Here is a 55618-nt window from a genome sequence, read left to right as displayed (position 1 = left end):
TTCCAGAAAGCTCAAATACCCATTCCCACAGTTTTGCCATTGCTTCAGCTTGGCAGGCTCCAGGTCTGTGGCTGGCCAGTGTGTCAGCATTGAATTTATGTTGAAGAGCACAGCTTCATTCTCCTTAAGAAGGATTCCTATACTTTGAAGTCTATCTCAAAGTCATGATTCAACACACCTCAATGGGTGTGTTGAATGAAACAATGTTATGGGATGACTGCCTACAAAGAAGTATCCTCTTTGGAAAGAAATCATTGGATTTCTTTAGGAAGTTTTGACATAGGAATAAAGTTGAGAAAGCCATAGTAATTCAACCTGCACTCTGAAATTATTTTCTTCAACTCTTTATACTAATGTAAACTGTGTGAGAAAGATCATCATGAAAAGCCAGTTTGAAATGATTATGTCCAACAGAAGCACAAATTCTTTATCCTTCAAGATGTTTTACATAATAAATGTTAAGAAGATTGGAATATGGTTGCTTTTATATACATAAAATACTACTTCCCTGGAAGTTGATAAACTTCCTTCTAATATTAATTTTCAACATCTATAGAGAGAGTTTGAAATACAAAATCTGGGACTACTCTGTGTAAGAAGAATGTAATGACTTAATGAGACATGCTATTTGTTGCTGGAGACACAGCTGGCCTATGAATATCCACTGTTTCTTGAGTTAGCATTGCCTGGTACTTTGCTTTTTTCAGTCTACATATGATCAATACAGAGTACATACCATCAAATAAAAAAAGTTCTCTGAAATTTTGGGAAAATAATTTTTAAAGAAAAGGATGAATTTTGAAAAAAAATTCTATCCATATTTTAGCTATTTTAGGTAACTGCTGGTACATAAATGGAAGGACTTTGTCCCTGTACAGTTAAGTAACTGACTACCTCATACATGTCCTTTCTGTATCATGGTATATTTTCTACAGTATCTCTCTAATCAGGAGAAATTTTGTGGTTCCCTCTTAATTGAATATTATTAACACAGTTGTTCCGTTGCTTTTTGTCTATGAAAAGTGTGGCTGTTGTGTGTTTTCCTTCATGACGTGATTCCTGGAACACTGGCTAATGTTGGTGAGAGAAGGAAGAACAAGCCAGATACACAGAAGTGTGTATATACAGTGACGCTATGGTCAAGTTTGGTTTTGCACTGCACAGAGAATCTAGTATTGTCAGAAGTCTTTTTTAGTGAGCAGTCTCAGGCTATAAACATGGGCAAGGTGGAAGCTGCAGGTGCTAGTCTTTGCACACACGGAACAATTGTTCATAAACACACATAATTGACCTCCCTAGAAATAGTTCGAATTTCCTTTGAGACTAGGTAATTGCTTTGGCTACTGTCCCATTGGTCTAAGATCTTGGCATCCTCTACATGGCCTTGGTCATATTAAAATATCATTCATTGCTGTACTTACTCAGCCTCTCATGGTAAAACCTATGTAAAAACTAAATGTAACTTCTACCTTTTATTTCTCTTCAAATTTCATAATTTAAAAATAATGCTCTATAAAATTTCAAGATCAGTACAAACATTTTAGCACTTTATATATGCCTGCCTTACAGTGATGAGAAAATTGGCAAATGAAGCCAGGGAATAAAAGTTCACTTACAGACATTCTCCTTTTCTCAATGATCAGATGAGTGTAAATGGTTGTCCCTTCTTGTCCCTCTTTATTAGTTTATTCCAGTTTACCTCTTGTGATACACTTAGGTTTGAGTTTTAAGCTCCCCACCTCTATCTGTGTATGTGTGTGTGTGTGTGCGCGCGCGCGCATGTGTATTTATGCATATATATCTCTGTGAGCACCAGTTGAGTATTCACACATTTCAGGAAGTTTCCCTGAGTGTATGGATACAAAACCTATAATTCAGCCCGATGGATCCTGAGTTGGGGGCCTCTATTTTGGGAGGCGAGTACCTCATTTCTTGATCTCCTTTACATGTCCTCCAATTTTGAATAATTTGAGTAAATTTATATTTTTTCTTTTTAAAAATAAATTTTAGTACATTTTAAAGGTAATTGTTGAGGGTTTTCTTGTAGTCAATATTATGTGATGCAATTTACAGGCAACTTCTTATTTCAACTGTGTCAAGAGCTGGAAAATATTACTATCACCATGTCACTTCAGCCTGGAAGGTTACTTTGCTCTTTCATTTGCTTGAGTAACATCACTTCTCCCCCTTCTTTGTCTTTGATGCTAAACTTCTACTCTTCCCTGTGAGCTAAGACTAAAAGACAATCTGTTAACCATGCTCCTAGATAGGATTAATGCTATCAGTTCCAGTATCTATAATCTAGCTTCACTTCTCTTGGGACTTGTTTTGTTTTGTAGATTTTCTGCCTATAATTCTGCCAGAAGTAGATTGTGAATAATTCTGTGATCATTCTTTAAACCATGTACAAAGCCATGTACAATAGACACTTAAGGATACTCTTTCAGCTTATTGGAATAAGAGGTCCAACTTGCTGCTTGACCAAAGGTATTGCCAATGAGAAGTGAGACACTTTTCAGCACAAGTACTATGGTTCAAGGTAGAATGTGGGCCATTCAAATGTATTCTTTGAAAGAATATACTTGGGTTAAAGGAATCAAGTTTTTTTTTTTAATTTGAAAACAAAGAAATAATGAAATCACTGTTTGACAATAGTAGTTTAACTTCAGACAGGGTTCCCAATGTTGTAGAAACTGGGGAAGATCAACCTGATCTTGATGACCTCAGAACTGTTCATTTTGTGTAGACTCACTGAACCACAGTCTGAAAGAAGCTGGCACTCAGAGTATTGATCTTGGGATTAGGGTTTGCTTTGTTTTATGGTGGGGAGGAGTGTGGTTCTACGGATTCTTAGGAAGGTCAACATCTTGATGGCAAGCTTGACATCCTAGGCTAAGGATATGATATCTAATAACTGGATTGAAATGTGTGTGTGTGTGTGTGTGTGTGTGTGTGTGTGTGTGTGTGTGTGTAGGGGGGTCTATATAAAATTCCTCCTGTGTGTTGGAAGTCTGAACATCTAAATAATAGAAGCAAGCCAAATTGGATGTATGCTGTACCCTGAAAAAGCTGCTGGAATTGTGCAATCATGTCAAATAAGGTGTGATTATTTATTCACTGCAGGGAGAAGGATAGGGCAACTCTCAGCCTAACAAATTCAGCAGTGAATTCTATGAAGTACCAGAGGCAATGTTGAAACCAGAAAATAGAGAACATTCTTTGATAATATTACAAGGTCCATTGACCTTGAGAGTAGAAAGGACAAGCACAATGTAAGAGGAGGGTGGCTGGCCAGTGACATATTGATGGAAATTATGCTCAACAAAATATGAAAAGTTTGTATTTCATGACCAAATCATATTTAATTATAGTCAAGATGATTTAACACATAATACAAGAAAATATTCTAGAGTCATGTTCACAGTTATACAAATTTATTCACTAATTTAGACAGGCATACATGCTAAAACTGTTATTGATTTTGAAAGAGATAAGATATTTCCTGATTGTTGATATTATCTCAAAATTCATGCAATAAATATTTTTCTATGTGACCTGTTGAAAGCTTTTCTTTTGAGACTAAGAACAAGAAATGATTCCCTTTCAGTGTTAGATTTCCTGAATCCTTACAATAAAAAGGTATATTTCTTAGAAGAAGAAAAGAAATGATATCTTTGGGACTCTGGACAATTTTCCTTAAGTAAGACACAACCAAATTAGTTTGGTTTGAAATCATAATACAGTGGGACACATATCCTAAGCAGGACATTAAAAATATTATGAAGAGACTTGACTCACTTCCTCATCAAAGTTGTCTCTCTATCAGACACTGCTGTGGCACTCCCCACTTCTTAAAAATGCAGGAATAGACATTCCAAATTCATCAGCAAGTACACATAGGATGTACCTGATGTAGTTTATGCAAGCATATTCTGTGATTTTTCAACAATGGCTGAATCACATAAGAGTACATTTCTTAGAATATATCTGTGTCATCACATGGTAATTTCAAATGATGGCTGTAATTTTAAATGATGACAGGTGAGTGGAGTAAGGGAGTAGCTACAGAGAACAATGACATGTTTGTGCATGAGAAATCTCCATGGTGAATATGGTAGCCTGAAAGAGAACTCCTGATACTTAAGGCAGGATTCAAATGCTCTTTCCCTTTAAGAATATGAAATGTAAATGAAGGAAATACCTAATAAAAATAAATAAAAATGCAAAAGAGAATATGAACTAATAAAATTTTGGAATAATATTAAAAAATTAATTTAGGGGTAGTTAAAAGTGTGTACTGCTCTTACAGAGAACCCAATTTTGATTCTTAACATACATTTTTGCAGTTCATAATCACATGCAGCTCCACCTTCATGTGAATTCAATACCTCTGTTCTCTTAGACACCTACATTCCTGTGTATGTACACCCCATATATACATAAATTAAAAATATTTTTTATTGGTGCCATGCAAATCTGGAAGAATCTTAGCATCTTGACATAAAAGGTAATCTGTCAAATTCTTTTTATTTCATTTCCAAATGAACAAATTGCTAGAAACTACTATAGTATACTCCCATTGACATCCTAGGATGTTAGTCTATCTATTTCTATTCACCTGCATAAGTTCTTAGGTCTCAGACCAGAACTGGCCAGGGACATAATGCTTCTACACCTTAAACTATATTTTTGTTTCCAATTAGGGCTATATTTACATGGTTAGGGTACTAAATACTTCCAGATATTTCTTTCTGTTAGGAAAAGATAATTCCAAAGGCACTTTCATTTATTTAAAAAAAAACCAGTCAAGTTCCACATTACATTTATTATAATAATTATAATTTGTTCTAAAACTCCATTTGTAAGGAGTCATATAGTTTGTCACAAATAGATTATATCTATAGAGGGAAGAGGACAGGGATCAATAGTTTGATATTTACTTTCAGCTTTCTAAAACATGTGGTCTGTGTTAAAACATCTAATGCCACCGTGTGGCAAGATATTGTCATAGATGTGGAAATTAGGATGTCCACATTTCAATGAAAATACTTGAAAGAATAAACAGTGGGACATTTATAACTACTGGCTGTGATATTCTACTGAGTGATAAAGAGTAATTATTTCTTTTTCTTTTTTTTTTTTTTACTTTTTAAAATTTATTAGGTATTTTCTTCATTTACATTCCCAATGATATCCCAAAAGTCCCCCATACTCGCACCCCCCCCCACTCCCCTACCCACCCACTCCAACTTCTTGGCCCTGGCATTTCCCTGTACTGAGGCATATAAAGTTTGCAAGACCAGTGGGCTTCTCTTTCCAATGATGGCCGACTAGGCCATCTTCTGCTACATATGCAGCTAAAGACATGAGCTCTGGGGGCTACTGGTTAGTTAATATTGTTGATCCACCTATACGGTTGCAGACCCCTTTAAGTCCTAAGCTGGAAAGAACCCAGATGTCCCTCAACAGAGGAATGGATACAGAAAATGTGGTACATTTACACAATGGAATACTACTCAGCTATTAAAAAGAATGAATTTATGAAATTCCTAGGCAGGTGGATGGACCTGGAGGGCATCATCCTGAGTGAGGTAACCTAATCACAAAAGAACTCACATGATATGTATTCACTACATATTAGCCCAGAAACTTAGAATACCAAAGATTCAAAATACAATTTGCAAAACACATGAAACTCAAGAAGAACAAAGACCAACCTGTGGACACTTTGCCCCTTCTTAGAATTGGGAGCAAAACACCCATGGAAGGAGTTACAGAGACAAAGTTTGGAGCTGAGACGAAAGGATGGACCATCTAGAGACTGCCATACCCAGGGATCCATCCCATAATCAGCCTCCAAATGCTGACACCATTGCATACACTAGCAAGATTTTGCTAAAGGGACCCTGTTATAACTGTCTCTTGTGAGGCTATGCTGGGGCCTAGTAAACACATAAGTGGATGCTCACAGTCAGCTATTGGATGGATCCCAGGGACCCAATGGAGGAGCTAGAGAAAGTACCCAAGGAGTAATCCTTTCTTATGAACATAGCAATGGATTGGCATTTCTGAGCATTTTGACATCAGGTCAAATATATTCGAATGCCTATCAGAAATGTTAATAGTCAAAATGTGGCAAATATCAGAATCACCAGGCTATTCCCTTAAACAGAATACTGGACTCCATCTCTAGTATTTCAGAATCAGTAGCTCTAAGTAGAGGCCTGTAACTTTGCCTTTCTCACAGGTTCTAGAATGATAGAAAGGAACAGCCTCAGGGTCGTGTTTTCAGGACCATTAAGGAACAACTTTCTTTTTTTTTTTTTTTTTTTTCACTGTTTTTTTTTTATTACATATTTTCCTCAATTACATTTCCAATGCTATCCCAAAAGTCCCCCATACCGCCCCCCACTTCCCTACCCTCCCATTCCCATTCTTTTGGCCCTGGCATTCCCCTATATTGGGGCATATAAAGTTTGCAAGTCCAATGGGCCTCTCTTTCCAGTGATGGTCGACTAGGCCATCTTTCGATACATATGCAGCTAGAGACAAGAGCTCCGGGGTACTGGTTAGTTCATCATGTTGTTCCAACTATAGGGTTGCAGATCCCTTTAGCTCCTTGGGTACTTTCTCTAGCTTCTCCATTGGGAGCCCTGTGATCCATCCAATAGCTGACTGTGAGCATCCACTCCTGTGTTTGCTAGGCCCCTGCATAGTCTCACAAGAGACAGCTATATTTGGGTCCTTTCAGCAAAATCTTGCTAGTGTATGCAATGGTGTCAGCGTTTAGAAGCTTATTATGGGATGGATCCCTGGATACGGCAGTCTCTAGATGGTCCATCTTTCCATCACAGCTCCGAACTTTGTCTCTGTAACTCCTTCCCTGGGTGTTTTGTTCCCAATTCTAAGAAGGGGCACAGTGTCCACATTTTGGTCTTCATTCTTCTTGAGTTTCATGCGTTTAGCAAATTGTATCTTATATCTTGGGTATCCTAAGTTTTGGGCTAATATCCACTTATCAGTGAATACATATTGTGTGAGTTCCTTTGTGATTGTGTTACCTCACTCAGGATGATGCCCTCCAGGTCCATCCATTTGGCTAGGAATTTCATAAATTCATTCTTTTTAATAGCTGAGTAGTACTCCATTGTGTAAATGTACCATAATTTCTGTATCCATTCCTCTGTTGAGGGACATCTGGGTTCTTTCCAGCTTCTGGCTATTATAAATAGGGCTGCTATGAACATAGTGGAGCATGTGTCCTTCTTACCGGTTGGGACATCTTCTGGATATATGCCCAGAAGAGGTATTGCTGGATCCTCCGGTAGTACTATGTCCAATTTTCTGAGGAACCGCCAGACTGATTTCCAGAGTGGTTGTACAAGCTTGCAATCCCACCAACAATGGAGAAGTGTTCCTCTTTCTCCACATCCTCGCCAGCATCTGCTGTCACCTGAATTTTTGATCTTAGCCATTCTGACTGGTGTGAGGTGGAATCTCAGGGTTGTTTTGATTTGCATTTCCCTGATGATTAAGGATGTTGAACATTTTTTCAGGTGCTTCTCTGCCATTCGGTATTTCTTTTTGTACATTGGCTCTGAGGAGAGGTCTTGTGGTCCTAAGAACACAAAACAGAGTTTGGGGAGGAAGTCCTGCTTGTTTCTGCAGTTGAATAATTTCTGTGATCATGGCAGCACATTGAAAAATGAAAACTGGGTTATTATCTGACTTTAGACATAGCAGTTCCAAATGAAGGACAATGTATTCTATAAGGACTACTCAAGAGTTTCGATTTTTTTTTTTTTTTTTTTTTTTTTTTTGGTTTTTCGAGACAGGGTTTCTCTTTATAGCTCTGGCTGTCCTGGAGCTCACTTTGTAGACCAGGCTGGCCTCGGACTCAGAAATCCGCCTGCCTCTGCCTCCCGAGTGCTGGGATTAAAGGCGTGCGCCACCACGCCCGGCTGAGTTTCGATTTTTAAAAGAACTAAATGCATTGGATTCACTTGCATGGTGGTATGTGAATGAACTGTATTGTATGATCTTCTTAGGCCATACTCTACTGTGTTGGACTGACTGTAAAAAGAAAGTGGTCTGAAGGGTCCTTTAGGATTGCTCTGACAACAGGTTGGAAGAGCTTTACAAATAGAGCATAAGAACCTCTTGTGCCAGGATAAAATTCTCAACTAATATTTGAATGGCCTTGGACTTTAAAGTATGGCAAACTCTTCCATTGGGAGGATTCTGGGAGTAACAGGCTACTTGGTGAGCTGTGTAACCATCCCTCTGTTGTACTGTGAATTCCTGGATTAAAGTCTGTTAAGTCCTCTGAGGGATGTAGTGACGATTTTGTAGGGTTGGAATTTGAAGAAAGGCAGACTGAAGTAGAAGCTAAGCATATTGTTTTACCTGTTAATTAGTTTTGTTTTTACTCAGAGAAATTCTCCAGTGGTCTTTTTGGTGGTTCTTGAAATGTGTACTGGCCACTGAGTTGGAAGCCTGACAAAACCAGTTCCAGATACATGGGGTCAAAACAAGTTCTACAAGCTGGAATTTTGAGTTGAGAAATTTGGGCACTTGAAGGAGAAATTTTATATCCATGTGCCACTAACTTTGAAGAATTAGAATAGTATTCTGATATGGAGTAAATTTGTCTGGGCTGCAGAAAGATTAATAAATCATCTGCACTCAAGTGGCCTACTCCTTTTGGGGAGCTTAAAAGAGGGTAGGTTTTTGGGTAGGACTTGGCCAAAGAGGTATTGGATCTCAAGTTCCTTACAGTAACTTAGTAAGCTGTTGAATAACTTTTGTGTAGAGATCTATGTTTAGTGATAACCATTCTGACTGCAGTGAAATAGACTCTCATTTCTTGTAACTCCTGTATTTGCCTTATGGCTAAGGATTTTGTTTTGTTGTTGTTGTTTGTTTAATTTTTTAATGTTAATTTTTTATTAGGTATTTTCTTCATTTACATATCAAATGCTATCCCCTTTATTAGTTTCTTCTCCCAAAGTCCCTTATACCCTCTCCCTGCCCTGCTCTCCAACCCATCCACTCCTGCTTCCTGGGCCTGGCATTCCCCTGTACTGGAGCATATAGTCTTCACAAGACCAAACGGCCTCTCTTCCCATTGATGGCTGACTAGGCCATCCACTGATACATACGCAATTAGAGACACAAGCTCTGGGCGATACTGGTTAGTTCATATTGTTTTTCCTCCTATAGGGTTGCAGACCCCTTTAGGTCCTTGGGTACTTTCTCTAGCTCCTTCATTGGAGGTCCTGTGTTCCATCCAATAGATGACTCTGAGCATCTACTTCTGTATTTGCTAAGTACTGACATAGCATCACAAGAGATAGCTAAAATGCTGTATGTTCTGGCCATTAATTTTTCTTCTTTTAAATTAATTTAAAATTATTCTTTTATTACTTTTTGTGCGTGAGTGTATGGATCCTCTTGTGTATAAGTGCCCACATAAGCATGCATGTTATGGTGTACATGTGAAGATAGGAGGACACTCTGTGGAATCAGTTCTCTTCTCCTTGAGTGGGTTCTGAGGGCTGAACTCAGGTTGCAGTGTTTGAGTGATTAGTACCTTTGTCACCAAACTGTCTTTCTGCACTACTGTGGTTTCCATTATTCATATTCAGTTCATTGTCCTCTTTAAGGATGGATGCTTTCATGATGGACAATTTTCTATACAGATACCAGGTATCAAAGATAAGTCAGGATCAGACTAACCCTCTAAATAGTCCCATATCCCCTAAAGAAATAGAAAGAGTCATTAATAGTCTCCCAATCAAAAAAAAATCCTAGAACCAGATGGGTTTAGTGCAGAGCTCTATCAGACCTTCAAAGAAGACCTATCAGCAATATAACCTTATTAAAAATGGGATACAGAGCTAAACAGGGAATTCTCAACTGAGGAATACCAAATGGCTGAGAAGCACCTAAAAACATGTTCAACCTCTTTAGTCGTCATGGAAGCAATTCAAAACAGTCCTGATATTCCACCTCACACCAGTCAGAATGGCTAAGATAAGTTATCAACAGATGCTGGCAAGGATGTGGAGAAAGAGAAACACTCCTCCATTGCTGGTGGGATTGTAAGGTGTTACAGCCACTCTGGAAATCAGTTTGGCAGTTCCTCAGAAAATTGGACACAGTATTACAGGAGGTCCCAACAATACAACTCCGGGTCATATACCCAGAAAATGCTCCAACATGTAATAAGAACACATGCCCTACTATGTTCATAGCAGTCTTATTTATAATATCCAGAAGCTGGAAAGAACCCAGATGTCCTTCAACAGAGGAGTGGATACAGAAAATGTGGTACATTTACACAATGGAGTACTATGCAGCTATTAAAAACAATGAATTTATGAAATTCTTAGACAAATGGATGGATCTGGGGGATATCATCCTGATTGAAATATCCTAATCACGAAAAGAACACACACATGATATGCACTCATTAATAAGTGGATATTAGTTCAGAAGCTCAGAATACCCAATATACAATTCACAAAACATATGAAACTCAAGAAGAAGGAAGATCCAAGTGTGGATCCTTTTTCCTTCTTTGAATGAGCAACAAAATACCCTTGGAAGGAGTTACAGAGACAAATTGTGAAGCAGACACTGAACGAATGACCATCCAGAGACTGCCCTACCTGGGGATCCATCCCATAATCAACCAGCAAAACTAGACACTATTGTGGATGCCAATATGAGCTTGTTGACAGGAGCCCTATATAGCTGTCCTGAGGGGCTCTGACATTGCCTGACAAATACAGAAGTGGATGCTTACAGCCATCCATTGGACATAGCAGAGGGTCCCCAATAAATGAGCTAATGAAAGTTCCCAAGGAGCTGAAGGGGTCTGCAGCCCCATAGGAAGAACAACAGTATGATCTAACCAGTACCCCCAGAGCTCCCTGGGACTAAACTACCAACCAAAGCAAACACATTGTGGGACTCATGGCTCTAGCTGCATATGTAGTAGAGGATGGCCTAGTCTGTCATCAATGGGAAGAGATGCCCTTTTCCCTGTGGTGAGCTAATACCTAGTTATTGTTATGTATGTTTAACAATAATAGGAAATGTATATTAATAGCAAGAATCTTTTCCTAAAATGATTTATTCCTAGGCCTTGCCTGTTTGAGCTTTGTTGGAGATATTACCTAAAGTGATGTCATTTCAGGAAGATCACCTTCTAGTTATTAGCTTGTCGTATGATGGCTCCTAACACATTGTGTAAGTACACAAACGATTGTGTCCAATTTTTGTATTTTTGCAACGCTCTCCATTTGATGAGGGTCACACTTACCTGTGAGCATAAAGATAGGATCGAGGATTTGGAAAGGTTTTATTCAGGTCTAGCAAAGAGGCAATAGTATATTATTTCCTACGTCCATGATCTCACTACCCCTGAAAAGTTGGCTAGATTTCTAGTGCCAGCTATCCTTTCACCCCATTGAGTGAGACTTAAGTCCAAATAGATAGCTCTTAATTACCACCAACATGTGACTGACACTATTGTACCATTAGGTATATATGGATGCGTAGTTTCTAAGTCTTTTTGTTTTGTTTTTTTGTTTTTTGTTTTTTGTTTTTTTTTTTTTTTTGATTTGTATAGAAGACTTCTGACTGCATATATACAATGCTATTTTTTTTCATGGTATTTCTTTAATGTGAAGATGGAGGGGAGGGTGTAGGCTTGTACCTGAGTATTCCTGATGGCTTGATGTATTTTTTTTCTGCTAGACACTTAAATGTTTTTATAGATATTTTTCTCCCTCCTTCATAAACAGAAATAATTTAAAATCTGCTGGAGTTGTACTTCATTTTCTTTTATATATTTTTATTAGAAAAGTGTCTAGTGTATTAATCTGCAGAAATCAAATAGAAACACTGATTCCCCAGAGTTACATATTTAAAATATGATACAGATGATCTACAGTATTTCACAGCAAGAAAATTAACAGGAAATAACAAATTACCCTAGTGCTGGGCAGCTATGTCTAAACCCAAGATATCAGTGAAGCTCAAAATCGTGTGCAGCCTTATTTTTATTATTATTTTATTATTGGTTACTTTATTTATTTATGTTTCCAATGTTATCCCCCTTCAGAGTTTCCCCTCTTCAACTCCCCTATCCATCTCCCCCCGCCCAGCTTCTTTAAGGTTGTACCCCAACCACACAACCACTCCTGGTTCACTACCCTAGCATTCCCCTACACTGGTGCAATGAGTCTCCACAGGACCAAGGGCCGCCCCTCCCATTGATGCCAGATAAGGCAATGCTCTGCTATATATGCAGTTGGAGCCATGTGTTCCTCCATGTATACTATTTGGACCTGGGAGGGATAGCAGAGGGGGAAGAAAAAGGGGGCAGCATCAAGTGTGGGAGGAGACAGGGAAGAAGTACAGAGAGTTAGGAAAAAGAACAGAGGTGTGTAGTAGTGAGAGATGGGAAACTGTGGTAACTAGCAGAAAGTCCCAGATCCCAGGAAAGCAAGAGGATACCAGGATTTAACAGGGATGAGTTTAGCTGAAATTCACAACAAAGAGGAGAGAGAGCCTGTAGAGACCATATCCGGAGCTTTGGCACAGCCCCTTGATGAGGGATGGGGCCACTGCCCATCTTAGAAATATTAATCCAGAATTGCTCCTGACTAAAGAAAATGCACATATATGTAAAAATAAAGAAAAATGGCATGAATTTTAAACAAGGACACAGTGCAGTGGTATATGAGATTTTTTTGATTGATAAAAGTGAATGTTAGAATATATTATATTCTCAACAAGTATTAAAACACTATCTTTAGGGTTCTGGCACTGAGTGGTATTTTGGGGGTTTTTTGCTTGGTAGTTACATAAAAACAGGGTCCAATTCATAGCATTGAGGAACCAGCAATGTATGTGGAAGGCAGATAGTAAAATCAGAATCTATAAGGTGATTTATTTTCTTCCCATAAATGTACCTACTCTTCCCATTACATACAGTTGAGATCCCCAGCAGGGAATTCTACCTTCCATGGTGGACAGAACTTCCTATCTCAGTTAATGCAGAGAGCTCAATCTCTCTCTCTTTTTAAAATTTTATTTACTTATTTATTTATTTAAATCAGGATTTTCTTCCCCTCCTGATCCACCCTCTGAATGTTCCATATCCTATACCTCCTTCCTGGCTTTCTATCTCCATGTTGATGTCCCCACCCACATATCCCCCACCTCCTACTCCAACAGACCTCTAAACTCCCTAGGGCTTTAGGGTTAGGTGCACCTTTTTTGATGACACCCAGATCTGGCATTCCTTTGCTTATGCTGGGGACCTCATATCAGCTTGTGTATGCCACCTGGTTGGTATTCCAGTATCTGATTTATTTTTTCTTTTCTTTTATTGGATATATTCTTTTTTTTTAAGATCAATAAATTTTCAATGTTAATTACAAAGCATTGGTTCATAAATTAAAAAATAATAATGTAAATAAACATTGCGTAGTCATATCTTAAAGGTATGCTCAGAGTTTGTTCTAGATTCTCTCAAGTTGAGAACATAAACCATCATTGTGGGGGGCCAGCCCCCAGCATGGGTTTCTTTTTTTCTTATTGGTTCTTCTGATTGAGGCCACGGAGGGGGAAGAGTGTCAGCAGAGGGTAAGACTTTGTCCTATGAAATATTTATGGTTGCTGTATAATAAAGTTTACTTATCTAAGTCTAAGTTACTATGCTTTTGTAGGTGACCTGCCTTCTCTGTTCTTCTGAGTCCAGAGACTGCAGTCTCAGGCACTTAGCACCTCATCCTAAAACAGCAGCAGATTAATAATAAATAAATAATAAATAAATAAATAAATAAATAAATAAATAAATAAATAATAAAGGATTAATTTTAGAGCTTTTCCCTTTTTTTGTTCAGATGTCTCTTGCTGGTTGGGCTAGGGGAGAGTTTGGAGCAGTAAACTTTTATTGAACCAGGAGAAGAGAATAACATTGACAGACAAAAAAACTTTTACATAAACAAACATGCATAATCTCACATAAATTCATATACCGACTCATGCATGCTCATTGCCATTCAAACTAGTTAGACCCAGATTGCCAGCATTCTCACAATTACATACTTACACATTCATGTGCATATATGCTCACAAATATATACTTATACACACATTCATACTTACATATGCACATGAAGCAAAAGACCAAGCACTGGTGCAGAAAGAATTCACTCATTCTAGATGAAAAATGAGTTCCAATCTTTATTGCATAGAGAAATAAAAAAAAACCTTCTACCCTTTTAATGCTAAATGAATTAAACCCATGTTTGTAAGAAAAAATAGCTTTGTTCCATTTAATAAGTCTAAGCCTACTGTGTTATTTAAAAAGCACCTGTTCTGTCCCATGTTCAGAAGTCTGCCTGCTCCTGCTCTCTGTAGCTGCTTCTTTTTTCCACTCTTCCTCTATATTCTTCACATTTTTCTGTTAGCTTTTTATGTTAACTATAGTTTTTAAGTTATTCCATTCTACATTCCCCTTCTAATCGTTTTCTCTCCCCCTGCTCTGAAGTCACGACAATGTTCTTACTCTCAATGCCTTTTCTCCAAAAGCTAAACTTATACTTCTAAGTTCTTCTTGAGTTCAGTTCTGTCTAAAAAGTGTTCTGTCTAAAAACTTATCCTCATCTCAGTTCCCTTCCACAGCTCAGTTCTTTTCACCTTAGTCCCTCACTCTTCTCTTTGTCCACAGTACTTAAACATCTTTCAGAATATGTGATCAATGTTACAAAGCTCATCACAAGTTTACACAAAAAGTCAATTCATAAATTAAAACAGAAGTTTACAACAGGGAATGTTTACATGCATAACCATTAGGAGTTAGCATCCATCACTTGTCTCCACTCCACAGGTTCGCTGATTATTTAAAACCATAACTAAGTTATTAGTGAAATTTTGTATTGATAAACCCAGATTATATATATATATATATATATGTTTTTTTTTTTTTTGGTTTTTCGAGACAGGGTTTCTCTGTGTAGCCCTGGCTGTCCTGGAACTCACTTTGTAGACCAGGCTGGCCTCGAACTCAGAAATCCGCCTGCCTCTGCCTCCCAAGTGCTGGGATTAAAGGCGTGTGCCACCACCATCCAGTTGTAATAAGACTGCATATGTGTTTAATCAACAAAGATTAGATTGACTCTATTTTAGATAAAAAAATTTTACTCTAAGACTCTAAAGTTACACATGAAAACAGTACTATTACTTGTGCGATATAATAGACAAACAGATTATCAAAGACATTATCAATGTTGGTCAGTATTTACAGAAATTGTATTTTAACCACTTCTTTCTATCATCTATTAGTCCATGTACCTATCTACCTATTTATCTATCATTTATAAAGTATCTATATCTATATGCCATTTATCTAGAAGAATAGGACACTGAATATATTTTACAACATTGCACAGTGCAATTAAATTCTACTCTACAAAATTTCATGTCAAATATACCTGAATTTTTTCCTCCAAACTAGCTTCTTTTTTTTAGAAGACTAGATTTATTTGTCATTTTCAAAGTTTAGGAATATCAAATAACAAAAATTGAAATTAATTCCCTGTCATAATTTATATGAGAATTGAACAAATGTGACCAATTAAATACTACTAGAGCTTCACAATTAATCATACAGCCTTCTCAGATGATTTGGCAAGATCCTAATGACATGTGGCTCTCAGAGTCAATAGTCTTTTGAACACTCTAGGAGATAAGCATCTCACATCCCTCCTCCCTACCCTTCTTCTACCTGTCTTCCTGTCCTTGTACCAATCAACTATCCATTCTTCCATTCTGCTTGTGCAAAGTCTACAAATAGTAGTTTTAATTTTGACATTTCCATGTATACAAATAATGAATTTATTTACCGTTTCTTTTTTTAAAATTTTTTTATTAATTAATTAACTTATGTATTATTTTTTATTAGGTATTTTCTTCATTTACATTTCCCATGGTATCCCCAAAGTCCCCCATACCCTCACCCCCACTCCCCTTCCCACCAACTCCCACTTCTTGGCCCTGCTGTTCCCCTGTACTGAGGCATATAAAGTTTGCAAGTCCAATGGTCCTCTCTTTCCGCTGATGGCCAACTAGGCCATCTTCTGCTACATATGCAGCTAGAGACACGGGCTCCGGGGGATACTGGTTAGTTCATATATTTGTTCCACCTATAGGGTTGAAGATCCCTTTAGCTCCTTGGGTACTTTCTCTAGCTCCTCCATTGGGGGCCCTGTGATACATCCAATAGCTGACTGTGAGCATGTGTTTGCTAGGCCCCAGCAAGAGACAGTTATAACAGGATCCTTTCAGCAAAATCTTGCTGGTGTATGCAATGGTGTCAGCGTTTGGAGGCTGATTATGGGATGGATTCCTGGGTATGGCAGTCTCTAGATAGTTCATCCTTTTGTCTCAGCTCCAAACTTTTTCTCTGTAACTCCTTCTATGGGTGTTTGTTCCCAATTCTAAGAAGGGGCAAAGTGTCTACATGTTGGTCTTTGTTCTTCTTGAGTTTCATGTGTTTTGCAAATTGTATCTTATATCTTGGGTATTCTAAGTTTCTGGGCTAATATCCACTTATCAGTGAGTACATATCATGTGAGTTCTTTTGTGATTGGGTTGCCTCACTCAGGATGATGCCCTCCAGGTCCAAATCCCTCCTTTTGTCTCTTGTAGTTCTCCTTTCCTGACATTAACCCTGGCCAATCATCACACTCTTCAAACTAACATCTCTTTACTTGTTCTGGGAAAATAACTGTAGGCTTTCTTTGAAATAAAGACCTTTTCTATAGAAGAAACTACTGCTTTGTTGTAATCTTATTTCCCATTGCTTTTCTTTTTTACAAGAATGTTTTCAAACTGACACTTTCTAACATGGAAAAAATGGAAAACACAGGATTCCCAATAAAATTCCAGATCAGGGAGCATCCCTTTGAGAAATTTTCTATCCAGTTACATGTTAAAGAAGGAAATAAGTGTGTAAAATATCTTCCTGAGGTCCCATCTATCTTAGAGTATGCACCATTGGCTTTTTTAAGGAAAAAGACATAGTCAATAAGACTGATCAGCAAACTACAGATGGGAAAAAAACTTCACTGACCCCACATTTAATAGAGAACTAATCTCCAAAATATATAAAGAACTCAAGAAATTAACCACGAAAAAAAACCAAACAACCCAATCAAAGAATGGGGTATAAAACTAAACTGAGAATTCACAACAGAGGAATCTTGAATGGCTGAGAAACACCTAAAGAAATGTTCAAAGTCCTTTGTGATCAGAGAAGTGCAAATCAAAACAACCTTGAGACTCCCCCTTACATCAATTTGAACAACAAAGATAAAAATCTCAGGTGACAGCAAGGATGTGTGGAAAGAGAAACTCTACACAGTTGCTGGTGGGATGGTAAACTGGTACAACTACTCCGGAAATCAATCTGCAGTGTGTTCAGAAAATTGGAAATAGAACTACCTGAAGACCCAGGTGTTGCCATAAATCTCTCGATCCCAAGTATGCCCCAGCAATGAAAACAAGACTCAATTAATATGATTACATGCTGTGCACCTAGATTGGGCAAATCTACTTCTAAACTAGTATCTTCCACATCTATGAGACCCCTTAGAACTGCAGTTTCTCCAGGCCATGTGCTTCTGCTCTGCTTTTCTTCTTCTTCCTCCTCTTCCTCTGTGTCTTCTCCCTCGTCCATTTTCTCCTTCTTCCCTCTCCACACTTTCTACTTCACCTTCCTTTTTATCTGCCCAATCATCAGCTTTCCTTTATTTTAGAAATTAAGGTAGGAAGCAGGTTTCCAGGAAGTCACCTGAGTGCTGACTCATTCCTTGTTCAAAGCCTCTCACAGGAGAACAGAATTAACATCAAATATAATTAGCCCCAGGGCTATCCCAACACCCAGCAATACCACTCTTGGGAATATACCCAAAAGATTCCTCACCATGCCACAGGGGCACATGTTCCACTATGTTCATAGCAGCCTTGTTTCAGATAGCCAGGAACTGGAAATAGCCCAGATGCCCCACGACAGAAAAATGGATACAGAAAATGTGGTTCATTTACACAGTGGAATACTACTCAGCTATTAAGAATGATGGCATCCTGAGTTTTGAAGGCAAATGGATGGAACTGGAAAATATCATCCTGAATGAGGGTAACTCAGACCCAAAAGGAAAGTCATGGAATGTACTTACTAGAAAGTCGATATCCCCCCCCCAAAAAAAAAGTACAAAATAACCAAGATACAGTCCACAGAATTCTAAAAGCAACAAGCTGAAATGTCCAAGTGAGGACACCTCAGTTCCACTTGGGAGGGAGAAGAAAGCAACCAAGAGGGAGAGAGGGAAGGAGGGAGGGACCTCAGAGGCAAAGGGGATGGAGGGGAGAGGGAAGCATGATTTGGTATTTGTTGGGGGAAAAGGACTGAAGTGCTGGGCCAGCAGAAAGAATGGAAACAGGCAATCTCAGCAGGTGAGAGGTTGGGGGACTCTCTATAATGTACCAGAGACCTGGGAGGTGAGAGACTCTCAGGATCCAAAGGTAGGGAGCTAGATAAAATGCCCAACAGTAGGCAGAGGGAACTTATAGATGCCCACCTCCAACAGGAAGACAGGGCATCAAAAGAGGGAGGGGGTTACCATCCCTGAGTCACAACTGACTCATAATTGTTCCTGTCTTAAAGAACTTCAGGGATGTAAATAGAGCCCAAAGTGGGATCCAGTTCAAGGGGAGGCTCCAAGACCTAACACTATTACTGAGGCTATGTAGCACTCACAAAAAGGGACTTTGCATGGCTGAACTCTGAAAGACCCAACAAGCACCCGAAAATTCTGATGCAGATATTTGCACCCAACCAATTGCACAGGTTGCTGACCCCTGTGTTTGAATTAGGGGAAAGTTGGAAGAAGCTGAGGAGGAGAGCAACCCTGTAGGAAGATCAGCTGTCTCAATTAACCTGGACCCCAGACCTATCAGACCACCAACAGGGAAGCATATATCAACTGATATGAAGCTCTCAACACATATACAGCAGGATTTCCAGGTCTGGATTTAGTCAGAGAAAATGTACCTAACCCTTAAGAGACAGGAAGCCCTAGGGAGTTTAGAGGTCTGGTGGGGTAGGGGATGGAGGGCTGGGACACCCTTGTGGAGACAGTGGTACAGGGAGGAGGTATGGGATATGGACTAGGAGGAGCATGGACAGGGAAGGGAATAAAATCAGGAGTTTAAAACAAACAAACAAACAAACAAACAAACAAAGTTTTTTTTTAAAAACCTAAAATAAATATCTTCCTGAATTTTACTTCTCATTTCAAGTAAGTAATATCTGTCATGTCCTCTACTATAAACTCATCATAAAATATTCTAACGAAATGGTTTCCAATTTCATTAGTGTTATATTATAATCCATGTCAAATGGCATTTAACAGAATAAGATTTTATTTACTATGCTAAGATTATATTATAAAATTCCAAAACCCCAATATTACCCATGAGCATCAGCAGCTGCTTGAAAAACAATATTCAAAGGAAGATTGAGCTATGCCATTATCCAGCTTTGCATGTCACATGGAGCTCACAGCTCTACTCATCCAGGACAGTGGACACCATGGTGCTGTTAAGCTCACTGCTCACAGAAGCTGAGGTCAGCTGGATGCTCCTGTCAACAATGGGGACTCTTCCACCAACAGTTTCATCAGTGTTCCTCTTTGGCCTCAGCAAGATAATGAAGCACTTGGGAAGAAATACACAGCCTATCAAGCCATAGCTGGATGCCAAAATGGCAAATATTTCCACAGCCACATTGAATTTGCCTTTGGTGCTCAAGTAAGCAGGGACAAAAGAGATCCAGACAATGAAAAAGACGAGCATCCCAAAAGTGATACATTTCCCTTCATAATAGTTATCTGGGAGCTGGCGAGCCACAAAGGTGGTAACAAAACACAGAAGAGCCAAAAGAACATCAAACCCAAAAATGGAGCACAGAAACTCTATAGAACCTTCATTGCATTCAAAGATGATCTTTACATTTTGAGGTTCAATGTTCTTGAACAGTCTTGGAGGCTCCAAAACTAAGTAAGCTGTGCATACACCAATCTCCCCTACAACACAGATCAACACAATGAGTTTACGAAAAATGGGGTGCATGGATATTAGCTGGGTTTTAGATATGGAAATCCTGTAGGCAAAAAAGAGTGAAATAGTCTTTCCAAGAATGGAAGACAAACAAAGGCAAAAGCCCAGTGCCAGAGTGATCTGGCGGGCCTTGCAGGACCAGTTGCTTGGCTTGCCTATGAACAGCATGGTTGACAGCACTGTGATTCCCAGAGACATCTGAATGAGGAAGCTCAGCTCCCGGTCATTGGCTTTCACCAACGGAGTGTGTCTGTGGATCACATACAAAACAGTGACTGCCAAGACCACAAGAGCTCCAAAGATGGAAAGGATGACAAGGGTGAACCCCAGGGCCTCCTCATAAGCAAGGAATTCCACAAGCTTTGGCACACACTTGTTCTTCTCTGCATTGGACCAGTCATTTTCACCACATGGATCACATGCCCGTTGACCTATTGTGAAAAAAATAAAACCTGCATAATTGACTATTAACTTCAAACAATTTGTCATATTTAAATGTGAACAGTCTGGTTCAGTTAAAGATCTCAACAGGATTTACTGGAAATCTATTATAAAATCTATATAATATTTTAAAATTACAATTATAAAAGGGGCCTTTTATAGGTGCAGATGATGTGACAGATACAGAGTTGTTTTAAATATCAAAAAATGATTACATCTCAACTTGAGCTGTTCTTGAATTTTTTTTTCTATTGGTGATGTCCTTTCTTTCTCCTCTATATGTGGAATAGTGGACTGTGTCTTTATCAAATCGAGATCAGCCCAGGAATTAGAAAGTCATAGCTTTTGATATGAAGCAATCAAAAGGACTGTCACACATCGGGTTAAAACCCTAGCATCTTCATTCTCTCAGGTAATCTCCCCTCATAGAGGAGACTCTTGAATTTGCCTACTCAAATGGGCCCAACTCTAGATGTTCATTCATTGAGCGATGAGGATGATGATAGGAAGGAAAACAACATCAATTCTGGTCCCTGAGTGAAGAAGGCTACATCTGGAGGGAAGCTCTAAAAGCAAGCATTGGTGAAGAAGGAAAAGCTAGTTGAGGTGAGGTTATGGCAGATGATGGAATAGTTTGACTCAGTATTAATTAAAGATTCAGGTCAAACCACATTTACTTTCAACTACTCTGTCTCCTAGTCTGGACTATTCTGGATGTAATTCTTTGTAGAGACTGTTGGACCTTTAGCAAGGGAGTTGTGTAGCTTACAGTGGGCTTCATTCCATCCCAGACCATCTTATCATTTTACATGATTACTCTTGTGGGTTATGTGACAAAAGACAAGTGATTTTTTAGGTTCTTCCACAAAACTGAATGGAAATGTAAATAAACCTACTCTAACATATTTCTAGAAACCAAACCTGTCTATGTCATCTCTACTGAGCAGGCTGTCACAGCAGTCCAAGTCTCAGTCACTGTGCAATGCATGTGCCTTCAGTGCTTGGAACCTTAGGACAATTTGAGGACTGTCTCCTAGTTAGTTTTCAGTATAGTTCAAAAACATGTACTTAGAAGATTTTAGGATTTTATTCATATTTCCCATTTTATGTGTTTTCATTGGTATTTCCTTATGCACATTTTTGTAAGTCTTTTCCAACTGCAGTAGGAAATACAATATTATTCTTCATTCACACTGCAAAGATCATTTAATAACTTGATAGATGTTAATTACTTTGCCATGCATTGCTTATATCATTAATAAAAAAGGATTTCAAGGATGCCTTTGTCAGAAAATAAATAATCTAACTGAATTAGTATTTATAAAAATTGACCGTCTCTACCTGGTTTCTCTGACACATATCCATCAGGACATGGGATGCAATCAAAGCAGCATACGGGCTGTCCCTGGCGAATCCCCTTCCGAGTCCCTGGAGGACACACTTTTGTGCAGACTGAATCTGGAAGCTAGAGAAGAAACAGAAGGTGGACATACATAACAAGGCCTTGAAACATTTCCAGTTTTGAAATGGAGAAAGTTTTGATTTGTATATCCATGGAGACATGTTTCCCATTACAAAGGATACTAAGTGCAGGATACTAAGCAAAGATAGCAGACAAATCATGATAATATGGAGATCCTGGAAAGAACTTCATCTAAAGACAGTCTTGTGATTGACTCTGGAAATTCCAAACTATCTCTAATGAGAGTTGTTCATCACCTTGGTGATCAAGACCAAACTATGATCACATGAGATGCTATAGATGGGACAGTTTGATAAGACTGTTCCTGATTTGATGAGACCTATGACACTAATAAATGTCTTCAGTTCCTGAAGGCATTTGCATCCCAAAATATTTTTCTTTGTAGTTAGATATCTATCATCAGTGGCTGGCAGAAAAATGAAAAAACATGAAATACCTTTTCCGTATGAACTATTAATGAAGACAGATAATGTAAGGAAAGTTTAGCTTGGCATGTTTTGTTGCTCAATACATTTAGAAATTTCAGTAGCAAGTATAGGCCTCTTTGTAATTTTATATTCTACATGGATGTGCACATGAAACTCAAAATAAACCAAGAATTTACTTATCAATCTGGGGTGATAAATATTTACAAACATATAAAATATGTTTTGTGATACATGCTTAGTGACAACTTGAACAACCTAGTAAGACCTCAGGTCAGAAAACAAAAGCAAAACCAAAAAAACAGGAACCAAAATCAAAATCAAAACCTAGAACAGTGAAGCCTACATCACTATAAACCATGTAAGACATGACACACATTTTTGTGCTTTTTATAATTTTTAAACTTGTTTGAATTACATATAAGTCAGCTTCATTATATGAATATAGTCTCAATTTAGTCCTACCCTGAACTCCATAGCCTGAAGACAATGGTAGAAAAAGACTCCTCCTCTACAGAGGAAAACTCATAGCACAAAATGTCTTGATGAAAGTAGAAAGATGACATGCTAGTAAATTAACAGCATACATGAAAAATTCTAGCAGAAAAAGAAGTAAATGCACCCAAGAGGATCAGAAGGCAGAAATAATCAATCTGAGGGTTAAAATTAATAAAACAGAAACAAAGAGATGAATACAATGAATCAATGAAATAAAGAGTTAGCTCTTTGAGAAAATACACAAGACAGACAAACCTTTATCCAAACTACCAGGCAGAGAGAAAAAAAAAATCTAAATAAACAAAATCAGAAATGAAAAATGGAACATAATAACAGACAATGAGAAAATTCACTGATCCTTATGTCATACTTTGAAAATCTGTATTCCATAGAATTGTAATATGCAAAAGAAATGCACAAATTTCTTGATAGATACCACTTATCAAAGTTAAATCAAGACCAGATAAACGATTTAAATAGACCCATAGACCCTAAGGAAATAAACATTCTCATTAATGTTTTCCATCTGGAGAAAGGAAGGAAGGAGGAAGGAAGGAAGGAAGGAAGGAAGGAAGGAAGGAAGGAAGGAAGGAAGGAAGGAAGGAAGGAAGGGAAGGAGGGATGGAGGAAGGAAGGGAGAGAGAGTGAGAGAGAGAATGAGAGAGATAGAAGGAAAGAAAGAGAGAGAGAGGGGTGGGGAGAGAGAGGGAGGGAGGGAGGGAGAAAGGAGAAAGGAAGAGAGAAAGGAAGAAAGGAAGAGAGAAAGGAAGAAAGGAAGAGAGAAAGGAAGGAAGGAAGGAAGAAAGAAAGAAAGAAAGAAAGAAAGAAAGAAAGAAAGAAAGAAAGAAAGAAGGAAAGAAAGAAAGAAAGATAGGTTAGGTCCAAAAGATTTCAGCACAGAATCCTACTAAAGTTTCCAGGAAGAGCTAATGTTTACTCCTGAAATTATTCCACAAAATAGAAAATGGAAACCTTGATACCCAAAACAAAGAAAGACTCAACAAAGAAAGAAATACACACAAATATTCTTCATAAACATATGCAAAGGTACATATTACATTATTTGCAAACCAAATTATTTGCAAGTCAAATACATCATTCACCATGAACAATTAGACTTCATCCCAGGGATGAAGGACGGTATGTTTTAACATGTGAAAATCTGTCAATATAATCTACCATGTAAACAAATTGAAAGAAAAAAAATAACATGGTCATCTAATTAGATGCTGAAATGGCCTTTGAAAGAGTGCAACACACCTTCATGATAAAAGTGTTGGAGATATTTGGGATACAGGGACATACCTAAACTACAAAAGTCAATATAGAGCCAACTAACACCTTGCATCAAATTAAATGGAGAGAAACTCAAAGCAATTCTTCTAAAATGAGGAGCAAGACAAGGCTCTCTACTTTCCCCATATGTACTTAATATAGAACTTGAAGTTTTAACCAGAGTAATAGTACAACTAAAAGAGATCAAGAGAATAAAAATTAGAAAGAAAAAAAAGTCAAAGTATTGTTATTTGGAGATAATATGACAGTATATATAAGTGACCCCAAAAATTCTACCAGAGAACTCCTACAGCTGATAAACACCTTATGCAAAATGTCTGAATAGAAGGCAACTTAAAAATAAAATCAGTAGTTTTCCTATATGAAAAAGACAAATGGCTGAGGAAGAAATCAGGAAATAATACACTTTATAATAGCCACAAATAATATAAAATATTTTCAGGGAACTCTAACTTGCTTTCTCTCTCTCCCTCCCTCCATCCTTCCCTCCCTTCCTTCCTTTCTTTCTTTTTTCTACAGATGGAAAACATTAATGACTGTGTTTAGTTCCTTACAGTTTATGGGTCTATTTAAATTGTTTATCTGGTTCTGATTTAACTTTGATAAGTGGTTTCTATCAAGAAATTTATGTACTTCATATATATATATATATATATGTCAAGAATTTGTGCACTTTCCACCATAAATCTATTGACATTTTAAAAAATTTAAGTCTGTGTAAAAAGAAATACAAGAAGATATCAGAAGATGGAAATTACTGCAATGTTCATCAATCAGTAGGATCAATACAGGAAAAATGGCCTTCCAAAAGGCATTCTCCATAATACTAGTACATTGCTCAATTATGTTTGTAGTACCTTTATTGAAACAGCCAGAAACTGAAAACAGCATAGATGTTCCTAAACCAAAAAATGGATTACGAAAATGTGATAAGTCTACACAATGTGATTATTGATGAACTATGGCACATTTGTAGAAGAGGACTGCCTTGTCTGGCTTGAATGAGAGAGGATACACTTAATCCTGTAGAAACTTTATGCCCCAGGAAAGGAGGATACTGGCATGTGTGGGGTGGGGGTGTGTAGTTGGATGGGGAGCTCTCTTTCAGAAGCGAAAGTTATGGGAGATTGGGTGAAGAACTCAGGGAGAAGAACCATGGAAAGGAGCAACATTTAGAATGTAAATATATAAAATAATTTAATAAAAAATGCAATGACTATAAAATTTGCAAATTGATTGAACTTGAAAAAATCATCCTGAGTGTGGTAAATCTAGACAAAAAGGCCCTCATGGTATATATTCCCTTATTAGTGAATATTAGCTGTAAAGTAAATGATGACCACGCTACAGTCCAAAGACACAGAGAGGCTACAGAAGAAGGAGAGCTCAAAGGAGTTCTTATGAATGTCATTGGGAAGGAGAAATAGAGAAGATCCCTGATGTGTGGAGGAAGGTGGGGAATGGGAAAGGAGAGTTTATGTTCAGTGAGGATGGAAGGAGAAAATATAGGGACAGAAAAACGGAAATGTGGACCATTTGGGGAACAAGCTAGAAACCCAGTGCAATAGAAATTCCTAATAATCTAAGATAGTGATCCTAGCAGTTGGGATTATGAAGCCTTAACTGACAATATCCTTTAACCAGGAGAGACTTGTAGCGGAGGAATTAGGACACCAAACTAGATACATAAGTTTAAACCTACAATTTGGCCTACCTATAAGATGGTCTGGGTTAAAGGCTGCACAGAAATTTGTGGGAGTGACCAAACAATTCCTAGTCCTGATTGAAGCCCATGCCACAAGAGGAATCCCACACCTGATACTGCCTGAAATGCCAGGATCTAGAGGGTGGTGAGCTCAGAGACCTGGGATAAAACCAAACAAGATTGGCACCACTCTCCCTCCGATAAAAATTCTTGACATTTTCCTTTCCAATTTGTATCTCTTCGACTTCCTTCTGTTGTCTAATTATTCTGGCTTGAACTTCAAGTCCTATATTGAATAGATAGGGAGAGAGTAGGCAGCCTTGTCTACTCCCTGATTTTAGTGAGATTGCTTCAATTTTCTCTCCATTTATTTAGATGTTGGCTTTTGGTTTGCTGTATATTGCTTTTATTAATTTTAGGTATGGGCCTTGTATTTCTGATCTTTCCAAGACTTTTAACATGAAAGGGTATTGTATTTTATCAAATGCTTATACTACTTGAAGTTCTAGCCAGAGCAGTTAGACAACAATATGAGGTCAAAAGGATACAATTTGGAAAGGAAGAAATCAAGATATCACTATTTGCAGATGAAATGATAGTATACTTATGTGACCCCAAAATTTCCACTGGAGAACTCATAAATATGACAAACAACTTCAGCAAAGTGGCTGCATATAAAATTAATACAAAGAAATCAATAGTCTTCCTCTATTCAAAGGATAAATAGGCTGAGGAAAAAATTAGGGAAATGATATGCTCCACACTAGTAACAAATAATATAAAATATCTTGGTGTTACTCTAACCAAGGAAGTGAAAGGTCTGTATGACAAGAACTTCAAGTTTCTGAAGAAGGGAATAGAAGACCTCAGAAGATGGAAAGAACTCACATGCTCATGGAGTGGCAAGATTAACATAATAAAAATGGCCATTTTACCCAAAGCAATCTACAGGTTCAATGTAATCCCTATCAAAATTCCAAATCAATTCTTCACAGAGACTGAAAGAGCAATTCTCAAATTCATCTGAAATCACAACAACAACAACAAAAACCAACACCACTAGGGTAGCAAAAAATATCCTCAACAATAAGAGAACTAGGGGGAAATCACTGTCCCTGACCTCAAGCTGTACTACAGAGCAATAGTGGTAAAAACTGCATGATATTGGTACAGAGACAGGCAGGTAGATCAAGGGAATAGAACTGAAGATCCAGAATGAAGCCTACACACTTATGGTCACCAGATCTTTAACAAAGAAGCCAAAAGCATCTAGTGAAAAAAGACAACATATTGAACAAATAGTGCTGACTGAAGTGGAGGTTGGCATGTAGAAGAATGCAACTTGATCTATTCTTATCTTCTTGTACAAAGCTCAAGTCCAAATGGATCAAGGACCTCCAGATAAACCAGATACTCTTAATCTAATATGAGAGTGTGGGAAAATGCTTTGAATATATAGGCACAGGGAAAATATTCCTGAACAGAAGACCAATGCCTCAGGCTCTAGGATAGACAAATGGGATCTAATAAAATTGCAAAGCTTCAGTAAAGCAAAGGACATTGTCAATAGGAGAAAACATGAACCTACAGAGTAGGAAAGATCTTTACCAACCACACATCTGAGAGAGGGCTAAATATCCAATATATACAAAGAACTCATTCCAGAGAACCAAACAACCCTGTTAAAATGTGGAGTATAGAGTTTAAAAGGGAATTCTCAACTGAGGAGATTGGAATGGCCGAGAAGCACCTAAAGAAATGTTCAACACTATTAGTTATCAGGGAAAGGCAATTCAAAACAACTATGACAGTCCACCTCACACCAGTCAGAATGACTTAGATCAAAAACTCAGGTGACAGTAGATACTGGTGAGGATGTAGAAAAAGAGGAACACTCTTCAATTGCTGGTGGTATTGAAAACTGGATTAACCATTCTGGAAATCAGTTTGGTAGTTTCTTAGAAAATTGGATAGTACTACCTGAGGACCCAACTATACCACTCCTGAACATATACCCAAAGATGCTTCAAAATATAACAAGGACACATGTTCCAGTATGCTCTTAGCAGTCTTATTTTAATAGCCAGAATCTGGAAACAACCGAGATGTCCCTCAAAAGAGGAATAGATACAGAAAAATGTGGTACATTTACACAATGGAGTACTACTCAGCTATTAAAAAAAATGAAATTTGCAGGCAAATGGATTGAACTAGAAAATACCATAAATGACGTAACCCAGTCACAAAAAGTACACACATAGTATGTACTCACTTATAGTTGGATATTAGACAAAAAGCTTAGAATACCCATGATATAACTCATAGACCATATGAAGCTCAAGAAGAAGGCAAAAGTATGGATGCTTCAGTCCTTCTTAGAAGGAGAAGCAAAATAATCATGAGAGGTAGAATGAGGGATGGATTTGGGACAGAGAGAGGAGAAGGGAAGAGGGGTACAGGATCAAGTGTGGGAGGAGACAGGGGAGAGAAGTAAAGAGGGTTAGGAAATTGAAAGGTGTGTAGCAGGGAGAATGATGAACTGAGGGTATCCACTAGAAAGTCCCAGATGCCAGACAAGCAAGAGGCTACAGGATGCAACAGGGATGACATTAGGTGAAATATCCACCAAAGAGGAGATAAAATCTGTGGAGACCTTATTCAGATGTAAGGCACAGCCCCTGATTACAGGATGTGGACACCCTCCCATCTCAAATATATTAACCCAGAATTGCTCCTGTCTAGAGGAAATGCAGGGACAATTAGTGAAGTAGAGACTGAAGGAAAGGCCATCCTGAGACTTCCTCTCCTAGGGAATCCATCTCATCTGTGGACACCAAACCCAGGCACTATTGCTGATGCCAAAAAGGACTTGCTTCTTATTATTGATATATCACCAATCAATTTAAATATGAAAAGTAAAAATTAGAAAACACTATAACCAATTTTTTATTTCAAAAGATAATAAAATTACTGTGTTCCAATGAAACATTCTCAATATATCAAAATAGTACTAAATTATATTAAAGTTTTCATGTATTTTAATAAAACATGGACTCTTTACATTCTAAATAAGCAAATAACAATACAAAAAGACCATATGCTACATTAAGTAAAATGATTTGGAATATGGTGAAAGCTTTAGATGTTTTGCATTTATTTAGTGCCTAAAAAAATATACTTTTCTCTCTGTATGTATAAACAAAAGTATTTCAGGTCAACCAACCCTTGAAGATTCAGTGTTCCAAAATAATGTTGAGCTCTTTGGAAGAACAAATTCATATTTTGAATCTGTGAATTTGTATTCTCCAACTTTGACAAAGGTTATTTCTCCAGTATTATCCACGTGCCAATTGAGGATATCATAAGATCCATTTAATACATCTCCATTACTACCAAGTTCTATTTTCCTTCCATCATGGGTAACGAATTTAATTTCTCTCATGTACGGCCATACTTAATAATGAGGAGTAAGAAAATAGTTTAAAAAGGAAAAAAAAGTATTTGGTAAACATTTAAATACATGGAAAATAAATATTTGTAGAGAAAGTAGATTTCATATGTAATTTATAGTATTCTCTTTTTTCTAATGCTGTTTTTGTTGCCAACTCTGATATCCTCTAGCCACAGGTGGTAGTTAAAACAGAAAGAATGTTTGGGTAAATTGAGATATGCTGTGCATGTAATATGCATACTGGGTTACAAAGTTTTAAAAAGAATGAAACCTATCTCATAAACAATTTAACATTATTATTTTATTATCATGACAGTATATTAAATTGTTACATTATAAATAGTATTTTAAACGTACTGGATTAAATAATTTGTGAAATTTAACTTTATCTTTTTCCCTTACTTTTAACCTCTGGACAATTTTAATATGACACTGACGTATACTACAATTGTATGTATTTGTTAGTGTAAAATAAGCTTATACTATGGTTTAGCAGTATAATATCTCTGTATTAAGAGCCTGGAGAATGTTTAGAAGAATTTCATTCCCCTTACTCCACATTCCCTATGTAAAGATACAAAAGTTCACAAGTATTTCTTTCTTTTGAAAATCTCAGCCTAGTAGAGAGACTGGATGGTCAGGCTTTAAAAGTTAAAAGATAAAAGTTTATGTTGCGACCTTGGGCGGCGAGTTGGCAGACAACTCCCCCCCCCCCCGGGTCCTTAGAGAACTCTCCATGCCATCTTAGGACCACCGGTGAGTGTAACACAACTTCTGTTCCATTCCAGTCGCGGGACCAGCATTAGGGAAGCAGAAAACCTGGCCTGACCAGGGTCACAAGTCCCTTCTGGTCTGCGCCAGGTCCGGGTCACCTGTGTGAGGAGTCGGAGGACACCCCCAAGGTGCCTAGAGGACAGCTTCTGAGGCAGACCCCATTTCAGACTCTAGACATCTGGGCACCTTCCCTGACAGAGGAAAGGTGTTCTCCCTGCCCAGGGCTTTGCCGGAGCAACTGGGGAAGCCATCTTGGTTCCTGGATCCCTCTGAGACTACTCTGGGTAGGTGAGAGTGTGGACTACAGAAGGTAACAGCTTCTGGGACAGTCCCTGTTTCAGGCCTTCATCTTCTGCCAGGAGGCAGGTCCGAACACAAGATATCTATACATCTTCCCTGCAAGAGGAGAGTTTGCCTGCGGAGAATGCTCTGACCACTGAAACTCAGGAGAGAGATAGTCTACAAGATCTGCTAATAGAGGTTAACAGAATCATGAGAGGAACAAGCTCTGACCAGAGACAAGTATAACAACTAACTCCAGAGATTACCAGATGGCGAAAGGCAAGCATAAGAATCATACTAGAAGAAAAAAAGACCACTCACCATCATCAGAACACAGCACTCCCACCTCAACCAGTCCTGAGCACAACAACACACCCAAAAACCTAGACCCGGATTTAAAAGCATATCTCATGACATCAAGAGGACATCAAGAAGGACTTTAATAAGACACTTAAAGAAATACAAGAGAACACCGCTAAAGAGTTACAAGTCCTTAAAGAAAAACAGGAAAAGAAAACCAAAAAGGTAGAAGTCCTTAAAGAAAAACAGGAAAGCACATCCAAACAGGTGATGGAAATGATAAAAACCATACTGGACGTAAAAAAGGAAATAGACACAATAAGGAAAACCAAAGTGAGGCAGCCCTGGAGATGGAAACCCTAGGAAAGAAATCTGAAACCAAAGATGACAGCATAAGCAACAGAATACAAGAGATGGAAGAGAGAATCTCAGGTGCAGAACATTCCATAAAGAACATCTGTACAACAATCAAAGAAAACGCAAAATGCAAAAAGATTCTAACTCAAAACATCCAGGAAATCCAGGACACAATGAGAAGACCAAACACACGAATAATAGGAGTAGAAGAGAATGAAGATTTTCAATTTAAAGGGCCAGCAAATATCTTTAACAAAATTATAAAAAGCCAAAATTATAAAAAAATTTAGGCTTCCCAAGCCTATAGAAAGAGATGCCCATGAACATACAAGAAACCTACAGAACTCCAAATAGACTGGACCAGAAAAGAAATTCCTCCCGACACATAATAATCAGAACTACAAATGCACTAAATAAAGATAGAATATTAAAAGCAGAAAGGGAAAAAGGAAAAGTAACATATAAGGGCAGGCCTATCAGAATTACACCAGACTTTTCACCAGAGACTATGAAAACCAGAAGATCCTGGACAGATGTTCTACAGACACTAAGAGAACACAAATGCCAGCCCAGACTACTATACCCGGCCAAACTCTCAATTACCATAGATGGAGAAACCAAAGTATTCCATGACAAAACCAAATTCACACATTATCCTTCCATGAATCCAGCCCTTCAACGGATAATAACAGAAAAAAAAAAGCAAGAAAGTAATTCCTCTTCGAACCTAAAAGAAGACTGCTACAAGAACAGAATGCCAACTCTAACAACAAAAATAAAAGGAAGCAACAATTACTTGTCCTTAATATCTCTTAATATCAATGGACTCAATTCTCCAATAAAAAGACAGGCTAACAGATTGGCTATACAATCAGAACCCAACATTCTGCTGCTTACAGGAAACCCATGTCAGGGAAAAAGACAGACACTACCTCAGAATGAAAGGCTGGAAAACAATTTTCCAAGCAAATGGTCTGAAGAAACAAGCTGGAGTAGCCATTCTGATATTGAATAAAATCGACTTCCAACCCAAAGTTATCAAAAAAGACAAGGAGGGACACTTCATACTCATCAAAGGTAAAATCCTCCAAGAGGAACTCTCAATTCTGAATATCTAGGCCCCAAATGCAAGGGCAGCCACATTCATTAAAGACACTTTAGTAAAGCTCAAAGCACACATCACACTTTACACAATAATAGTGGGAGACTTCAACACACCACTTTCATCAATGGACAGATCATGGAAACAGAAACTAAACAGGGACATGGTGAAACTAACAGAAGTTATGAAACAAGTGGATTTAACAGATATCTACAGAACATTTTATCCTAAAACAAAAGCATATACCTTCTTCTCAGCACCTCATGGGACCTTCTCCAAAAGTGACCATATAATTGGTTACAAAACAGGCCTCAACAGATACAAAAATATTGAAATTGTCCCATGCATCCTATCAGACCACCATGGACTAAGGCTGATGATCAATAACAACATAAATAATGGAAAGCCAACATTCACGTGGAAACTAAATAACACTCTTCTCAATGACACCTTGGTCAAGGATGGAATAAAGAAAGAAATTAAAGACTTTTTACAGTTTAATGAAAATGAAGCCATAACATATCCAAACTTATGGGACCCAATGAAAGCATTTCTAAGAGGGAAACTCATAGCTCTGAGTGCCTCCAAAAAGAAACTAGAGAGAGCACACACTAGCAGCTTGACAACACATCTAAAAGCTCTAGAAAAAAAGGAAGAAAATTCACCCAAGAGGAGTAGACGGCAGGAAATAATCCTACTCAGGGGTGAAAACAACCAAGTGGAAACAAGAAGAACTATTCAAAGAATTAACCAAACGAGGAGTTGGTTCTTTGAGAAAATCAAGAAGATAGATAAACCATTAGCTAGACTCACTAGAGGACACAGGGACAACATCCTAATTTAAAAAATCAGAAATGAAAGGGGAGACATAACAACAGATTCTGACGAAATCCAAAACACCATCAGATCCTTCTACAAAATGCTATACTCAACAAAACTTGAAAACCTGGACGAAATGGACAAAATTCTGGACAGATACCAGGTACCAAAGTTAAATCAGGATCAAGTTAATGAGCTAAACAGTCCCATATCCCCTAAAGAAATAGAAGCATTCATTAATAGTCTCCCAGCCAAAAAAAGCCCAGGACCAGATGGGTTTATTGCAGAGTTCAACCAGACCTTCAAAGAAGATCTAATTCCGGTTCTGCACAAACTATTCCACAAAATAGAAGTAGAAGGAACTCTACCCAACTCATTCTATGAAGCCACAATTACTCTGATACCTAAATCACAGATAGATCTAACAAAGATAGAGAACTTCAGACCAATTTCCCTTATGAATATCGATGCAAAAATATTCAATAAAATTCTCGCTAACTAAATCCAAGAACACATTAAGGCTATAATCCATCCTGACCAAGTAGGTTTTATTCCAGGGATGCAGGGATGGTTTAATATATGGAAATCCATCAACATAATCCATTATATGAACAAACTCAAAGACAAAAACCACATGATCATCTCGTTAGATGCGGAAAAAGCATTCAACAAATCCAACAACCATTCATGATAAAAGTCTTGGAAAGATCAGGAATTCAAGGCCCATACCTAAATATGATGAAAGCAATCTACAGCAAACCAGTAGCCAACATCAAAATAAATGGTGAGAAGTTTGAAGCAATCCCACTAAAATCAGGGACTAGACAAGGCTGGCCACTCTCCCCGTACCTATTCAACATTGTACTAGAAGTCCTAGCCAAAGCAATTCGACAACAAAAGGAGATCAAGGGGATACAAATTGGAAGAGATGAAGTCAAAATATTACTTTTTGCAGATGATAAGATAGTATATATAAGTGACCCTAAAAATTCCACCAGAGAACTCCTAAACCTGATAAACAGCTTCGGTGATGTAGCTGGATATAAAATTAACTCAAACAAGTCATTGACCTTTGTCTACACAAAGAATAAACAGGCTGAGTAAGCAATTATGGAAACAACACCCTTCTCAATAGTCACAAATAATATAAAATATCTTGGCGTGACTCTACCTAAGGAAGTGAAAGATCTGTATAATAAAAACTTCAAGTCTCTGAAGAAAGAAATTAAAGAAGATCTCAGAAGATGGAAAGATCTCCCATGCTCATGGATTGGCAGGATCAATAATGTAAAAATGGCTATCTTGCCAAAAGCAATCTACAGATTCTTTGCAATCCCCATGAAAATTCCATCTCAATTCTTCAACGAATTAGAAAGAGCAATCTGCAAATTCATCTGGTATAACAAAAAACCTAGGAAAGCAAAAACTCTTCTCAAGGATAAAAGAACCTTGGGGGAATCACCATGCCTGACCTAAAGATTTACTACAGAGCAATTGTGATACAAACTGCATGGGACTTGTATAGTGACAGACAAGTAGACCAATGGAATAGAATGGAAGACCCAGGAATGAACCCACACACCTATGGTCACTTGATCTTCAACAAGGGAGCTAAAACCATCCAGTGGAAGAAAGACATTTTCAACATATGGTGCTGGCACAACTGGTTGTTATCATGTAGAAGAATGCGAATCAATCCATTCCTATCTCCATGTACTAAGGTCAAATCTAAGTGGATCAAAGAACTTCACATAAAACCAGAGACACTGAAACTTATAGAGGAGAAAGTGGGGAAAAGCCTTGAAGATATGGGCACAGGGGGAAAATTCCTGAATAGAACAGCAATGGCTTGTATTGTAAGATCGAGAATTGACAAATGGGACCTCATGAAACTGCAAAGCTTCTGCAAGGCAAAAGACACTGTCAATAAGTCAAAAAGACCACCAACAGATTGGGAAAGGATCTTTACCTATCCTAAATCAGATAGGGGACTAATATCCAATATATATAAAGAACTCAAGAAGGTGGACTCCAGAAAATCAAATAACCCGTTTAAAAATGGGGCTCAGAACTGAACAAAGAATTCTCACCTGAGGAATACCGAATGGCAGAGAAGCACCTGAAAAAATGTTCAACATCCTTAATCATCAGGGAAATGCAACTCAAAACAACCCTGAGATTCCACCTCACACCAGTCAGAATGGTTAGGATCAAAAATTCAGGTGACAGCAGATGCTGGCGAGGATGTGGAGAAAGAGGAACACTCATCCATGTTGGTGGGATTGCAAGCTTATACAACCACTTTGGAAATCAGCCTGGCAGTTCCTCAGAAAATTGGACATAGTACTACTGGAGGATCCCACAATACCTCTCATGGGCATATATCCTAAGATGTTCCATCTGGTAAGAAAGACACATGCTCCACTATGTTCATAGCAGCCTTATTTATAATAGCCAGAAGCTAGAAAGAACCCAGATGCCCCTCAACAGAGAATGGGTACAGAAAATGCAGTATATTTACACAATGGAGTACTACTCAGCTATTAAAAAGAATGAATTTATGAAATTCCTAACCAAATGGATGGACCTGGAGGGCGTCATCCTGAGTGAAGTAAAACAATCACAAAGGAACTCACACAATATGTACTCACTGATAACTGGATATTAGCCCAAAACTTAGGATACCTAAGATATAAAATAAAGTTTGCTAAACACATGAAACTCAAGAAGAATGAAGACTGAAGTTTGGACACTATGCCCCTTCTTAGAATTGGGAACAGAACACCCATGGAAGGAGTTACAGAGACAAAGTTTGGAGCTGTGACAAAAGGATGGACCATCTAGAGACTGTCATATCAGGGGATTCATCCCATAATCAGCTTCCAAACACTGACACCATTGCATACACTAGCAAGATTTTGCTGAAAGGATACAGGCATAGCTGTCTCTTGTGAGACTATGCTGGGGCCTGGCAAACACAGAAGTGGATGCTCACAGTCATCTAGTTGATGGATCACAGGGTCCCAAATGGAGGAGCTAGAGAAAGTACCCAAGGAGCTGAAGGGATCCACAACCCTATGGGTAGAAGAACATTATGAACTAACCAGTACCCTGGAGCTCTTGACTCTAGCTGCATGTGTATCAAAAGATGGCCTAGTCGGCCATCAGTGGAAAGAGAGGCCCATTGGACATGCAAACTTTATATGCCCCAGTACAGGGGAAGGCCAGGGCCAAAACAAACAAACAAACAAACAAACAAAATAACAAACTGGGAATGGGTGGGTAGGGAAGTGGGGGGGAGGGTAAGAGGGACTTTTGGGATAGCATTGGAAATGTAATTGAGGAAAAGACGTAATAAAAAAAAGTTTATGTTGCTATTGTGTCATGGTTTAGATAGTAAGTTAAATATCTCAAAATAGCTCTAGGAAGTCCATGAAACGGAGCAGATTCACTGGATAGCACCTTGATTGAGTAATCAAGGAAAACTGAGAGTCCTTCTCAGAGTGTGTTGAAATGCAAAGAAGAATCCAATAAGACAAGGTACAAAGAAGACTCTTGAGACAAGTTTACCTGCTGGAGTGAAACAGAAACCAGCTGATCTTCTTAGCAGTTATTTAGACCAACTAGGGAAGGACACACCTTTGAAGTGCCTGAAAGCTCTTCTCCAGGTTCAAAGCTCTCACACATGCTGGGGTGAACATGAGTATTGCATTTGTCTTAGAGTCATTTCTGCTCCTCTACCTAACTCCTCACCCATATTCCTTTAAGTTACCACAATACAATTCATTGGTTCACTGAGTTGGTATTTGGTGGTATCTGAATGTGGTCTATTTAGGGCTCCCTATGTGGGAGAGTAGATGTGTGTGCTGCATATCCACAGAAAATAATTTTGTAGAATCACAGTTGCTATTGTGGAAATAATGTTGAATGGGGCATGGAGGAGGTAATGACTAACTGACTTAGGAAACTGGAAAGTCTTCATTTCTCAGATAAAGTCCACTTTAGCTGGGATAAAAAAGATTAGCAGGAAATTGTCTTGAGAGTATACGTCTGAATTATAAGCCATCTTTATGCAGAAATGGCCATGGCCTGTGGTACAATAGTTCATGACTCTATGTTAAATCTCTAGGATCAAAGAGACATTGAGAATAATCCTTTCTTTTCAATGAGAAAACTACCTTTGTCTAACTCACACTTTACCCCACTAACATTATGTAGGTAAGGAAATGCTTTCTTTAGCATAAAGGAAATCCATCACACAGGACATATCCTTGATCTTCATTTGCCCACCTGCTGAAGTTGGATTTCTCAACCAAGCTCTCCACAGACCAGCAAGACTTGGGTCTGGAGCTTTTTGGTTCTATTAAATATTGTGACCACAAGCAAGTCATACATTTAACAAAGATTATTTCCTAGTCTTTATAATAGTGATTGAGGCTCTGTACCTGAAAGAATTTACTGACTGTATATATTAAGAAAGTGTTTTAGTTACCATTTAATACTTTATGTTACCTGACCTCTTGTTTTCTTCTGACTCTTTTCCAGTCTATTCTCAATTCCCATGAAATATTTGTCAAAAATCATGAAAATTTAACACTTATGCTAAGTCCATTAAATGTTCTCCCTACTCCTTATCAATAGTCAAGCAAATAAATGGTCAAAGAATTCTACAGTTTGACCCTTCACTTGATCAGCCTTCCTACCGTTTTACTTGATTGAAAGTATTGGATGGTACTACACATTTTACCAACATCATATAATTCTCAAGAATTTTGAAATGCCATGTGGGTATTGGGCATGTCTCTAATCTCATAGATTGATGTATGGTTTACAGTGTAGACTTATCTCAGGAGGAGTATGATGATGAGAAGGAACAGGAGAAGTAAAATAAGGAGAAGGCAAAAAAGGCAGTGTAATTTAGAAATGAACAAGTAAATAACAAAATTTCAAAGCTTTTCTAGTCTTGTCTATTGGTAGGATAATCTTGAAACATAAGTAAATATGGGGTATCCCTTTGGTTTCTTTAAAAAAAATAATACTCTATATTGATACATTCAGTAGCTATTTAGAATCACAGAATGAAGTGTGTTACCTGGGGGACGAAGAACAGCCAAAGCTGAGTGCAATGTGGGCCTACCTGAAAATGAAAGTTAAGTGGAAATGCAAGGGTCCCACCCAATGTGGCCTCTGGTAAATTGACAGGTTATATAAAAATAAAGGGATATTGATCAGGCAATGAAGAAGTAACAAATTAGTGATGTTATGTGGACCTCCTGTGGGTCTGACAAGACCAAAGTATTTATGATCAAATTCTTTATCTTTTGTAAATTGGGAGGATGGACAAAAACAAGCAGAAATTGAATGGATGAGCATATGTTTCAAGACTTCTCACCTTTTACCAACTTGAATCATTTGACAGATGATGAAGGACAGGCAGAGTAGACATGACTGTCCTAGATACCAGCTATAATCTTTATTCCCTGACATCCATCCTTTTGTGCGGCTCTTGCTATATTATATGAAGACCTCATTTTCTATTCTTTCATTTAAATAGATAAGACAAAAGACATGCAGTGTAAGGAAAATTGTATATAATATTCAGGATTAATCATTACCAAAAGGGCCATAAATATCCTAGCCTAACATGAAGCTGAAGTTTTGGAATCCAAGTAGTGATCTTAGATTTGGAGTTGTATATTCTATATGGGGAGCAGACCAAAGGAGGAAACCAGAGGCAATACCTCATGCTTTACTTCTAGACACATTATATTTCATTGCTGTGAAGAATAACAGTATATTTTGTAAAGTGCGTTATTCATTTTTATGGGAGACACGTTTGTTATCACTGACAAAAAACCTAGCAAGTTAGTAAGAAATGACGATTAAAAATGAACAATCAGCCGGGCGTGGTGGCGCACGCCTTTAATCCCAGCACTCGGGAGGCAGAGGCAGGCGGATTTCTGAGTTCGAGGCCAGCCTGGTCTACAAAGTGAGTGCCAGGACAGCCAGGGCTACACAGAGAAACCCTGTCTCAAAAAACCAAAAAAAAAAAAAAAAATGAACAATCAAGTCACCCAGACATGTTTTGATGATATATAATCACATGGAAGCAAATTAGCAGTTTCAGAGGTATGAACATGGGTGTAAACACTTGATTTTATATTACACTATATCATATGGTCAAATAACATACCTTTATAGTATCAAGGATAGATGTAGTTTCAAGTACTGCAGTTTCCCTATAATCTTCTCTTATGTCATCATGGGTCAAAAGATCCAACGCATGAGCAAAAAGATACACAGCTTGTCTGACATTGTTTGTGATTCTTAGCTGAGATGTATCCAGATAGGTATTTTTCAGATCTTCCAGCTTCTCCTCTCCAGTGCAGAGCTGATCAGACATGTCATACAGTCTGTCTTCTTTCCCAGTCATATTCACTCTGTGGTCCACATTGTAAGGCACACTGCTGTTGGGCCAGGTACAGTTAAAAGCAGTTTGCCAGAATTCAATGGTCAAGACATCATTTGGATCCTTGCTAGGGTGTACATCATAAAGGAATTCTTTTAGTCCTGGTATAACACTTCTCGGTATTGCAAATCCAATAGTTCCACCAAAATAGGGGAAATACTCAGGCTTTGCAATGAGAGCAGAGGTAATCCAGGCTTCACTGGCTATCCATGTCCTGTCAGTTATGTTATGATGAATCACTTCCAGCACAAAGGGGCTGAGGTCAATGTCAGTTGCATAAAGCACAATGACTTTGGCAGTGGAACTCTTTACTGCATCAACAGCTATTTTCATTTTCTCATTGGAGTAGAATTTTGGAATGGTTTCAGAGAAAGCAACGCAGAGGTTGGCCCTCTCCATTTCTTCCCTAAAGAATTTTACTCCATATTTTCCATAATCATCATCAGCTGCAATAGCACCTACCCAGACCCAACCAAAGTGTCTAATTAGATTTACCATGGCCTCAGACTGGAACTTATCACTGGGTATTGTGCGAACAATGAATGGAAATTGATAATCATTACTTAAAATTGGTGAGGAAGAAGCATATCCCACCTGGAATTGAAAATATTTATAGTTACTAGAAAGCAGTAGCCAAAATTTAAAATGAAAATGAAGGCTTGTGAATATTTGAGAAGGAAGTGAACAGGGATCCCTTTGCCCTCACATCCTACTGTAGACAGTGACTTCCTGTTTAATCTTCTACTTACTGGGTGTAGATGGGGACAATTTTGACATCTCTTTGGTTGCTCTATCACTAGTTTTATGGGTGGAACCACAGCAGTCTCAGGAATGTCCCTTGCACTTTCCTCCAGCATCCTTGACATTTTTCGCTCCCCTGTGTCAAAATATCCAGTCTCTTCCTCAGGTGTAGCATCTGCTGTACAATCTGCAGATGTAGAAATTATTGCAAATATCTATGAGGTCCAGAGATGCTGCACTAAGCTACAGAGAGACCATAGAATGGGTTCCAGTTCTTAAAGTTACTCAGTTCAACCCAGCCCTGGCAATGTGAATCGCTGCTTATTAAGAAGGCACTTGATATTGCTCAAACTGCTGGAGCATCATCTTTGCATTGACTAACATGGTCAATGGGCCCCGAGCACAACTCCTGCGTGTTCTCTCTGTCTAACCTCTGATACCTTAATGGTGTTATGCTCTTGCTTCTCTATTATCATTTCCTGCTCTCAGGAGTCCTGAGTATCTTTTCTTGAGCAACATGAAAGAATGGAGTCCTCCAATCAGAAGAGTAAACACTCTTGTCCTACAAAGTTACCAGAAACTCTCTCTTTTTAAGGTACATGGTTATATAAATGAAAAGGATGCCTTCCTTACTTCATCAGTAGACCTCATTTGCTCTTAGCATTTAGGGAGACCTAAGCATGAAGAGCAGGTGAGCACATATTCCTGACACCCCTTCATGTATTTTTGATGTAACATAACCTGAAAGTGCTAACATATACCCTAAATATTTTACCTTCTCTTCAATTTAGTCTCATGCCCTTAAGATATCACTTCCAGTGTGATGTTCTATAACTCCCAAGATCCAATTGATTCCTTTGTTTATTATTCCTGTCTTCTGTTTTTCCATGTCATTTTTATTCTTATTGCACCTTCTAATATTTATTTTCCTTTCTAACCACACAAACAGCAGATTCACTGAAGCTATTTTGTTGATATGAACCTCTTCAAGAAGGAGTGATATCAGATTTCTGAGGTCTAGTGAATTATTTATCATATAAAAATTTGTTACTTGGACCTCCTCCATCTTTGTTTCTTCCACAAGAAAATTAATGTCATGATATCTATACTTTTTAATTTCTAAATATCAATATGTTAAACTGAAATTTTAGTTTATTCTTTTTTCTAGAGTGGCTAAAAGGCTTAAGAAATCTATGTGAAGGTTTCTAGTCTATTTTTGAGTTCATTAGAGTTTAGGAAAGACAGAGATCATAGCATCTGCAGTTTGGATAAGCCATATGAAGCCCACACCTAAGATATATGCCAAGTCACTCACCTTTCCTTTCATTCTTTTCTACATTACTTCCCTATTCTTCCAACTCACATTTTGACCTCTCTAAATTAAATACTGTATTTGATTGGCATTGTGGGTAATTAATGCAGAATTTGTCTACCACAAACTAATACCTGGATTTTATCTGGAGTAGCAAAAAAGAAAAGGAAAGAAAGGAATGAAGAATGATAGGGAGGAAGAAGGACTGGAAGGATGAGGAAACAAAGAGAAAGAAAGAAAGAAAGAAAGAAAGAAAGAAAGAAAGAAAGAAAGAAAGAAAGAAAGAAAGAAAGAAAGAAAGAAAGAAAGGGAGGGAAAGAAAGAGAGAGAGAAAAGGAGAAAAAAGAAAGACAAAAGAGGAAAGAAAAGACAAGAGGAGGGAATATAGGATATAGGATGGACAGAGGAAAGGTGAATGAAAAACTGCCATTATTTCAGGATCACCAATAATCTTGCTCTCATTCACATTGATATGTCCTGTCGCTTTACTGACACAGGCTTTGAAATAATTCTAGAACTTTTATTTTCCTAATAATTAATGTTTTGCAATTACATATTCTTATATTTACATATGTCGATCTCTCTGGCTTTAAAATAACGTATTAAGTTGGCTAATGGGAAGTCTCAATCTCATTTTAGCATGTCAGTATAATGATTTTGCTTGTGATTCTCAAGGATAAACAAGACTCAAAGGAAAACCTGTGCCTTATTCCAGCGACCAATCAACTACCAAGTATTTATTGATAAACTCCATCCTGCCCCACACAGTGCTCGGGGCCCATTGACCATGTTAGTCAATGCAAAGATGATGCTCCAGAAGTTTGAGCAATATCAAGTGCCTTCTTAATAAGCAGTGATTCACATTGCCAGGGCTGGGTTGAACTGAGTAACTTTAAGAACTGGAACCCATTCTATCGTCTCTCTGTAGCTTAGTGCAGCATCTCTGAACCTCATAGATATTTGCAATAATTTCTACATGTTCCTCATATTTCTCTCTCTTTCTTTTCTTTCTGGTCTTTTCGAGACAGAATTTTCTTTTGCAACAGCCCTGACTGTCTTGGCACTCACTTTGTTGAATAGGCTGGCTTTGAGTGCATAGAGATTCACCTGCCTAAGCCTCCCAAGTTCTGGAATTAAAGGCGTGTGCTACCCATCCTGGCACAGTGTTTGTATTTCTTTCTTAGCACATAGTACACTTTTCCAAGATACCTGAGGGACAAGATGAATCCCTACAATTCTTGAAACAGCAACTGACATTGTTGATCCTCCTGGTCCAATAATTCCAACTAATAATTTTCCAGTGCTGTTTCTCCAGTTAGGTTTGTATTCGTCCTGCCCTGTTAGAAACACTGAAGATGACTCCATTGATTTGGTGATGGAGAAACAGTTGTCAAATATCTGGTAGCCCAGAGTGTGGTTGGGCAAAATATCCTTCCTCTCATTAATCTCCTTGATGGTGTGAATCATGGTTTTCATCCAGCGGAAACCCCGGAAATTAAACCTTGGTGATTGAGAACAGATGTATTAGCAAAGAAATTCCAAGACCATGTGTCCTAGACTATAACAGCTACACAAATGCTTGAAGAATGATAGAGAGCTGGGGAGAGCACAGCAGACAGACAGGTAGTGTGGGAAGTTACTACAACTAGAGAAAGACACTAGAAGTAGAAAATCATTCAAGTATAGAAAAGATCAGTAATTTAAAGAAAGAGCCAGTGAGGAAACACAATTAAAGAAAAGCAGAAAACAGAAGAAACTACACCTGAACATTGCTTATCATCTTGTTAGTTAATTTCCAAGTTCATACTGATGACAATATACATCTTCTAAATAAATACTGCGGTATTTTTAAAAAGTAAGATAGGATGGCTTACTCCAGCTTGTTTCTTGTTTCTGATTACCTGTGAGACTTTTTTCAGCCCTTTATTCTGAGGTAATATCTATCTTTGTTGTTTAGGTGTGTAGAGATATTAATGACCAATGATGGGAAATTCCTGCTATTTTGATGTTGGTGTTGGCATAGTCTCTCTCTCTCTCTCTCTCTCTCTCTCTCTCTCTCTCTCTCTCTCTCTGTGTGTGTGTGTGTGTGTGTGTGTTTCTTCTTTTGGTTTTAGTGGTTTGAAATTACTTCTTGGATGTAGTTAGCCTCATTGGAGTGTGGTTTTATTTCTTGTGCTTATTAAGGGGTGAATTTGGGGATAGATATTGTTTAAATTTGATTTTGTTATGGAATATGTTGTTTTCTCCATCTCAGGTGATGGAAATATCTGCTGCGTATAGTAGTCTGTGCTGGCATCTGTGGTCTCTTACAGTCTATAAACATGCAATCAGACCCTTCTTCCTACTGGCCTCAGTGTGAGAGAATGTACATAGTCCTGTAGTGACTTGAGGTTCCTGGTTTCATTTGGAAATTAAAACAATACCAGATGTTCCTTAAATCTTTGCCAAACCAAAACAGATGTAGAATCCCACTGTCAACTTTAGTGTGAGTACTTGAAAAAGAGTGGTGGGGGAATGATTGATGAACCTGGAAGGAATGTGGATTCCACAAGAAGACCAAGACAATTAACTAATCTTGAAACCTGGGTAGTCCTATAGACTGAACCACAAAGCAAAGCACATTCATTGTCTGGATCTGGCTCCTGCACACATAAAGTTTTGACTTCAGGGTGGTCCCCCAGGACCTGAACCAGGGGCTGACCCTGACTCTGCTGCCTGCTTGTGCCTCCAGTTTCCTTAACTGGGCTGCCTTGTCTGACCTCAAGGCGAGAGAATGTTTCTAGGTATGCAGTGACTTGATGTGCCAGGGAGGGTTATTATCTGGGATTGGGGAGCTCTACATTATCAGAGGTGAGAAGATAAGTGGTGGGTGAGAAGCCTTATGAGGGGAATTCTGGGAGAAGAGGATGCATAGTGATCAGCATGTAAAGTCCATAGACAGGTAGATAGATAGGTAGATAGATAGATAGATAGATAGATAGATAGATAGATAGATAGATAGATAGATAGATAGATAGATAGATAATGCACATACAATATTCAGATAGATTTCTTTTCAAGATCTATAAAATATCCACATGCTTTGAGTCTATAGCTAAATTTTTAAATTAGTCAAAAATTAATTAGTTCTTCCCAAAGGAATAAAAGCTATCTGCCTCAAACTGGGTATTTAGAATACTTAAAAAGCTGGAATAATCTTCAATATCCAGTGGTAGCTTCTAAGCTATGTGGGAACATTTTCTATTTTCAAAAATCATTGAATAGAAAGGTAATATAGTAGTGTGAATAGAACTGGCCTTAAAATGAACAGTGAGCCTCTTACTATGATTAAAACTGCATAGAAGGGATGGAACCCCCCCCCCCTCAGTGTAATTAGGTGAGGTTTGGGTAGAGTTTCCTTCATTCATTAGTTTCTATTATGATCCCCACAGTACTATTACACACTGTATATCCTTTTTTCCTTCAAAAAAAAAAACCCATGTTATAAATTTAACTCATGTATGCCTTAAACAAAGCAAGATATAAAACACTCTCTTCTTTGTATTATTCCATTGTAATATTTTCAGAATAATCTAAATCTTCCTCATTTATTTAGTTTAAGCCATGGCCACCTGAAACTAGTATCTTGCAAAAGTTGTTGATTTCCAAATGAAATTTCTCCAAACCCATCTTGAATTCTTGAAGCAGTTACTGTTTTAGTAAATGATGACACAATGAAAGTAACATTAGATTAGATCCACTCTAGCTTCTGAATTCTATATAAAGTAGTCTTGTAAGGGGTTCTCAAACGAGGAGAATTTGCATTTCATGAAGAAAGTGTAAACTGCTTGGAGAACATTGGAACTGCGTGTGATAAGGGGACTGTGGAATGTTAATGGTGAAAATGAATTATATAGAACTAATTTTGAAGAAATATGTTAAAATATAAAACTTATAGTATTATATTATATTACTCACTTCTTATACCCTTCACTGTGAAAATGGAAACAATTTAGAGAAATGAGGAAAGTGTTAATTAGGGACTCGTCATAAATCTCATTGGTCAGCAACCATACTGAAGATTGCTCCTTCCAGTAATAACTTGGAGCATGTATAAAAAGAAAAGATTCATTATTGATATTGATATCATGTAAGAAACAGCCAAATAGCTATAGAGACCAAACAGCATAATGGAAAAGTCTGCTGCATTAGTTACTATGCCTAATACAATTAATACCTGTCCTACCCTCATACTATAACAATCTTAAGTTTATTTTCAGAACACTCAAAAATAGACATAAAAAATAAAAATGCAGTTTTTATGGCTATGGAATTGGAGGCTAATGTTTTTTTTCTTTTAATTTCTGGCATTATTTTTATGTCTAATCTGTGTGTGTTTGTACTTGTATAAGATACATATATTAGGAGACATTAGTCCTGTCCCAACTTTCATTTTCTGACAATAATTGTTATATTTGAGAATTAAGAATTCCGTTTTTGATACGATAACATTCAGGAGTCAGCAGTAGCAATAGAAGTTTTCCTGCAAGTCAGAATCCTATCATGAACATTTCCTCAGACATAAAGCAGAGTTCCCAGAATGCACTTAATGAACTTGTATCAGTTAACAGTGAAGCTGCAGCACATTGTGCAGCATTTGAGCTTCTCAAACCTCAGTGTTCACACACACCAACAGATGTCTTTTGAACATGTAGATTCTCTTATGCAGGTGTGGTATGCAACCCCTGATTCTATATCCCTAACAAGCTTTTAGATACTACTGCTTCTGTTCCAAGAGAATTGTCTGAGGAGTGACTTTCTGAGAACCTTCTATAGAAAACTACTCCCTCTGTAAACAGAGATTGTCAGGGCCCAGCCTCGGCACAGAATAGGAGTTCTCAACTAGAAGTAGGTATATATGGAAGGCACATAATAAATATACACAAACTACCTTTTGGGTGCAAACAGACAGGGAATTTTTCAAGGCTTAAAGGTTCTCTCTCTTCAACCTCACTCTCTGCTCTTTTTTTTCTCTTTCTTGTTCACTCACAGATTCAGGCTACACACTCTGCATTCTCCTGTGCTCTCTGCTTTTCTCCTGTGTGCTTTTCTTTTCTCAAACTCCCACATTCACACACACCTCTGTGCATTCTCCATTCGCTCTCACACACACTCTTCACACACATCTCATACACACACACACACACACACACACACACACACACACAAACACACACACACACACACACACGCCACATGCACTCTCCTTTCACTCACACACACACTCCATACACACCTCACATTCTCTCCTAACTCACTCTTCGCATTCTTTCTTTACTCACTTTTATCATGCTCTTCTCATGCTCTCTTGGCCTTTTCTTGCCCCAGTGTTTCATTGATACTCCAAAAGGAGGTAGAAAAAATATATTGTATAATCATTGCCAAATCAAATTCAAAAGAATAACCACGTCCCACAAAGAATCAAGAATTACAATTGTTCCTCCTAAGTTTCAAGCTTCCCTATTCTCAAGCCTGTAGCCAAAATAATAATTATGAACTTATCATTATTTAAACTTTAATTTTTAACTTGTTATACTTCAGAGCTCAGAGCTCTGAGGCCAGCTACTTGAATTTTCTAATGCTACCTGAAGCTCTAATGATAAGTGACATGGCCAAAGCTGCCAAGCAGTGGCCAGAAAGAATCAACTTAGCTATTAAGTCAGTAGTTCTGCTAGCTTTCTGCTTCTGCACGTTGCACACACTGACTCTCCTTAGAGTCCCAGTGTTTTGACTTTGTTTTACTAATATATGATTGTATGTGTTATACTCTTTATTATCCAGAAACCACTCTCAAATGTTGTACAAACTTCTCATAACTTCATTTTTTTCCCTTTCTTGGGATCCCTATGTTCATTTTCTAATAATTTCTTCAAACTTTCTTTGCAAGTCAAACATTAATCTGGAACTACCATTGTGCAGTTCCTACATTGTTTCCAAGATGAGAACACACAGCATGTACCTGGGCCATTAGGATTGTGCTGTGCTGTGCTGTGCTGTGCTGTGCTGTGCTGTGCTGTGCTGTGCTGTGCTGTGCTGTGCTGTGCTGTGCCCCTATGCCTCAATTTTTAATTGTTTAAGAATTACTACATCAAGAAACATCTAGTTTCACAGAATTCACCAGAGCAGATGGAGAAAGAACTAAGAAAGTCAGATAAAATAGAATAATTATGCACATCAATGCCAACTGAAAAGCAGTCATGCACAAATGAAATCTATATAGCCATTGTCCAGGCTAAGTTTAGGAGAAATGGAAACAACTGTCTTTTACAAAGAGCTGCTGCAGGCTACTGAGATGTCTCCATCCTGGCTTACTGCAGGCAGTCCCTTATTTCAGATGGCAGACACACCCCTGGAGGGATGTGTCTCCTGCTTTTCAGGGTCCCAGATACCCCCATTCTTTTTCACAAGGAGCTGCCACAGGCTTCTGAGATGTCTCCATCCAGCATACTGCAGGCAGTCCCTGTCCTTGTATGCTGTCCCCATCATGAGATAAAGGCAGATAGTGCCAGAGTAAGAACTTCAATGGAAATCCAGTCTGCAAGCTACCCATTCTTTTCTAGCCACCCAAATTAATGTGAAAAAAAAAAAACAAGACTTAACAATAACTTACCCCTCACACATGGGTGATTCTATTTCCTCATCAGAGTCACTTGTTGGCATTGTCCTATAATGAACAGGAAATAGTCCTCCGATAACAACAGAATGGTTTTCAGCTTCTACATATCCAGTCAAATTAAATCTACGCAACAATCTGCATGTAACATTCGGCTCAAAATAAGGATATTGAGTGTATAATTCAACCCACAAAGACAAAATAAATCCCAGAATCAAGCACTTATTTCTGCTAGCCATTTTCATGTGGTGAGCTTGAGGGTGATGGAAGAATTGAAGTGAGACAGCTTTTAAGGAAGCACCTTGAAGGAATGTTGGAGTGTGTATATGCTTAACCGGCTTGCTGCTCTTGACTAAATACTTTCATGTTGTAGACACAGATGTCACAGTCACTTGCAATTTATGGATATGGAATAGGAGCTGAGCAACACTCTTAGAGGAGGAACGTGGTTAATCCTGTATGTTTTGCAATGATAAATAATGACAGAATCATGGGATTCAGTTTGAAAGTTATTTTAGGTTGTAGAAACTCTTCCCTCTTGTTTGGCACTGGCAGCTTCATCAAACCAGATGGCATCCAACTCCTTGGATTTTGAGCAAGTCAGGAAGGCACTCCACTGTGGAGCCACATCTCTAGCAATTTCTGCTCCCTTGCTTGCTAGCCCTCACTCAAAGACAAATTTCTTGTTTCCAGGTCAACGTATCATGATTCCAAGTCTCCCAGTCTTCCTGTCTACTCATTTCCAAACATCCCTCTTAACACCCTGAGAATAAAGTTCATAGAATATTGTCAGAATAAAATTCAGTACAAATTTTGGATCATGGAAAACATGTGGACCATTTGATCACATGGTTTTTCTCCCAACAACATTTTAAGTAACCAGTAGAAACCAATCAATCAATCAATCAATCAATCAATAAACCTTGATCAATAAGTTTTACTTATAATGCTGAAATTTATAACAAACTAAAATCACTGTATCAGATGTAGCTCAGGGTGTCTTGTGGAATATTTGTGGGCAGTAGTGTGATCTCCCAGAGACTAAATCACCAACCAAAGAGAGAGCATGGCCTGGACCTAGGTTGCCTGCAGTAGCAGCAGTGCAGCTTAGTTTTCAAGTGGGTCTGCCAACTTCTGAAGTGGGGGCTGACCCTGAATCTGTCACCAGCCTCTTCACCCTGTTTCCCTAACTGAACAACCTTGTGTGGATTCAGTGGGAAAGGATATGCCTAATCCTGCTATGACTTGGTGTGCAGTTGTGGAAATGGGGTAGGGCAAAGGGACTGGGAGGGACCTGATAAAAAGATGACCACTGGGATTCTTCCCTTCTCCTCTAAGAAGGGAGCAGGGAATGGGAAGAAGATCAGTGTGAGAGGAACTGGGAGGAGAAGCCGAGCATGGTGTTAGGATGTAAAGTGAAGGAATAAAAGCATTTTAAAAATCTTTGCTGTACAAGTTTTATTTATAATATTAAGATTAATAATAAACTAAACGTGCTACATAGTAAACTTAGAACCAGCTATAATATAGTCACATGCTGGGCTACAAGGGTCCTGTTGATCATATTCCTGAATGCATTCAATGATCCTGGCAAAATCCAAAACATTGCAAACAAAAAACTACTTCTTCACCTCTCTAGTATCTTTAATAGGCAAAAAAAAAAAAAAAAAAAAAAAAAAAGTAGTTACTGGGAGAAAGAAGTCAAATGGGGTGAGCTGTCCTCTTTCTCATGGTTTTACAGCCAATCAGCTTTGTGTTTCCATATTCATGTCCAGTTAAAATAATTGCTTACATAAAACACTAAAGGGCTATATTTTGTGCAAGGTTTTAATTTTCATATTTCTCTACATTATCTCATTGAATATGAGAACATGGCTTCTATTTCTACAATGTATAAAAATATTGTAGTGAAAGAAAGTCCTTCCCATTTTAAAAACACATCTTTCACAAGTACTCTTCTTACTGTAAACCTGACGACATGCATTTGTTTTTCACATGACATCGTTAGAATCATCAGTAACCCTGGCTACACTGCACTATGAAGTACACTGACTACCTCTACCGGATCCTCATTGAAAGATGTCTTAGCTGTTGGTAAGCATAGTCTATCTCCCATTGACTCCAGAGTTTCTTTCCCAAAGAAACTCTGTTTATTTCTAACTTACTAGGAGTCTGCGCTCATTTCCCCATAACTGGCTCAACCTTCCCTGCAGTGACACTCTTGCTTTGACCAAGTGCTATCAGTGTGCCATTTGTCTACAGAGTCTTCAACTTCCAATGCTCTGGGCCTTATATAATCTTCCTTATATTTTCAAGATATTGCTGACCAGTCTTAGTGAATAGCCTGATTCTTGGGGGCTCTTTCCCAACATGCTTTTCAGAGTTTGGATTCATCTAATAAAATGTTTCATTGGTTAGGGACCACTCCTCAGTGCTAATAACATGGGAATCCCTACTGAGCTTCTGGGCTCAGTCCAGAACCTTTCCAGAATGCCTCAGAATGATGCCTGGCCTCCCTTTCTTCCCAGGGGGCAGTTGTTTTGAGATAATTACTATTTTGTTGCCAAGGATACCTCTTGGCAAATTATATTTACCACCCACAGTGACTTGTCCTAATCCTCACAGGACATGGTATTCTAGAGACAATAAAATTACTAAGACATATTATTCTAAGTTATATTTATTTATTTATTTATTTATTTTTAAAATTTAGAACTTCTCTTTATTAAATGACAGCATCAATAAAATAAAAACACAAGCTGCAATTGGGAAAACATTTATCTATCACATATATTTTCAGGAAAGAATGTGTGTCAAAACTATTTGAATTATTTACATGAAATTATTTATCTGTAATTTTATTTTATTTTTTTAAATTAGGTGCTTATTTCATTTACATTTCCAATGCTATCCTAAAAGTCCCCCACACGCTCCCCCACCCACCCACTCCCACTCCTTGGCCCTAGCGTTCCCCTGTACTGAGGCATGTAAAGTTTGAACGACCAATGGGCCTCTCTCTCCACTGATGGCCCACTAGGCCATCTTCTGATACATATGCAGCAAGAGACACAAGCTCGGGGGGAGTACTGGTTAATTCATATTGTTGTTCCACCTATAGGGTTTCAGATCTCCCCAGCTCCTTGGGTACTTTCTCTAGCTCCTCCATTAGAGGCCCTGTGATCCATCCAATAGCTGACTGTGAGCATTCACTTCTGTGTTTGCTAGGCACCCGCATAGTCTTACAAGAGACAGCTATATCTGGGTCCTTTCAGCAAAATCTTGCTAGTGTATGCAATGGTGTCAGCGTTTGGAGGCTGATTATGGTATGGATCCACAGATAAGGCAGTCTCTAGATGGTCCATCCTTTCGTCACAGCTCCAAACTTTGTCTCTGTAACTCCTTCCATGGTTGTTTTGTTCCCAATACTAAGAAGGGGCAAAGTGTCCACACTTTGGTCTTCATTCTTCTTGAGTTTTATGAGTTTCCTAAATTGTATCTTATATCTTGGGTATTCTAAGTTTTTGGGCTAATATCCACTTATCAGTGAGTACATATTGTGTGAGTTCTTTTGTGATTGGGTTACCTCACTCAGGATGATGCCGTCCAGGTCCATCCATTTGCCTAGGAATAGCTGAGTAGTACTCCATTGTGTAAATGTACCAGAGTAATTGTGGCTTCATAGAATGAATTGGGTAGAGTACCTTCTGCTTCTATTTTGTGGAATAGTTTGTGCAGAACTGGAATTAGATCTTCTTTGAAGGTCTGATAGAACTCTGCACTAAACCCATCTGGTCCTGGGCATTTTTGGGTTGGGAGACTATTAATGACTGCTTCTATTTCTTCAGGGGATATGGGACTGTTTACATCATTAACCTGATTCTGATTTAACTTTGGTACCTGGTATCTGTCTAGAAATTTGTCCATTTCATCCAGGTTTTTCAGTTTTGTTGAGTATAGCCTTTTGTAGAACGATCTGATGGTCTGTAAAATGCCAACACACTAAATTTTGTGTGCATCTTAAGACACTAAAACGGGTCCTACCAAATGAGACACCTCAGACCAGTCTTTCTTATTTGTGCTTTGGTTTACATTTGCTTTTCATTTACTATGCAGCTGTTGAGTTCCACTGATGTTATATACTATAAAAGCAGTAAAGAATATCCTGTTTTCAATTTTTTTAATCTAGAGAATGTTGATATATGTAAGGAAAAAGAACAATAATCAAACAATGAGATTTTAAAGAGGACAGTGATGGGATTGGATGAATGAGTAATGAAATTTAAAGAATAGGCAGCATAGACTATAACAGCTATACCAAGGCTTACAGGAAAACACAAAGATGGGGACGGGGCTGCAGATAGGCAGCTGGTGAGAAGTTAACAGCAACTGGAGAAAGTCCCTCCAACTAGAAAAACATCCAAGGACTGAAGAGATAGGTATTTTTGACAATAGACTGTGAAGTGTAACACAATTAAGGAGAAGCAGAAAACAGAAGAGATTAGAACACAAAAAGCTTTACCATCCTGTTACTTAGTTTCCAAGCTCACGCGGATGGCACTATACCTCAAAATAAGTACAGCAGTATCTTTCAAAGTAAGGTAGAATTTCAATACAAGAGCTAGAAAAATATCCACCTGCTTTGAGCCTGTAATGCTACCTTCAAATTAGCTAAATAATTAATTAGTTCTTCCCAAAGGAAAAAGGCTATCTGCTCCAAACTTAGTTAATTGAAATCTTAGAAAAACTGGAATAATCCTGGATATTCAGCAGTGGCTTATCAGCTGTGTGGAAATATTTTTTATCATTAAAAATCCTTGAATAGAGATATAGTAGTGTGAACAGACCAGGCAGTGAAATGGCAGATGACATCTTACTATGAGGAAAACTGCACAAAATGGGTGGGGAGCCCTTAAAGATTAACAATGAAAACATCTCAGTGTAATAGCTGAGGTTTGGAGAGAGTTTTCTTCATTCGATGGTTTCTATTATGATTCTCACAGTAGTATTACATTCTGTGTATCATTTTTTTCTTCAAACACTTTATAAATTTAACTTGTGTGTACTTTAACCAAAGAAAGATAGAAAACACTCTCTTCTTTGTATCATTTCATTGTAATATTTTCAGAATAATATAAATCTTCCTCTTTTATATAATTTAACCAATGGTGACCTGAACCTAGTATCTTGCAAAAGTTGTTCATTTCAGAGTGAAATTTCTCCAAATCGCATCTTGAATTCCTGAAGCAGTCACTGTTACAGTAAATGATGACATACTGAAATTAACATTACATTAGATCCACCCTAGCTTCTGAATGCTACATTGAGTGAGTCTTGTTCAGGGGCTCTCACACTAGAAAAATTTGTGTTACATGGAGAAAGTGTAAACTACTTGGAGAGCAATGTGACTGGGTACAAATGCAGGTAGTGTGAAATGTTAATGGGGAAAATGAGGTCAGAGACAAAGTAGCCAAGGAACAAACAAGGCATAAACAGAATAGTTAAGGAACAAACAAGGCATAAATAAAGGTCACATGGTTACTGTATTCAGGGACTTAAGACGATCAAGTTACAAAGGACACCTTCCTCACCTGTATTCATCTTGAGGCTTGTCTTAGTCCAATGTCAAACTCTTGCCTGATTCTACTTCCTTGTCCTAGCCCAATGTAAATATTCTTGCCAATATCACTGAAGTGGCACCAAGAGTTTACCACAATTATTATTATATAACGACAAAGAGTCTCTGTCAGTCATTGCATTAAAGTCTATTTATAAATATGAGAGTAGCTACCCCAACTCTATTTTGCCTCTCTTTGCATATAATATCTTTTTCTATGCTCAGTTTTCAGTATATGTGTTCTTAGCCAAGAGGTGACTCTTTTCTTTTTATAATTTATTTTTTTATTAGGTATTTTCCTCATTTACATTTTCAATGCTATCCCAAAAGTCCCCCATACCCACCCTCCCAATCCCCTACCCACCCACTCCCCCTTTTTTGCCCTGGGGTTCCCCTGTACTGGGGCATATAAAGTTTGCAAGTCCAATGGGCCTCTCTTTGCAGTGATGGCCAACTAGGCCATCTTTTGATACATGTGCAGCTAGTGACAAGAGCTCCGGGGTACTGGTTAGTTCATATTGTTGTTCCACCTATAATGTTGCAGTTCCCTTTAGCTCCTTGGGTAATTTCTCTAGCTCCTCCATTGGGGGCCCTGTGATCCATCCAATAGCTGACTGTAAGCATCCACTTCTGTGTTTGCTAGGCCCCGGTATAGTCTCACAAGAGACAGCTATATCTGGGTCCTTTCAGAAAAATCTTGCTAGTGTATGCAATGGTGTCAGCATTTGGAAGCTGATTATGGGATGGATCCCTGCATATGGCAATCACTAGATGATCCATCCTTTCGTCACAGTTCCAAATTTTGTCTCTGTAACTCCTTCCATGGGTGTTTTGTTCCCATTTCTAAGAAGGAGCAAAGTGTCCACACTTTGGTCTTCGTTCTTCTTGAGTTTCATGCGTTTAGCAAATTGTATCTTATATGTTGGGTATCCTAAGTTTCTGGGCTAATATCCACTTATCAGTGAGTACATATTGTGCGAGTTCCTTTGTGATTGAGTTACCTCACTCAGGATGATGCCCTCCAGGTCCATCCATTTGCCTAGGAATTTCATAAATTCATTTTTTAATAGCTGAGTAGTACTCCATTGTGTAAATGTACCACATTTTCTGTATCCATTCCTCTGTTGAGGGGCATATGGGTTCTTTCCAGCTTCTGGCTATTATAAATAAGGCTGCTATGAACATAGTGGAGTATGTGTCCTTCTTACCAGTTGGGACATCTTCTGGATATGTGCCCAGGAGAGGTATTGCAGGATCCTCCAGTAGTACTATGTCCAATTTTCTGAGGAACCGCCAGACTGATTTCCCGAGTGGTTGTACAAGCTTGCAATCCCACCAACAATGGAGGAGTGTTCCTCTTTCTCCACATCCTAGCCAGCATCTGCTGTCACCTGAATTTTTGATCTTAGCCGTTCTGACTGGAGTGAAGTGGAATCTCAGGGTTGTTTTGATGTGCATTTCCCTGATGATTAAGGATGTTGAACATTTTTTCAGGTGCTTCTCAGCCATTCGGTATTCCTCAGGTGAGAATTCTTTGTTCAGCTCTGAGCCCCATTTTTTAATGGGGTTATTTGATTTTCTGGAGTCCACCTTCTTGAGTTCTTTATATATATTGGATATTAGTCCCCTATCTGATTTGGGATAGGTAAAAATCCTTTCCCAATCTGTTGGTGGCCTTTTTGTCTTATTGACGGT

The 55618-nt window shown here is 38.2% G+C and overlaps 1 protein-coding gene across 1 annotated transcript; it reads right to left on the bottom strand.

Annotated features, from left to right (window-relative positions):
* Positions 1-16459: 16459 nt before the first annotated feature.
* LOC147005627 (vomeronasal type-2 receptor 1-like) lies at positions 16460-48666 on the bottom strand. Its single transcript, XM_085835846.1, has 6 exons — positions 48307-48666; positions 42867-43158; positions 39325-40198; positions 29274-29503; positions 21985-22108; positions 16460-20633 (listed from the first exon to the last, which is right to left on the bottom strand). The coding sequence occupies exons 1-6, from the start codon at positions 48552-48554 to the stop codon at positions 19651-19653; spliced, it is 2751 nt and encodes a 916-aa protein (XP_085691972.1). The 5' UTR covers positions 48555-48666; the 3' UTR covers positions 16460-19650.
* Between the last annotated feature and the right edge of the window lie 6952 nt (positions 48667-55618).

Source organism: Mus caroli, unplaced genomic scaffold (assembly GCF_978045245.1).
Source record: "Mus caroli unplaced genomic scaffold, Mus_caroli_1 scaffold_3, whole genome shotgun sequence".
Classification (NCBI taxonomy): domain Eukaryota; kingdom Metazoa; phylum Chordata; class Mammalia; order Rodentia; family Muridae; genus Mus; species Mus caroli.
Note: the sequence above shows the minus strand (reverse complement) of the source record. Positions and strands in the feature narration are given on the sequence as shown.

Bases quoted from the DNA above. Each gene is read 5' to 3' on its own strand.
- LOC147005627 (XM_085835846.1), bottom strand. From the start codon at position 48,554: ATGAAAATGGCTAGCAGAAATAAGTGCTTGATTCTGGGATTTATTTTG. The intron at 43,159-48,306 runs GTAAGTTATTGT...TCAATCACCAAG, and splicing joins GAATCACCCATGTGTGAGGG to GTTTAATTTCCGGGGTTTCC. The intron at 40,199-42,866 runs GTATCTTGGAAA...TTTCAATTCCAG, and splicing joins GGATTCATCTTGTCCCTCAG to GTGGGATATGCTTCTTCCTC.